At 33.8% G+C, this 72,089-nt stretch overlaps 2 protein-coding genes across 3 annotated transcripts; one reads left to right on the top strand and one right to left on the bottom strand.

Annotated features, from left to right (window-relative positions):
- Positions 1-13,648: 13,648 nt before the first annotated feature.
- LOC110113338 (histone-lysine N-methyltransferase EZ1) lies at positions 13,649-39,220 on the top strand. Of its 2 annotated transcripts, XM_020845887.2 has the most exons (16): positions 13,649-14,019; positions 14,934-15,035; positions 15,169-15,497; positions 15,921-16,082; positions 23,510-23,594; positions 23,795-23,944; positions 24,046-24,093; positions 24,165-24,233; positions 24,387-25,105; positions 29,422-29,557; positions 29,655-29,875; positions 31,286-31,417; positions 31,575-31,665; positions 38,334-38,381; positions 38,461-38,589; positions 38,678-39,220. In XM_020845887.2, exons 1-16 carry the CDS (start codon positions 13,957-13,959, stop codon positions 38,945-38,947), a joined length of 2,754 nt encoding a protein of 917 aa, XP_020701546.1. In that variant the 5' UTR covers positions 13,649-13,956; the 3' UTR covers positions 38,948-39,220. The 2 variants fall into 2 exon arrangements, with proteins under 2 accessions (XP_020701546.1, XP_028548158.1); XM_028692325.1 differs by lacking the exon at positions 13,649-14,019 and having other exon boundaries at positions 15,344-15,497.
- Positions 39,221-46,447: 7,227 nt separating this feature from the next.
- Positions 46,448-48,357, bottom strand: LOC110113324. Its single transcript, XM_020845861.2, has 2 exons — positions 47,305-48,357; positions 46,448-47,199 (listed from the first exon to the last, which is right to left on the bottom strand). The coding sequence occupies exons 1-2, from the start codon at positions 48,191-48,193 to the stop codon at positions 46,709-46,711; spliced, it is 1,380 nt and encodes a 459-aa protein (XP_020701520.1). The 5' UTR covers positions 48,194-48,357; the 3' UTR covers positions 46,448-46,708.
- Between the last annotated feature and the right edge of the window lie 23,732 nt (positions 48,358-72,089).

Genomic DNA, 72,089 nt, shown 5'->3' with positions numbered 1-72,089 from the left:
AAAAGTTCATTTATTTTATCCAACCATCATATAGATTTTGTCCCTCGACAGCCATAAAGATTGGCATCATTGACTATATGGAGTCACAATAATCATTTCATAAAGAAAACATTATCCTTCTTATTTAGCAAGATTATTTTTGTATTTGTATATAGATCCTTTAAAGCCGAGTCAACTTAGACTTTTTAAAATATTTATGTTGTGTGAGCTGTGAGTCATGTGCTTAAGCTTTTGGATAAGTGATTAATGCTACTTATCATCTCTTGGTCTTCTTTGAAATATTGGAGATATCCTTAGCATTATTTAATTATTGCTTGCATCAATATGTTTATTTATTAATGTCGGTTGAGCTTGATTTCTTATATGCAAGATGATAGTGACAAAAAGAAGCTTAAACGAAAAAGAATTTAGATGGGAGAAAAAAATAAAATAAAATCCTTTATAAGATGGTAGTGACATGGTATCAAAATTCACCTTGATCAGACATGAATATGGATGCAAATCTGAATTGGAAACTTTTGAGATTAAATTTGGAACCATACAAACTCTGATTTCAGTAAGTTTAGAGTCAAATTGAACATCTCAAGGAGATGAATCTGATAATACTAAATTCAATCTAATCTGAGCCTAAATGAGCACAAGCTGAAGGACCATAGCCTAGTTGAAAGCTTCAAAATATTAATTGGAAAATCAAATGATATCCACATATGACATGCTTATAGTTGAATCGAGCGGCTCGACAAGATGTATCCAACAATAACTTAAATGCCCTACAAATGCTCTATAATTTAGAGAATTAATATGGGCCATATGATATAACACTCCAAATTTATTCTAGATATTCTCCATATTTACTAAGCATGACACTTCTAAAAAACTATATATAACATTCATTCTTCACATAACGAGAGGGAGGAAAGAGGAGGAAGAAAAGAAAAGCTCTAAGGACCGAAGAATCATGGAGCTCCACCCCAGCACCATCGTCAACGAATTGGCACAACTAGGCCACTATTGAATTTCTCCCTGACCATCGACGTCAGACCTCCATATGGTAGCCATTGACAAGCCTTCCTCTACTGTCACCCATGAACTACAGTCTGTCTAACCACCGTCTTCTGACTACGATCCTTCCAACCTCTGTCACCCGACTACAGTCATTTTGACCATCATCACCCTCCAACTATGATCCTTCCAACCTCTGTTGCCCATCGAATACGATCCCTCTAATTATCATCACCTGACTACGATCCTTAATTCCAACATTCGTTTATTGTCAACTACAGTCTTTTTAACCATTATCATCTGACTATGACCCTGCTAACCAAACAATCAGGACAACATTCTCTAATTGAGAACAACTATCATGTCATTCTCTCGCCATTTAATGTCTCTCTACAATGTATATTTATTTCATTGCGCCAATACCCTCATTTGAGGAGGTGCATTATTTGTAATCAATCACCAACACTGGTGAATTAATTTTGACTGGGCTAGGCCCGGTGATTTTCCCCGTTTTCAGTGGTTTTCATGTAAAATCTCTACTATTATTTGTGAACGATGCACCATTCTCTCTTATTTATTAGTGTGTTGGATTTTCATACAAAGCTATGACACTAAACTTTATATCTCTCTACCGCTGCGAATGTTCGGGGCGCAACATGTAGAGCTAATAAAAATTTAATTTGTTGTACCACTTAACATGGAAGTCAGGGTTTTAGACATGATATTATACATGAAAGATGATCAATATTTTATTAGGTAATGAATCATGCTCAAAATACTAGAATAAAATAAGAAAGGTAAAAAAGGTATGTAAGGAATGAGATAAAAACCTTATGGTTGAGAAGAGAATAATAAATTGAATAATGGGTCTCCAAAAGGATGTTATTCGTGGTGGTGTTAGAGTGCAAAGAGTACGATTGCATTATCCCATAGAATAAAATGCCCGCAGACATTTACACTCTATGCAAACAGGCTAGCTAATGAGAGAGTTAGTAAGTATTAAATTTTTAAATATATAAATTTGAGTTTAAAAGATTAAAGATGAATTTACTATCCTATAACAAATTATATATTTAAAATTTAAATGAGTTAGAGAAGACACACAGAGGGATTTATAATATAAGCTTATGTTTATCTGGAGCAAGCTACCATCTAATATCTCAAACACAATTAATCATCTTATATATGCAAGATAAGAGAGTTCTATCCTAAAGAGTTAAAAATATTTAATTCAAAGAGCTTAATCATGATTGTATAATATGCAATAACAATAATAATATCAATAATAATCTTTAGTTCTTTCTCTTCAACGCGCATCAAACGACACCCGATTTGAGAACGAATGGGCTCATTTGATTCGTTGCGACGAGCCAGATACACTAAGTGCAGTCCGTTTTGCAGAATAAGGTCTCAATCGAAAGATTCTATTTATACACATGGAATGCAGATGCACATGGAGGGTTCAAATGCACGCAAAATACTCATCAAATTGACGTCAACCCAATCACATATATTTTCAAATATAACGACGGACCATATATGACCAAAATGAATAAATCTCAAAGCCGGAGATGAATTGAAGTATCATGCACAATTTGACCCTTTGTCAAACACAATGGTGTAGCGTACAGGAAGACAAACCGACTCATAAGATGTGCAACAAGATCATATAAGTGACCGAAGCCAAAAGGGAGGTTAACAAATAATAATGAAATAATTTAGGGATTGAGAGATTTTGTTTTAGGTTTTGCCATTGAATTTATGATTTTGCTTGCCTCTACATGCCCAATGATCTCTTATTTATTTGTCTAGAAAAGTGCTAATGTTATATAGTTGATAGCTTAGTACAATTACGTAACACATAAATAGGTTGACTTACTATATACGGTTGTGTAGCGATCATCTTTGCTTGATAGTAATGCTCGAGAAGTCAGAGCCTTTATTTCAGAACAAAATTTGAACATCTTAACAGAAATTGAAGGAACAACTTCAATACGGTATGCGACAACTTTAACAAACAGTGGCTGCAGCTACCCGTTTTTTTAGATAATCATGATAGAAAATGGTGTTTTTGGTTATGAAAAAGCAACAGTGGATGATATGTTTGTTGCTTATATCAAAGAGAAGTCATTGACTTAAGAGCCATTTGTAAATCCAGAAATATTTCTAAATATTTGATGCAGACTTCGTCTTCCATGTGTCCATCATAAGAATAAATACTGACATGATGTTGTCATATTAGTGCGAAATGCGGTCACCGGACACCATCCAGAGGTCAATCAGGATGCGTCAATTCATCAATATATTGTGTATCATTATTGTGTGTTGTTGTGTATCAGGTGAAATAGTGCGTCCTGATTTACTTCCAGACGGACTGATAACCGCATGTAATAATCTCTACATATTAGCAAGAATTTTACTTAGGGGTGTGTTCATAGGGCTTTGCTCAAGAAACCTTTTTGAGAGCTTCAATTGAGTTCTTTCTTCATAAGTCGTCTCAACAACTCTTCAGAAATACAGTTGAATTGGCAATTACCTTGGGCTGAAGGGTCTCCCTCACAAACTCCATCTATGAACCATCTCAGCTTCTTGTGGGCCATATGATACCGAGTAATTATTGTGTCCGGACATCGAATGCGTCCAGAGATTAATAACAAAGCACTACGTCACTTGGGTGCTCGGTACCGAGCACTCGATATTGCTCGATATTTGTCCAGATTTCCGATTTTTTATCCTATGATACCACCCGATTAGCGAATCTTTTTTTATTATTTAAAAGAGCGGATTTGGTGGCCTCCGGATCTAGTTAGATAGAGTAGAGTCAGCAAAGGTGGTTATTGCTTCCTTAACGCACGTGAGATGTTGCATGTGAATGAGAAGGAGATGGGAGTGGTTTGGTTTGGGCTGGTCCACTTTGTGCTACTTCAAAAATATATTTTCATTGCAATTTTTATTATGCAATAGATATTTTTAAATATAAATTTGTCATTCTTGTTCTCAAATAAAAGATTGAGCTTTCTACTTTTATCTAAGACTTTGTTTGGGATGACTTTCTTTCTGGTTCTTAAAACAGTTTTTTAGTACAAATTTTTTAATTTTTATACTAAGAATTTGCTTTAAGAAGTAATAAGAAAGTCGTCCCAAACAAAGCCTAAAATTCAATATAGAGAAAATATTTTGCAAAAAAAAAAAAAATGAAAAATGTGTGTATTTAAATTAATCCCAATGATATAGTATTTGATAAGGGTTTCATATGGAATGTTAAAAACCCTGGAAAATATCAAGCATGATAATCCATAACAACATGGTGTGAAGTATTGTGCCTGAGCTAATTATAAAACTAAATACTATGTGCATTAGATCATGTTTATAAGCTTGCTTAAAAATAGATGAAGTTATATTAATGAGCTCAAATCAAGTACTCGAACTATAATTAAAAATTTTGTCACATCAATTGAAGGATCAAACCATCTCTTAAGGTTGTATGCTTGGGGTTAAATCAAGCTTCTATAGGTGACAAATTGAACAAGCCTAAAAATGTCTGATTCTGATATCATTAAAGCACTTAAAGAATAAAAGAAGTGCGATTAATTTTGGAGTTTACTATATGCAATTTGATGGAGTGCTATGAATTTTAGTTATATTGCGAGTATGGCCCTAACTTGAGACTCAATAAAACTTTAAGGCATAAAAAGTCCTGATACTCCATCTGACCATAATCACTAGACCACTGCCTCATTGTTATCATAGGACAATCACAAGATTAATGCTCGACCACTGCCATCATGGGACTACCGTTTGACTGCCATTACTCAACTGCACTATCCGACTATGATCATTCAACCATTATCACTCAATTAAAGTGCTTCAATATCTATTGTGTGACTATGATCTTAAGACAACCGTCACCTAACTACAATCTTCTGTCCTCCACCATTTCTTGACTAAAATTCTCTAATCATCATTGTCCTACTATAGTTACTGGACTATCGTTACCAATATGAGGCCTTCTAACAACACTCACCTGCTTTGACATACCAATCACTGTGACCTGACTACAATCATCGGATCACCATCGTCCAACTATGGTCATCCAACCACCATCGCATGAGTACGATCAAGCTCGAACAACTGTCACTTGACTGTAATCTGCTTACCACTGTCACCTTTGAAGTGCTTAGACTATTGTCACCCAACTATGGTCCTTCGCACCACCCAATTATAATCCTCTGACTACTATTGTCAGATTACAATCCTTAGACCCCTTTTTTTCTAACTACAATCATTCAAATATTGTCACTTGATTATAATCCTCCAACGAATGCTACTCGACTTTTGCCCTCTTGGCTCCATTGCCTAAATATAGTTATATGGCCATAATTACATGACTATAGTCATCTGACCACCATTGCTAGACTTCAGTCATTCAACCATCATCACCTGATTACAATTCTCAGACCACAATCAATTCACTATTATTTATCACCTACAAAGATACTTCTGAACATTGTCATGTGTTGTCGCTAGCAATGTTAACACATGCCATCACCCCAAAGATAAATATATACAGTTGATGTTATCCTTGACTTTCAAAATTAGCACTAAAATATATGTTGGACTTATTAGTCTCTGATCTCTCATCTTTAAAAGAGGGCTACCGAAATAAATAATGAATGGTCACTTAAAGATTCCTACAACATGGATTTTCCAACTTCTTCCATGAAATATGTTACGTTTGGTGTACATTTACTATTTTATGTATAGCTTCTCAAACATAAGGAAATGCATCATTTATAATAAATGACAAACGCCAATATGATCATTTCAACTGGGCTAAGCCCTATTATTTTTCTCTTTTCCAAGCTTTCAATGTAAAAACTCTAATGTCTCTTGCAACTCTTCTTTTATCTCTATGATACGGGACTTCAATATCTTTCTCGCTCTCTCCCCCACTCTCACTCTCTCTATTCTTGCAGATTTTTTGGTACGCAATATTTATACTTCAATAGTTGTATCAAATATTGCTTAGTTCTTTAAAGGCTATATAAACTTTTTCTTTGAAGGCTATATAAACCTATAAAAATAACTATTTGCCAAATATATTGTTACGTTATAGTAATCCTATCGTTAGCATAACAAATATTTTTTAGAAAATTAATCAATTGATCAATAGATTTCATTCATTTATCAAAATAATATTTGTACTTAAACGTACCATTAAAAAATTAAAGAAGTTAAAATTGAACAATTAAATTTAGAAATTATTTGTGCAATGAACCAGAAGAAAGGAAGTGCTTGAGCTTATGGTCATGCGATCTTATGAATGTGAGGATCTCATTTGATGTGATGGCATCTCTCTCCCTCTCTCTAAAACCCTAACATTTACGCAATAGGTGTAGTCACCAACAAATTACAAGATTTATGGTTGTCGTCTGCTTCTTGAGTTTCTTTCCTTTGAGGGTTTTTTTTTATATGGTTTGTACGTACTATTGGCGGGTTCTGATTGTTTTGCTCTTCTTTGTTTAGCAAGTTTTGTGTCTTTGGTTTGCGATACTTCTTTCTAATGCATATGTTATTGTGCGTGGCTAAAGGTTGTGCTACTGTTGTATGTTGTTCTACTTGTTGGATTTGTTTTTGGTCTTTCATATTTTCCCTGGCCTTTTGTCTTTTTTTCTTTTGCCTTGTAATAGATAGGATCTCAGGCTCATAGATTTTACTTCAATTGTTGTATTTTTAGAGCTTCTGATCATCTAAAAACTTGTAATCTTTTACTTATAGAACACGTAGACCCTCATGTGAGTTTTAATTAAAAAAAAAAAAACCAACAAATAACAATATATAATAGGTAGCTCAAAACAATTTAGAAAAAGAAATATGATCCCAATCTACAAAAAATAGAATCAATCAAAATCAAAAGCACAAAATATGCAATGCGGCCGCCCTTTTAGTTATCCATTAATTATTGTATAAATCAAGAATATATTGCGTACAACTGAAGATGTCAATAGGTAAAATTTAATAGATTATGAAGTTTACGTAGTAGAAGAGATAAGTATGAAAATTTTAAAAATCAAATCAATTGTTCATGATGCATCATGAAATTCTTCATAGATCTTGATGCAAATATGTGAATGATAGGTCCTAAATCCATAAATTAACGATTACATAGCATAAAATGATAACTAGATAATTTGTAGTATGTCAAAAGCTCAAGATAGATCAGAGAGAATGCTTTAGGCAATATTAGATTCCTTCAACTCTTTGTAATTTGAGCTGAAAAGGGAGTAAGCCAGATTCAAAGGGGTTTCTACATCTTCCTTGAATGCCAAAATATTCAACATGAGTATTTATAGCATAGAGACACATAATAACCTATTAAGCCTGAGACCCGCAATTATACTAGATTCTAACTACAGATTAACTAACCCATTATATTTCAATTATGTTGCCATTAAAATACTTAAATATCTAAATTGTTAAGGAACTTAAGTGTTTAAGGAACAACTTATGATCAAGAAAATCAGCATTGATCTTTCAGTAGAGTGTTTGAAGAGACAAAAATAAGTAAATTTTTTAAAACAAATTTTATTCCAACTTAAAAAGGATTACAACAAGTTAAAAAACGGGACGAAAAAAATCTACAGAGATTCCAAAAGAAGGGGGAACAACCCATCAGGCTCAGTATTTGGCAGAGGCTTCCAACTACTCCGAAGCCAGGCACAGCCATCCATTTTGGAGTGAAAGAAGTAACGCACCAAGGAACCATCACAAACGAGCAAGAAACGCACCACCAAATGTTGCCACGAGTCATGACTTAAGAGAAATGAGCCATAGTCACATCATTGCCCACAAACTAAAAATCGCATCCACAATTATTAAACGAAGCTCAATTATCAGTGTACTTTTATGGGCTCATGCGCGTAGCTCGGTTGGTAAACGCGAATAATTTCCTCCAGCGAACCCGTATTCGAAGCTCCTAACGTTCCCAAAAAAAAATCAGTGTACATTTATCTCTTTATATTCTTGGGCCACATATAATTTCACTCAATAAAGTGTGTGATAAGCATCATTAAAGAATTAAAAAAATTGTTGCATATTTGAACTGTTTCTTCCATAGAAGCAGGGAAACATCTATGCTGGATATTAGCTCACAGTGAGCTCACTTCAACATTTAAATAAGCTCTTTGACTGTCACCATTTAGTCAGTCTGAAAGACTGAAAGTCTATGAGGATAATTTTTTTACTATTTTTAAAGCAGTTATTTAGAACAAAAAAATTTAGTTTAAGAAGTTTTTTATCAAGAAATTACTTTAAAAAGCAGTAAGAAACTGTCCCAAACAAACTCTATGTGAGATATAGCAACCTGCATGAACAAATTTTCTACTTTTCGAACATTAAAGACTTAGGTTTGTTTGAGACACTTTTATTACTACTTATTAGTAAAAAAGTTTCTTGAAAGAAACAAAGACAGTGACGAAAAGCTATTCCAAATAAAATCTTAGTCAATATTAGATCTTATGAACAAATGCTTGAAGTGTTAACACTTATGAAATCAGACATGACATGTATTGGAGGTTCTCTTCCTCCCAAGTGATTGAAAGCACAATATGGGCGTCTAGTTCTCTGATTTACCAGAGAAGTCATAATTAAGGGGCCAAATATTAGGTGATAACTTTAATAAAAAACTCACTTAAATATTAATTATGTAAGGAGGACTTTGTGTTGAGCATGATGATGCCAATATAAAATTTGGCGATAAAAAATGACAGTAATGGCATCATTTAAGATTTTTTTTTTAATCTTTGGTTGGTAGATATCAAAGAATGTGATTGGCACTGCTAAGGATTCTTGACAAAAGCAAGGCAGCATTAGTTTTTTTATGACCTCAAGTAACTTGAGGCTACATTGTTTGTAGGGGTGTTAATTCGGGTCAACGGGTCGGGTTCAGGTCGAATCCGGAACTGACCCGGCACTATTCGGGTAAACCTGAACCTAACCCGTTTTTAAAAACGGGTCAGGTTTCAGGACCCGAACCCGACCCAATTCGGGTCCAGGTCAACCCGACCCGACACGAATGACCCGAGGTTGATCCAAAATTGTTAGTTTTCGGGTCAAAAATCGGGTCAATCTTCAATTTTCGGGTCAAAACAGGTAAAAATTGATCAATCTCGGGTTTTCGGGTCAAATATGAGTTTTCGTGTCACTTTCAGGTCAATTTCGGGTTGCTGGGTCAACCCGAACCTGACCCGGTTTTTAAAACGGGTTGATTTATTGAACACGAACCCGACCCGTTTCGGGTTCGGGTTGACCCGAACCCGGATTTTTCCGGGTCAGATTCGGTTCGTGTCAAAAATTGACACCCCTAATTGTTTGGATGCCTAGCTAGGTTTTGATTCCAAATTGTTTTGTATTTAAAATCATTACATGCTAGAAAATTTACGGTAACAAATTAAAATAAGAGAGTTTTGAGTCCTAATTTTATATGAAGATCTAACATATAAATATATATATAAAGAAGAAATAAATGTATAGAGTACATTAGAGCTTTATCATGAAAATTTTGAAAAGGAGAAAAAATAGAAGGCCTAGCCCAAGTGAAATAATTCGGCAATGTGAGCGTTAATGTTGTTAAAACACGTTGATTCAAATGAGAATATAAATTATGTCAAAATATTATAATACAAATTGTATTAGAACAGACTTAAAAATGGTTGATTTTACTTTTAGCTTAATGCAATACAAAATACTCATAAAAATAGCACTAATCTCAAAGTAAATCCAATAATGCAAGTATATATTTGTTGTGTCCTAAAATATTCATGGCGATAAAGAGATATAGAGTTCAGCAACTCAAATTAAAAAAAAAAAAAAAAAAAAAAAAAAAAAAAAAATTTTTCCCAATAAAAAAAAAAAAAAAAACATCAAATGATTGTTCCCATCTCTAATTCTTAACATTTAATTCAAGCTCAATATCTTATTTAACTTATTGAGTTGAACATATTAGTTTGTTTTCATCTCTATGGGATAATATACAAATAGTGTCAATTCGGGTCGACAAGTCGGACCTGACATGACCCCAACCCCCAAACTTGACCCGGCAAAATTGACCCGGCACTAGTTGACATGACCCAAACCCCACCCATTTTTACAAATGGGTCAACAAATGTAACTCGGACCTGACCCGTTGGGTTGCCGGGTTAACACGACCCGACAAAAAAAAAAAAAAAAAGACAAAAAAAAAAAAACAAGATGTGCCACTAGCAAGCTGTGTGGAATGCGTGAGACGTCAACAAGACTAGACGACCATATAGACAATGCGGCTAAGCGACTTGATGTCTTGACCAGATGCAGCGGCGGCCAACGAGACTCGCATCTACGGCGGGAAAGTGGGCCGCAATACTTACGCACGCATTCGCTCACTCATCTGGGTACCGTAGTGCGGGTCTGGCTGTTTGGCGAGCAGCGGCCATGGGACGTCGCCGACCAACAACTCGACCAGACACTACGACGTCGGCAAGCACAATATTCTTGGGTCAAACCCGTGTTGGTTTTAGGTTTTCGGGTCAACCCGAACCTGATCCGGTTTTACAAACATGTTGAAAATCATAACCTGAACTCAACCTGTTTCTCAAAATAGTTTACCGTAATCCGAAATTTTTGGGCTGTGCCTTATCAGATTTTTGGGTCGTGTCAAATATTGACACCCATAGATATAAAGATCTATTAAGAATAAATTTTAAAGCAAATCAACTTAAAAAAAAAAAGGAACATGGTATTACTTATTAGTCCCTCCCTCATTAAATCCAACCGGCCATGCTTCTCCCTCATTTTTCTTGGTCAAAAATGGGAACACGGCATTTCAACATCACCTATCGCAATTTGCATGATATTATATCATTGGATCATATTGAGGGTGACATATGGCACATGATTAAATGACCATTTCTAATAAATATATTCATTAGATACAATGAATTTGATACAATTATATTGATATTTTTTATTGCATATAGAAATATTGTCATTAAGGTCGCGTTGATTTTTGCTAGGGCTGCTTTTATTTGGCGTAAAATAGTGAGGAGTCGTGTCGTGAAATGAGAGATGAAGAGAATTTCATCATTAACATAAAATACGTAGTTTTAGGAAAATATTAAAATAATTCCAAAAAAAAAAAATTAAAATGAATTTTAAATTATAAATGTTATAAGATAAAAAATAAAAAATCAATAGTCAGGCCTTGATTACACCGATGTTTAAGGGATTGTTTGGTTGACTGAAAAATGAATGCAGTGCAAAAGAAATGCAGTGTAAGTGGAGTATTTTGAAGTTATTTCGATGATCATGAAGGGAATGCATGATATTATTATTTTTGTTTGGTTTGAAGTGAAATAAATGCAATGTAAAGTATAAAAAATAGTGGTCGATGGCCGACGACGGTGGTGGATGGCGGCAGTGGTCGCCGGTGGCTGGCGATGGTCGGAGGCGGGCAACAGTGGAGGTGGGCCCGATAGTGGCAATGGCGGGGAGTTTCCGATGTATTTGAAAATTGTCCAAATCGGAGGAATTCCAAATACATTGAATTTGAACTAGTGGGTGAATTACTTTTTCTTCAAAATTTTACTCTGCATTTTTTTGCTTCAAACCAAAACAATATTTTCAAAACTCTTGCATTTGAAATACTTTCCGCCCCTTTTACATCAAACCAACCAACTCCTAAAAAGAGATTGAGAAAGTTGTAGTTGAATAATTATTTTATAATTCAATATTAAAGCAACTTATAAGGAATATATGTTATTTTTATTAACATTAAAAAATAAATATTAAAAATACTAAAAATGCTTTAATATTTCTTAATTAAAATACAATGTTTTTTTTTGTAACAATAAGATGCAAAATGAATCAAACGAGCCCTAATAATTCTCTTGATTGCGTGAAAAGAAAAATGACAATCATAAAATCAATATTTTAATTTAGAGTTTTTAACCAATAGTTAACTCTCATCGTTAATTTTAAATTATAATAAATGAAGTAATTCTAATATAAATGGTAAGAATCCGAAATTTCAGCCATGCAAACTCAATAAAAAAACTAAGTATTTACTTCATCATTTTATAAAGTTTTTTTTTTTTCATCATTTTATAAAGTTGTTATAGAGAAAGTAAATTCAATACTATGATTACGAAAAAAAATTTTCACAACTGAATTTTCTAAAAAGAATTAAGAAAGCACTCTCCAAATAAAATTATAATTGATGTCTAAAAAATAAAACAATCATAAACTATTTTAAATTGGGATCACCAAAAAGAAATACAAAAAACTAGGGGTGTCAATTTCGGGTCACGGGTTGGGTTCAGCTCGAACCTGAACTGACCCGGGTGCAAACGGGTCGACCCTAATCAGACCTGAGTAGATAAACGGGTCGGAAATCCGAACCCGGACCCAACCCGGCGGGTTGCCGGGTTGACCCGACCCGACCGGTTTTGGGTTCTGCCGGCGCCGGAACCGCGGCGGGCAGACGGCGGGGGAGGACGCGAGAGGGGAAGTAGTGCGGGCGGGTGCGGGACGCGCGCTGGGCAGCGCAGCAGCGGGCGCGGGTGCGCTGGTGCTTCATTGACAGCCCTAATATATATATATATATATATATATATATACACACACACACATATTAAGGTAACCTAATCACATGATATAAGATAAATGGTCATATCTGTCATTTCCTTTAATAGCAATCGATTATGATAACATCTTGGAAAAAAATTGGTAAATTGCAAGCATACCAAACATTATTAAAGAATTGGGTGCATATTTGCAATTACATTTTTGTTATGGTTCCTCTTAAAAATCCCTAACATTTAATTCATCAACATTTTTCCATTCTCAGTCGCATTGTCACGGGCACAAACAATTTGTAAACAAAACAAGGAACAAGGCTGTAAATATCAACTTTCCTTAGTCTCCATATTGCCTAAAAATCAATGCATTTCTTACACCTTCCAAATTTACTCATTTAATAGCTTTTAATTGTTTTGGCTGAGAATCATTCACAATTGCCCAAAATTTCAATTTCCAATCAATGCTCGATGAATTCATTTTATTGTAGAAAAAAAAGGTAGATTTTATATAATGAGCGAGTTAGGTTGAATTGGGTTTAAATTACATTAAGCTTCGTTTAAGACGGCTTTCTTACTGCTTCTTAAAACAGCTTTTAAATTTTTGTATTAAAAAAATTTTTTAAGTAGTAAGAAAACTGTCTCAAACAAAGTCTAATATTTTATTTGGGACGACTTTCTTTATGCTTTTTAAAACACATGTCTAGTAGAAAAAAAAATTATTTTTTTGTAAAAATGCTTTAAGAAGCAGTAAAAAAGTCATCACAAACGACTTTTTTAAATTAAAGTTTATAATTCATTATAATTATATACACATGATTTTGATTTAAGAGCTTCAAAGAGGGCTTATAAAATTTTCAGCTGACTTGTTAAATGAAATAAGAAACTTAGGTAAAAACTTGATAATGATAACATTTTTTAATTATTAAATTTATTTTCAAATATAATTAATATAAATTTAATTTAATTAATTATTATTTATACTGATCTTATAACGAATTCAATGATATATTTAAATTGTAAGCTTTTCCAGCCGCCGCTCACCTACCGTCTCGGCGGTTGGAATCGGATCAAGCGTCTGAGACTTCTTTGGCCGAATAATCGGCGATTCCCACCATGTTTGGGCGGCGCAGTAGACCCGCTGAATCAGAAGCGGCTGTACCGCGATTTTTCTTCGCCAGTATAGAAATACGATTTCAAAAATAAAGACGCGGTGGATGCCTTCCCCCGTAAATAACAGTCTCGCGTGTCGTCTTGTCGATTTCTGCCTTCCTTTTTACAATTTGGGGGCGCGCGCTGCCGCTGCAGCGAGTCCTAGGGTTTTCGAACCGGGCCAAGGCCCGCCATGGCTTCCAAGGTCTCTTCCGCAGTCTCCGCCGGCAAATCGGAGCCCCCAGCTGCTGTCCAGGTGCGGATTGCTTGACTCATTCTTTTCGCTGAGAGACGGGTTGGGCTCGGCTAATTTTGGTTCTTGTCGGAATGTGGGTTGGATTATGCGAGATCTTCGTTAGTTTTGACTGAATGTTAGCTGCATTGCTTTTTTGCGAAGTGTGGTTGGTTATTGGATCGTTGGGGTTGAACTTTCGTTTTCGTGTTGGTTGAATTTGAATTTTTAGCTCTAGATCTATTTCTGAAGGGAGATTAAGGAGTTCTTCAAATGGAAGTAAACGGAGGTTTGCTGCACCCGTGATTTTCTGCTGGTCAGGATTCGGATGCTAATGACTTATATTTCTCAGGATAGGAGAAAAGAGGAGAAGGATTTTTTGTTTTGTTTGCTAACTGGATTTGCAAAACTAATAGGATTTTTTTTAATAAATTGAAAAGGATGCTTTTGAATGTATGTCTTGTTTCTTTAACTACTTTTCAAAATTTTAATAGGTAGAAGTTTTTTTTCTTTTGAAAAACCTCTTCCTCTTTTCTTTTTTGGTTAAGTCCTTTACTTTTGATATTACATCATGTTGTGAAGCTACTATACGTTTTAGATGGATTCCTTAACTTCTTGATACTATGATGAAAAAGCTACATTAGGGTTTATACCACCACTTAAGGGTACTAGCCATTTCAAAATATCCAGTCGTGCGGGTTCTGAGCACAATTCTTTTACTCAATTTCAGAATGAAGTGCAACCTCACTTCCTGTTCAGGGAGACCTGTCAGTTGCAATTAATTAATGCAGTTTTGCTACGACTACACAAATAATAGAAACTCCAATATTGTACTCCTCACTTATGTCCTATGTAGCAGCTGGTGTATAGTTTTATAACGCATAAGCTGTATGCTTCTTACATTTATGACAACAAATTTTGTTTCTCTACAAAAGCAGATTGATGGAGTGAAGGAAGGGGTGCCTACTACTCGTGACATTCTTTCTGTTATTGATTCCTTGAAGAAACAAGTTGTTTCTGATCGTTGCATCCTCATCAAGGTTTTCTACTTGTAAAAACTGTCTTCTTTAGGCCAAACTTTGTATTACTATTCCTTATGTTTAGTTTTTTTTTTTTTTTCAAAATTTTGTTTTTTTACATGATGCGTAAACCTGTTGTGTTGAATATTTTTAGAAAAGAATTGAAGAGAACAAACAGAAACTAAGTGGCATTACACAGCATATCTACAATATGTCAAAGTTCAGGAGAAACAATACAGCTGAAAGTAGTGATGCTGGTGTGGATTTGCTTACAAGAAGGCAAAATGATGCACTTTGCATGCTAAATAACCTTGACATCTCCTGTACAGATAAAGATAGCAGTGGTTACCAAGAAGAAAGTTCCCATACACCATCAGCTATTCTTTTTGGTCAAAACTTTGGTGGAAAGAATTCAATCCGTCCTATCAAACTAGCTGAAATGCCAAAGCTACCTCCATACACTACATGGATTTTCTTGGACAGGTACTAAATATGCTCAACCTCAAGCTATTTTACGGCTTCACAATCAGCGAATGCAGTTGTTGTTTATAGATATTTATGCATTGTTTGGCTTATGTACCGCCCACCTATGATACACATAAGCAAGTTAAAAGGTATCGATCAGTTAATTATAAGCATCCATCAATCTCACAGAATTATATTGGGTGGATTTTATGAACTCATAATTATCAAGCGATTTACTTCTGTCAGCTTTATCATATAGATTTATTGGTTTAAAAGCAATAAAAATTTCAAATTTGTTTATAGAATTTTACATCTGGCATTAATTTTTAATTGCCTGTTAGGACTAGCTGCAGTAACTTTTTGATGTTGAGTCCACTGACTTATCCTCTATTATCTGGCTAAATTTACCATATTTCTGAGCTTTTGAAATTCTTTATGCAGAAATCAGAGAATGGCAGAGGATCAATCCGTTGTTGGCCGTAGAAGAATATATTATGATCAAAGCTGTGGTGAAGCTTTAATTTGCAGTGATAGTGAAGAAGATATAGTTGATGAGGAAGATGATAAGAAAGCGTTTGTAAATATTGAAGATTATATTCTTAGGTAGGTAAAGTATGAAATCTCTAAATCGAGGATTGAAATTTTCATCAAACTTCATTCTCAGCGATCCCTTATCTTGCAACGGAACTCTTACAAGGCCTTATTACTTAGCACTAGTTACTGCATATTTATGTTGCTAGTTATGCCTTTTCATTGCAATAATGCGTTGACTTTTCTAGGATTGCACTTAATGAATTAGGCAACTTTCTTACTATTTAAATCATTAATCTTTATTTATTTGACATAGTTTTCAGCTTTAGAGACTGTTCCGGGAATATTGTGTTGACAAACCTTGTTAGCAAAAGTTGAATGGAACCTAAGTAGAATTTCCATTTGAGGTTTTTACTTGATGAAATGTTTATTTATGAGAAGGATAAATATATTGTTAGGAAGGCCTTTTCTTCACCCCAGTGGTTTCAGTGACCAAATTGTTATTCCTCTCAGGATGTTTAGTAGCCATTTTTTAAGATAAAAGCCAAGGCATCTAAGTAAACTCTTTGAAATCAAGCAAGAGGTGATCTTTGCCATTTATTATTCATTTTTAATCTTAACAATTAAATGCAATTCATTGAACCTAACCATTCAATTGAAAATGTATCTAAACCAAAATTTCTAGTCTGAGGCAAGAGTTTTGATCATCTAGTTTAAAATGTTATAAATAATTAATTGTGTTATAATGTTGCTATCAAATGGAAAAGATCTTATAAAAAAATTCCATTAAAATTCAAAACTTGAGCTGGCAAAATTCAACTCATTGATCGCAACCATAAGTTTAACTATTTGTTTAACAAAATTAACGATATTTGCAACACTATTAAATTTATAATTTATATTTTAGAACTATATAAAATATGGTATATTTATATGACCTTTTTAATTTTTCTTATTTGGCATAAATGAAAAGGTTGGAGTTGCTCCATTAGAAGATAAGATTAGAGAGAGTCGCCTTAGATGGTTTGGTCACATAAAACGGCGGCCTTCCGATGACCCGGTTAGGAGAGTAAAGGTATTATATTTGACTTATGGTAAGAAAGGTAGGGGTAGACCTAAAAAGACTTGGTTAGAAAATATTAGGAATGACCTTTCTTTATTAGATTTAAACGAGAATTTAACTTTTAATAGGACACAATGGAGAAAAAGGATTCATGTAGCCGACCCCACGTAGTGGGATAAAGGCTTGTTGTTGTTGTTTGGCATAAATGAAACGAAAATATGTGGTATCTATAGCAGTTGGCACACACCTTGAAAGTGATTTTTTAGTATGAGTGTTTCAATTAAGAAAAATCGATGAAAAACTGCATTTCCAAATTCTATAGTACATAATATCTTAAGATCATATTGCAATCATTTATTATTTTTTATTTTAATAAGACATTTTATGTTAACTTGATCGAGCTTTGTAATTGTTGCATCTGCACCATAGATAGCAGCCATATGTTGCTCAAGAAAATGCATTTCCATAATTATCAAATATTTCTCTTATTTAGTTGGACATTGGCTCTATGAATTGTTCTATACTAATATTATTGTAGAAATATTCTTAGGGAGGTAGCTAGGAAGGAAAATTGAGGGATATGACTGTCGTGTATGTTGTGCCAATGTTTTCCCAATGCAATGAAAATATGTGCGTTGGTGGTGAGTGGGTGAGAGGTGAGTCATGCAGTAAAGGTTTCAGGATGAAATTACCGTGCCATTTAACATGAGTTGAAATAGGCTTGCATTGGCTTTGTAGATGTTCAGTTTTTCCCTCCTGAACCCAGACATCTGTCCAGGCTCCAGAGCTGTGGTTTAGAGCCCTGGAGATGATCAGATTTTCTCTAATGGACAAAGTTTCATGTTTTAATGACAAATCTTATTCATGTACTGCAAGAAAGCTTTGGGTGGTTGATGCCATTATGACACTACATCTTTAATGGGATAGAGCACTTCTTTGAAAAATAGTACGTTGTGATGCAAGGAATTATAGTTACCATCAAGATATTTATCTATTAACACATGAACTTGCATATGCATGATCTTAGCATGAGCTTTAAAATTGAAAATTTGACCAAATTCATATCATTTTGAATTGCTGATATTCATAGAACGGATAGCGTGTACTTAATAAAAGTTACCACCCACAACATGTTCTTCTAGGTGACTCACTGCAAGAATACATGTAAATTTGTAGAATTAACCTTTACTGTAAGTAAAAAGTACTGCATGTTATGTTGAGCACTTTGTGCATTGCTTGTCACTTGCAATCTTTTTGATTCTTCCCCTCATTGCTGCTGATGAGTGGTTCAAACTTTCAATGTTTGTAATTTATGGCCCCTTGTCATCAAATTCATATACCAAAGAGCTATTAATGCATTTGCAATGTAATGGAATCGATCTTAACCTTGTGGTATTTGTTCTTGTTGCGGAGAGGAGAGTATGATTGAGAGGATGGGGAAAGGAGAGAGTAGATTGAGAGCTAGGTGTGAAGCTCTTGGTTGTGAGGGAGAGAGGATAGCTAGGATCGGCTGGGCTAAGGAATAAGAGGAGAAGAGAGCCTAAGGTGGAGAGGAGAGGATGAAGATTTTAAGGAGCAATCATGCTTCTTTCATTTAATAATCAAGTCTTTCTTGGTTATGCACATTCTCAAATTTACATGGAAGTCAAATTAAATATAAAAAGAGAAGTCACCTATTACGCAGGGTGAAGTTAGGTTTGGATCCATGTTAAGTAGTAATGTGGATGGGCCCATTTGTAGTTATGAATTGTACTACTATTGGCTCAACCCTCTTGTAAAATATATTCTGAGGTTGTTAATGACATATACGATGGAATAGTGACAAGTGTCAAAAATTGTTATATAATGACTTGAGGGTTCTCATTCACAAATAGAGCCACATCAAAGATAAATTTTCACTTATTCCTTTTTGATATAATAAATTGTGGAAGTGCTTTTTTAGAAATTCTTTAAAAAGGTTATTTTTCTATTTGATGTTTGTGCATTCCATAGTTTTAATAATTTCTCCTTTTTTAAGTAAAATGTTAGAATAATGGAGAACATTTAAAAAAATGGTAAAATTAATAGACGAAAAATCGAGTTTATATTGTGCAATTTAAAAATATGAAATGTCTCTTTTTAAATTTTGGCTTTATGTACAAAATATTGAGGAGAGTTGTGCAAAAATTGGTTGACACATAAATAAGACTATAAAACTATGGTTTGTAGAGTCAAAGTTGAGTTGATAGATTGAACAATTTCTCTTAAGAGTATAATTTGATAAGAAAATATTTCATACTTAAGTATAAACTTCATAAAACACTAATATAATCAATTAACCTTGAAGTTTTGACGATTACCAAGTCAGGGCAACAAAAAAATTAGGCACAACCTTGTTAAGTGTAAATTGAAAATTTAGATGATCAAGTTGAAAAAATCAGGATTGATGTAGTGGATGAGAGTAATAAATAGATTGATTAGGTTGTAGAAAATATAGCTACGCAATTTTGTTTGTCAAATGGGTAACATAAACTGCATAAAAAAGTTCAGTCATAAAAATAATATGAAAGGTATGAAATGTAAAGAGACCACATGTTACTTGCCTAGAAACTGTTTAGAAAGAGTTGTACTGCTAGCCCTTGCGTTCGATGTAGCACATAGTAGAATTAGAAGATAAGGATTTATGATGCCAAAACCAGAAGTTGGAATGGTGCTATGTTTATGATAATGCCTTGTTATATTTAGGGGCTATTTAGTTGTTTGAAAAAGGAGTGTAATGTAAAAGGAATGCGGTGTAAAAGAAATAATTTATAGTTGTTTGGACGAGTGTAAAAGGAATGCGTGAATTTAAAATTTTTTGTTTGGTTTGAAATAAAAATGCAATGTAAAGTATAAAAATGTTGTGCCCGAGGCGGCGGATAGGTGGCGGTGTAGGCGGTGGCCGCCATAGGCGGTCAAGGTAGCACTTGAGCGGTGTAAAGTGTTCTCGGTCAAATTGGGCGAGAACACTTTACCTAAAAAATGAACTAAAATGGAATGCATTGCATTTACTTTACTTTACCTTGGATTTACTTTTAATCCAACCAAACACCAAAAAGTGAATAAGTAATGCATTTACTTTACTTTACATTTTTTTTTTCCAACCAAACAATCCCTTATAAAAAAAGATTGTTCTCACTCTCACCATTGAAAATATTATAGATTATGTGCATCTATCTTGATTTTTGTTAAGGCTTCATGTTTTAAAGCCATGGAACACATAATTTTTACATGCATATGCAAGTAGATCAATGCATGCTCATGTTGCACGCATAAATTTGTCATTCTATTTAGACTAACTGGATATAAATACACACAAGTCAAAGGTGCGTGCATATAAAGATGAAAATATGCATGCAAATTTTCTCCTTTATTTCAATATAATTTATTCATATGGACATCAAAGCTATGTTACCTTGCTAGAGAACCTAAAATATGTTTAGGACCGTTATATTAGTTGTAAAATAGTTATGAGTTTTTTTTTTAAACTATTGTGGGTGTTATAAACATTTTTCTTTTTGAAAATTTTTAATAACAATTATTTTTTTTATGCTTATAATACTATAAGCATATTTGATAATAATGAGTAACTTCTCAACATAGGAATTTTTGAAAAACAACAAGAACGTTATAGTCATATAAAATTATGTCTGTTTTGTTCAAACACAAGGTGATTTGACCAAGTATTTTCCTATTTTAGTTCGATTACATCAAGGATTAACTTTAAGCCCATATATTTTTTGCTTTAGTCATGGATGTCCTTACTAGACGTTTGCAAGAGAATGTTGATACAACGGGAGCAGAGGGGGTCTGCACCAAGCTGGACCTGCGAGATGTTGGATTAGTCGGTTTAGCCGATTATTGCCCAGGTGGGGCCGACAAACCTAGAGAGAGGCGACTGAGGAGGTGGGGCCCAGTAAAGAAATAAAATATTATGTTAGGAGAGAATCAATTAAGAGATCTTTTCTTAATTGAATTTCAAATATATGAGGGAAACTTATTGGGAAGGAGATTGATTTTGGAGGGAAGGAGGAATTCTATTTAAGTCTAAGGTTAGGGCTAGTTTTTTTTTTATATAGATTTTTATTTGAGTGCTGTAGTTCTTTCTTGTCTGAGGGATCCTAACGGTGTCTAGGATTTGGGAGAGAAGATCCTCCTCTTGAAAGAGGATCAATTGTATCTTTCTTCTTGTTATTTATTTTTCTAGCAATAAAATATGTTTTGTGCTTAAGTCATCTTGTTTGTGGATTGTTTTTTGATACCAAGGTGTATCATATGTACCCTATTGTATGCTTTTTGCTGATGATATTCTTCTTGTTGATAAGACTACATAAGAGTTGAAGGAAAACTTGAATTATGGAGGTCAATTTTAGAGTCTTAAGGTTTTTGTTTGAGTAGATCTAAAAACCTATGATGCACCGACACTTCTCCTCAAAGAGGCGTGCAGTGTACGATACCGTATCCGACACGACACTCGTCCGACACTCCTCCGACACATGTCAGACACGCCGAAAACGTGTCCGATTAAAAAATATTAAAAACAAATTGGACACACGTGTCTGACACACGTATCTTAAATATTTTATAATTTTTTTAAAATATAATTTCTTATATTTGACGAGATTTAAACTAAATTTCTTATTTTCTATCCACAACACGAAATCAACGTCTGCATTTAATACCCATTCATCGAATATTCTCATTTTCATTTCTCTTTGGCAATGAAGGTATTTTAATCTCCTCTTTTTTTGCACAATTACAAATCTTTCTCTTCTTGAACAAGAGTTGAAAGTAGTGATATTCAATGATGATGATATTGAAAACCAAAAACAAACCTCTAAAGCTAATCCTAATAGTTGAAGCTTGAATGCTTGATGTTGTAGTAAGTGATTATTTGTTTATATTTTTATGGTTGTACTAGATATTTTATATTATAAGTTAGACAAGTTATCATATCATTCATTTATTATTGTTTGCATTTTTAATATTATATTATATTAATATATATACACTATATAAAAAATGTATTGCCGTGTCCGCGCCGTACCTGTGTCCTATATTTTAAAAAAAAATCGTGTCCCGTGTCCGTGTCGTGTCGTGTCTGTGTCGCCGTGTCCATGTCTGTGCATCATAGTCTAAATCCCTTTTGAATTGAGTGCAATTTTAGTAGTAATATATCTAGTGGGGGGATTGTGACTTTGGGCAATCAAGTCATTAAAAAGAGTACATGTTTTTAAATATCTTAGGTATGTTCACAGTGACGGTGAAATAGATGGAAATATTATTAGTAGAATTTAGGTTGGATGGTTGAAGTGGAGGAATATATCAGGCCCATTGCAGTGTTGTGTGATAGAAAAGTACCCCTCAAACATTAGAGAAAATTTCTTAAGATGGTGGTGAGACCTGCAATGCTTTATGGCGCAGAATGTTGGCCATTAAAAGAGAATCATACAATTAAGTTAAAGTGTTTCAGAGATGAAGATACTTAGGTGGATGAGTGGTTTTACCCCTATAGGCAGAATATGAAACGAGTATATACATGAAAAGGTTGGGGTTTCCCTATTGGTGGATAAGATTAGAGAGACTCGCCTTAGATGATTTGATCACATAAAACGTCGGCCTTCTGATGACCCGGTTCGCAGAGTATATGTATTAGATTTGACATATGTTAAGAAAGGTGGAGTTAGACCTTAAAAGACTTGGTTAGAAAGTATTATAAATGATATTTTTTTATTATATTTAAATGAGAATTTGACTCTTAACATGACACAACAGAAAAAAAGGTTTTATGTAGTTGAGACCCCACGTAGTGGGATAAAGACTTGATGTTTTTGTTGTTGTGTTTTGAAAAATAAAGTTGTGAAAAAGTTGCCTTGAAATGGCCATTAAGTATGAAATTATAATGTTGGTCATCACAGCAGATATTAGAGGATCTTGGAACTAATGAACTGTTTCTGCTGAGTGGGGAGAGTTGAAATTTTGGGGTTTGTAAGCAAATTTTCTTGAAATCCCATTTAAAGTTCTTGATCTATGGATGTGTATTACTTAGGGGACATGCTATTGTTTAAGAAATTGTATATTTTTCAATATATTTGAAACAATATGCAGAGGAGGTTTCTCAAAGATTGATCACTTAGTGATTTAATGGTAAATACTATAAAAAGATATTCCTGCTTTATCAATCATTCTTCCCTAGGTAGTAAGCATTGCATAATTGATAGAAGAGTTTTTCCACCTCATGATGATTTAGAGCACTATCAAAGATCTACTTCATGCTTGCAAAAGTTTTTTTTTTTGTTAATTTGGCCTTGAAATATTCTCTCAAATGGCTTTATATATTTCAAATTTGATTGGTAATTTCAAATTATATTGTTTATTGTATTCAAGATCTAAACTAATAATTTGGATTTTAACCCAGGCTGACTATCCAAGAAGTAGGCCTCTCTGATCTTGTGCTTGATTCATTGTCTCAGTGCCTTGATAAGGGTCCTAGTGAAATCAAGGTATCGTTAGTGATATTTTCTTCAAACTGAACTTCTCTATGTTTTGCACAACTATTTCTGTCGTTAATTTTATTACTGCCCTGGATTACTTTTTAAATGTGATGAATATCCATTTACTGTAATCTTGGGCTTAGGTCTTTGCCATTCATTTTGTGCTGGCATTTACAGACGTATGAAACAACACCAAACATCTTATACAGGCAAGATACGAGAATATTTCTGTGTCAGAGAGAAGTAACAATTGTGGTAGAACTGTTCCAAAAGATGACAAGATTGAAGATTCATTTTTGGAAAAAGATCTGGATGCTGCTCTTGATTCCTTTGATAACCTTTTCTGCAGAAGGTGTCTAGTAAGTGCACCCTGATACTTTCTTTATCTATGTTTTCGCCGTTGCTTGTTATCCTACTCTGGTAATATCATTTTCTTATTGATTCCTGGTGTGTCCTGCAGGTTTTTGATTGTAGATTGCATGGATGTTCTCAGGATTTAGTATTTCCTGTAAGTTGATTGAAAGTAAATTTGTATCCTTGCATGTTAAATCTTTAGTGGTTATGGTTGTCCCTTGTCAGTCAGAAAAACAACTTCCATGGAGCTGCTCAGATGATGGATCTCCATGTGGCATCCATTGTTATAGGCTGGTAGGCGTTCTGTAGGCTTGATTATAATTGATGAAGTTTGTATACTGATGATTTTATCGAATTAGTCATTTATACTATTTGCTGAATCTTGTTGATCATTTATGCTATAGATTGTGTGAACATTTATGAAGTTTCTAAGCACTTTCTTGTCAGGCCTCCAAATCAGAGAGCAATGCAACTGTGAATTCTCAGATGCCTCGTGTACCTGAAGAACTTAGTAATTCAAATGGAAGTGCTGGAACACATCTTTCGCCAAGAAAGAAATCTTGTAGTTCCTCAATTGGAAGGAGAGTAAGGTCCAATCAAAGTGAAAGTGCTTCATTAACTGCAAGGGCTGTATCCGAAAGTAGCGAGTCAGAAGTGAGGCATTGCCAGGAGCATTTGACCGTTAATCACTCATCACCTCCAAAGACTAATCTTGGTGTAAAAAGTGGGAAGAAAAATAACAAAAGAGTTGCCGAGCGTGTGTTAGGTTCCTTAAGGAAGAAACAGAAGCAAGTGGTACCATCAGACTCGGATTCTGTAGTTAAGGGATCAATTGCTAAGCAAGACATGAAACTTCGGTCAAAAATATGCTATGGTAAAAAGGGATCCGCTTCATCATTGCCTTCCAAAGTTTCAAAGAAAGCTGTAAAAAAATCCAAAAAAAAGAAATTGGTACTGCATGATGGTTTTGATTCAACTTGTCCTGAAGTTCCCAATGAAACTCATACCGGGATGATCAAGGAGACACCAGCCACTGATGGTGATGAAGTTTCAAGAAAAGAGTTTGTTGGTGAGAATATATACAAAGGTGATAGCTGCTACAAGTCATGGAGGACCTTTGAGAAGGGTCTTGTCTCAAAAGGCATAGAAATTTTTGGTAGAAACAGGTCAGCCATTCTTGTGCGGTTGTTTAAATTCATTCTTATCTTCTTTTCAATTATACATAAATTCAACTTCTTTTATCAAAGGATTCATCTAATATGTTTACAAAATATTTTTTGCAATAATTTAAATAGTCCATTCGGTAAATGAGAGTATCATTCTTCCTTATGTTATTTAGTGTTATATGTTAGCTAATTAGCACTTCTTGATTTCTCTCTTTCCCTCTCCCTTGCTTTCTTTCTTTCCTTGCAATTTAAGATTGGGTGAATATGTTATACTTCTTGATTGAATCAAGAAGGATAGGATATCTTTTGAGTAGGTGGAGACTCCTAGAGGAAGAAGAGGAACAAGAGAAGAAGGGGGAGAGAAAATCAGAATTTCATTTCCATAACTTTAATTATAGCAAGAGGGGGTTTATTTATAGGCTTGTATAAATGAAAAGAAAGAGGGTCAACTGTCTAAAGTAATAATAAACTAGTTTACAAAATAAACCTAATGTTATAGGTTTATTTTTAATATAATCATGACTTGGTTCAATCCTTAGACCGTTTTCTAGATCGGGTGTACTATAAACTATGAATTGTTGTCCTGACCTTGTTCTTCTGATTTGTGGATCCAATTTTCTCTTGTTCTTCTGATTTGTGGATCCAATTTTCTCTTTAGTTTTGTATTGTATTTTAATAGGTAACAACCCAAAGTAATAGAAAATAATGCAGAAATTCAGAGAAAATCAGCAATACACAATTGTTTTCACAGAATTTAGAGAAAAATCACCAAGAAAATCACTTAGAATTGAGTGGGAAAATAAAAGAAACAACCCGACACAATGAATCTTCGATTCGAAAGGAAGATTTCACTCTCCAAATCTCTATCTAAAGCCTAGAGCCCAAAATCAAACACAAGATCTCAAATTCAGATAACCTTAACCCTAGTAAGACAAGACTAATTAAAGCAAAATGATAAATATTTAATTCATAAACAACCCTAATTTGAAATTTCCCTCAAACACAAAGCTCAATTATTGTGTGGGCCCCATCTACTTAGCAAACCCCCCTGACTCTCCTTGGTTCCGCTCCCCCCCCCCACTCCCACCCCTTGAGCTAGTCTAACATTAGCCCTCCATCCCAAAAACTCGCCTTGTCCTCAAGGTGAAATGAAGGAAACTGATGCTTCACCCTCTCATACAGTTCCCAAGTGGCATCGAAGTCGGGAAGGCCTCTCCATTTTATCAGCCACTTCTTTATTCCCCTCATTACATGATTTCACACCTTTTAGCTCCAGTGGTTCTAAGACCACTTCCAACTTCTCCATCAATTTCGCTAGTAACTCTGCACTAATTAGATGCTCCCATAGAGCTTTCCTCAACTGTGACATATGGAATACTGGGTGTATAGTGGCAGTCAGGGGTCAACCTGTACTCCAAAACTCCAATCCTTTCCACTATCTCGTAGGGCCCGAAATACCGTGGGGCTAATTTCGCATTCGGCCTATGTGGCACTGTCTTCTGTCTGTAGGGTTGCAGTTTTAAGAACACTTGAGCTATTTCCAGTTAATTGTTTGAAGACATTGATGAGGACATCAGAAGATCAACGGCTATGATCTAGAGTTTATTTTATTTTTGATGTCTTATGTACTAGGTTATTTTATATTACTGTTTTTTCAATTTTACCCTTAGGAGTGGTCATGTGGTGTTGTAGCCCGAAGGGCATTTTAGTCTTTGCTATTTTTCTTTTTATGATACCTATTTATAGGCTAGCTCTCTTGTACTGTAGGATGATGATCGATTAATGAAAATTCAGATTTCTCTTTGTCTCCCTCAATGTTGAGTATTTGAGAGAAGGAAGACCCAAGGTGTGGGCAATCGCAATACCTGTCAACCTTTGGAAGAGTCCAAAGTTCGCGGTTCTATGATCGGTTCAAAGGGTCGTCATGCAACTGTGCAATTGTTGAGGTGAGGGCAACTCCTATGTTGCTTGAAATCATACTATCATCACTATAGGGGCTTTCATAGAATTATTGACACCATAGAGATTTAATGAAGGAGTATTTTGCCATGTTTCGTTACATTTATTGAGATCATGCCAAAACTTGGCTCATGTATTTTGAACCTTACACAAAACTCTAAATCACATATAATTGCTACAAGCACCAGTTGAATCCCTAGCTCTACGACCATGCACAAATCAAGGAAGCCTTAATTAGATTTTCACCACTCCATGTTGCATATAAGAGCTTCTGAACAAGAAGATATTTCAAACCATGTTGCTAGAGGGCAATCTTCTAATACAATACATCATTGCTTCTTTGAAGGGAAGGCATTAAATAATTAAATAATTAATGATGCTTGTTTTGGAATGAAAAAAAGGGTTATGCTTATTAAAATTTCAGAATTTAATATCTACCAAATTTTAAACATTTAAATGAAAATTTAATCACAAAAAAACTTAAAACTAAAGTTCATCCACACTTCGTAACAATTTGGCTAGGATGTTGAATTGGAGATTAATTTGCGCTCACAAAGAGCAGATATCTTGTGAAATGTATTGGAAACCGTTTGATAATCCAAATTGTGGTTTGAACCTTCCAACAGCGCTTCTAACCCTTGATTTGGACCCATTTGGGATCGGATTGGGTTGGATTTGGTGTCGTTGGGTTCGTAGTTCTGAGACGTTCTGTTTGACTGTAAGTTTGCTGAAATCGGAGTTCGGATGGTCCCAATTTTAATTCTGAAAGTTTCCAATTTGGTTTTGCATTGAGATTCGTGCCTGATCAAGATAATTTTTTGATGACATATCAATACTTAACACCCTTAGTTGTCAATGGCGCAAAATAGCGTGCGCCATTGCGCACGGCGCGGCGCACCAAAGGCGCCATGTTCATGGCGATGCGCATGTGTTTAAAGTAGCGCGCGCTATTTGCGCCACATGTGAGCCATGGTGCATGTCGCAAAATAGTGCGCCAAATTATTTTTAAATTTCATTATACTTATGAATATTTTTTACAAGAATTTACAACTTAACATGTATGATTCTTATTGATTACTACTTGAAGTGTTTCACTAGCAACCATGGTTTAGAGGCGTCCACATCTTAAAATAATAATAATAATAATAAAAAACGCTCGGTACTGCTAGGTACATGCTCGATACTGTTAGGTACATGCTCGGTACCGCTATGTACATGCTCGGTACCGCTCGGTACCTCTATGTATCTTTTCATACAAACAACTTACGAACTTTTAAAATAAGCAGAACTTCAAAATTACTCTTACAAATAAAATTTTCTTCATGAGCGCTGCCCCCGGAAACCCCTGCAAGGGCGCTGCCTTTCGACCCTGCGACTTGACTGGGTAGGTCAAACCCCGCCTCGGGGCAGCGCCCCCTTCGACCCCCGGCAGCCTAGCATTTTGTTGTATTCACCATCTTTAGAAATATTTGTTAGTGTTAGTCTGCTTCTTCATGAGTGCATGCTTTGTATAAGTTTTCTTCATGAGTGCATGCTTTGATTGGGAGACATTGGACTCTATAGGAGAGGAGGAAGGGATGGAGACTTTAAATGTGAATTATTGTCTCTTGAATAGCTTGTCTTTCATTTTTAATGATATTTCATATTCATGTTTATTATTTTAAAATTCTTATATAGTTTGCGCCATGTTCAAAATGATGTGCGCTATGCGCCATGGCTCAAAAGGGACCTTTGTGCCATGGTGCGCCACTCACCGTTAACAGGTATTTTAACACCCCTAGTGAGAATAGGATCTTTTTAAAATCTAAAAGAACACTCGGGTGCTCCTTTTGATTAGTATATATTGCTGTGGAGTGTCTTTGGTAGATTCTATATCTTAAAAACTGCCCTATGTTGACCGTCACTCATAACATAATTATATTGAAACATCTGGCATCCTCTTGATTGTCTCGGTATGTATCATGTATATTGAAAGACTTGCGATTGTTGACCCGTCAAAATTTGTATTTTCCTAAATTGTGTTATGCATTGCCATTCTTATAAATCTCGACCTGCCTAGCAATTGTGTTACTCCTGACGTATCTTTTGCAACTGCTAGGCTGCGGAAGATTAGCCCATGTGAACATAATAGTTTGTACTTGGCTAAAGTTTGTTCATGTCTTATTATTTAGAAGGCTCATCATCTTCACCTGGGCTTAAGTGTTTATGTTTAACTAATAGTATAGGTTAAACTCTCTAAATCTATCCTCATTCTCTTCAACTGAATTGCGTAATCCATTTTGCACTTTGTGCAAAAGCTTCATAGATTGGTTATTTGATGCTTTTGCGTCTAACTGTGTGGTTTCTTGTCTGGACAGCTGTTTAATTGCTAGAAATCTTTTAAGTGGACTGAAAACTTGCATGGAGATTTACCACTACTTGAACTTCATTGAAAATAAAGCAATGTATTGTGCTTCTGATGGTTCTCATTCTCTAGTTGAAGGACATGCCAAGGTTGACTTCAATAATTTAGAAAAAAAAGTATTCCTACTGAATACGTCTATGCATACAATCAAATACTGAATGTCTACTTTTTTGTTGGTGGTTTCAGGGCATGGATGTACGAGCAAGGTCAAGGTTCGTCAGGAGACGAGGTAGAGTTCGTCGCTTGAAATATACCTGGAAGTCTGCTGGTTACCATTCCATCAGGAAAAGGATTTCAGAGAGGAAAGATCAGCCTTGTCGGCAGTATAACCCTTGTGGTTGTCAATCTGCTTGTGGAAAACAGTGCCCTTGCATTCTGAATGGAACTTGCTGTGAAAAGTACTGTGGGTAAGTTTGTCTCTGTTCTTTCATTTTTTTGAAGATAAAAACAGTTGCAGCAGCCATTTCATCTTCAATTCCCCCAAAACAATCCCCAAACTCCATCCTATGACATACGAGTTTCGATTAGCCTCCTTTTGCCTTGGCGATAAAAAATTTTGGGTAGGAATGAGTACTATTAGCAATTTCTATCCACTGCAGTACTCTGCATTATAAGGTGGTGGGCTGGTTTGCCATTGGCGACCACCCATCCTCTCCATCTCGCTAGGAGTTTAGTTGCAACTAATAAAGGATGTTGTATCTACAAAAAGGTCTTCCAAAATGAGAGGCACATGTGATCAGACAGAAGGGACCCCGGACCTAATATCTGTTTAGCTGCAAGGACAGTGTAAATTGCATAATGATTATGAGCATGGTCTTCTAAACTAAATTTGACAATGACCCTGTGATAATCTATAAGCTATAATCTATTTTATTAAATCAAATTGACTTTATATTAGCAGTTAATTAACTAAGGCTGTAAAAATTATTAAACTATGGTTTCTGCATATTAAAAAGGCCCCGAAATCATTTTTTTCCTTTTGTAAGCGGGCTCACCATATCCCTCTGTGCAAAAACTGTTGCTTTATACCTCTACTAGTGACTGCATAAAAAACGTACTCTTTTTTTTAACAATATAGAGAAAAAATTTAGATTAAGGCTTCGTTTGGGACGGCTTTCTTACTGCTTCTTAAAGCAGCTTTTTAGTACAAAAATTAAATTTTTTCTAAAAAAAAAGCTGCTTTAAAAAGTAGAAAGAAAGCCGTCCCAAATGAAGCCTAAATTCAATCATGCTGATCTTCAAAGGAGAGTACTGTTTCCACTGACTTCATTGAACTTTTCACTGTAGTTTTATTACTCGGGAAGTAGTCCCTCAAAAAGCAGCTGTTTTTAGTTTATTCTCATAAGATACTTATTCAGTTTAGGGTGCTCTATGCTCAAGTTGCATATTGCAGTGTGAATCCAAGTGCATGCCGTCAACAGCTTTATACCCATTTTTCTGTGGTACTGATCCCACTGTCAAACATGTTGGAATAATTTAATTAAAAATGCTTTCTTTTAGGGTCTGGGATGAACAGATGTGTCGTGCCTGTTTTTTTATTTTTTTTCCTTTTTTCTCTTTTAAATTCTCTGCTGCTGTCTGATTATTAGTAGCATACCAAATCATATGCTTTTGTAGTTTTTTACTTTTCTCATTTTACACTCTTCTTTAGCATGCATTCATTTCTAATAATACTATTAAATTTTACGCCTCTCACGTTATAATAATGATGATAATAATGTATTTCTGCTATGATGGTAATATTGTATTATCTGATCTTGTGGGTTTTGTGAAAGACTTGGCGACTTCTGATGTTCACTTGTGATGTTGGCAAATAGGTGTCCAAAGATTTGCAAGAACCGTTTTAGAGGATGCCATTGTGCTAAGAGTCAATGTCGCAGTCGTCAATGTCCTTGCTTTGCTGCTGATAGAGAATGTGATCCAGATGTTTGTAGAAATTGCTGGGTTGGGTATGGATTTGGCTTATCTTTCTATCACGTAAAAACTTCCATATCTTATATGGGTTATTCAGGATTTAACAACCAATTTTGGTGTACCTTTTGATTATTGCATCTGATTTTCACGTTCAAATATCCTATAATATTGTTCATTTAATTTCCAATGCAGATGTGGTGATGGCAGTTTTGGCGGGCCTGTACAACTAGGAGACAATTATGAATGCAGAAATATGAAGCTTCTCCTAAAGCAACAACAAAGGGTATAGTGAACCACTATTTTTTTTTGATTAATTTGTTATTCCTTGCTCTTTTTATTTGAGTGATAAATTGATAAAATGCCATGTGATAAGAGGTATCAATCATGCCCTATTTTAATTACATGAATGTAAAAAACATGATTTTTTTTTTGCAATCTTGTTTAAATTCACATGCATCAAATGCACGGATGTAAATTCATTGAAAAATATTTTTATTTTAATATCTTACAATTCAACAAAAGAAACATTTATTTTATGTTTCAATCATTACTCAAACTAAAGGTTGTTGCATGTTAGGGAAGGTTTTGATTCAATGCACTAGACATAAATTGTTGAGGATGGATTCCATGTTTGAAGTTGGAAGAGATTTGAGATATGATAGTATATGGTCGTTCTTCTTTGAGAAGAAGAATTTAGAGATTAAAATTCCATTTTTGGTAGAAATATCACAACCCGACCTGGATACTCGAATTAACGAGGTGAGAACAAAAATCAGACGATATTAACATTCCATTATTTTCAATGAACACATTAACATAAAATCTCTCAAAGCATTTGAAGAGCCACTATAACAAAGATATTCCATAAAATCTATTTATTTTACTTTTCAAAGCTAATAATTACAACAATCATAATTTACTTATTTTTATTGTTGCGCTGTCTTCTATAGACGTACCCTTCTCTTTTAGCCATTTTAAATTTTTGTAGACTTACATTGATAACTTCAATAACATTTAGCATGTATAAAGTACAATACATATAATATTTGATATATGTCTATTTATTTAACATTTGATATACATTTATTTTCTTTGGTTCATTTCATTCTTTTAGACATATCATATTATATTCATTTTATAAGTTTGTATTCCTTTTATCATTTAATTAGTATAGGAGCATCATCTAAATCTACCAAAGATACAATCATTTTTATTTCCTTTTTCGTTTCCATAACATTTTTCCTTTTTGTGTGCACGAGTATATTACTTCTCCAGCTAGTACCATACGGGGGTCAACTCTTATAAATTTGCATGCTTATCATTTTCCTTTTTTCATTTATTTTTCATTCATTCATATATTATTTCTTTAATATATACTTTCTAAATACATATAAGTATCATATATGTGTATAATGGATGCATACTATCATATATATACATTTAAGTTTACATTGCTTTATTCATAATAGTGAAAACAATGTAAAATTCAATTGTATATATAATAGTATGCATCAATTATCATGATAAAGTATGTAAATGTGACATAAATATGTAAATGAATGTAAAAGAAATACAAAGTAAAGTTAGAAAGCAATTATACATATATGATACTTATATCCATTAAGAAAGTATGTATTAAAGAAAATAATATATGAATGAATGAAAAATAAATCGAAAAGAGAAAATGATAAGCATATAAATTTAGAGGAGTTTAGCCCTGTATGATACTGACTGGGAAAACAATGCACCCGTATACGTAAAAAAGAAAATGTTATGAAAAAGGTAAACAAAATGGAAATGGTTGTATCTTTGGTATAATTGGACGATGCTCCTCTACTAATTAAATGAGAAAAGGAATATACACTTATAACATGAATATAATATGATATGTATAAAGAATTGAATGGAATCAAATGAACCAAAGAAAGAAAATATATATCAAATGTTAATTGAATAGACATATATCAAATGTTATATATATTGTATTTTAAACATGTTGATTATTATAGAAGTTACCCACTGAGTTTATTTTGTAAACTCATTGCATTAAATAAATATTTTCAGGTAAGTTTCCAAAGATTTAGAAATGATTGAAAGAGAATAATACATCTATAGAAGACGAAGCAATAATGAAAACATGTAAATTATGACTGTTGCAATTATTAGCTTTAAAAAGTAAAATGAATCGATTTTATGAAATATCTTTGTTATAGTAGCTCTTGAGTTGCTTTGAGAGGTTTTATGTTAATGTGTTCATTGAAAAGAATGGAATGTTAATACCGTTCGATTTATGTTCTTGTCTAGTTAATTCGAGTATTTGGGGCCGGGTCGTGACAGTATATGGTCGTTCTCCTTTGAGAAGAAGAGTTTAGAGATTAAGAAGTTAAATATAAATCTTATTGTTGATGTTTAGAGTTGGTGTTAACAGGCCTTGGCGTTGCTATCAATGACATACATTAGTTATAGGCAATGGTGTGCTTTGATGTTATTTGCATTTGAACATAGCGGGTAATGGAGCTAGTTGGCATTGGTGTGGTTTGGTGACAATAGGCAGATTATAGTCGGCATATCGTAACTAGACAATGCTAGTCTGAAGATCGTTGTGTGACCAATGGTGGTGGTATTGTAGTGGGTGACAATGCTCTGGGTTTGTAGTTGGGCGCAGGTAGTCGGACAATGGTGATTCGAAGATGGTGCTAAATGGTAGCAGTTCGATAATGGTGGTCAAATCGTGGTAGTTTGGTGACGAATAAATGGAGGCAGTTTTACGACTGTTGTCAGACAATAATAATAAGATTGAGGCTTTTTGACAATTACAATTCAAAAATAGAGCTCTCTCTAATTTCAAGTCGAAGGTCCATACTCCTAGCTTTTTTTCATGTAAAGAATGAAGTCTAGTTATAATTTTTTGAGAATAATATTTTGAGAAGCCTAGCCTAATTCCAAAACGCTTTATTAAATGACCTATATTGATTCATTTGATTATAAATTTTTTTTGGATATTTGAGTGCTTTGATGATGTCGTAATTAAGTGATTTTGGGCTCGTTGGATTCTTCTTGTTGAGATGCTCTATATTTCTACAAGCATGCAAGATTTGGTGATTTTTTTATCCTTCAATTGATATCTCAATATTTCGAACAACATTTCAAGTGCTTGATTTAAGGGTCTTTAGAGTAGGATTCAATTATAATGTTGTTCAGTTATGTTGATCGGGATGTTAAATTCGATTATAAGTTTGTTAAAATAAGGGTTGAGACGTTTCTAAATTTAATTCCACAAGTTTTAAATGGTGTATGGAAGATATTGTTATTTTATGAATATATATTTTTATGCTTATAAATATTTGTTTTTAGATTTTATTTATTTTATTCATATGTATTTTTTCAAGTGTACTAATAAAAATTTATGTCATTATATTCACATGTTCATCATGAATTTTTATATGTCTACACAAAATTAATAGAAATAGTCGGGCTCCACGATTAGTCTTTTTTTAAGCCTTAATTGAATGAATATTTGTTGATACTTTTTTTTCTTTTTAATCAAAATATTGTTCTAAGTTTGGATGCTATTAAGGTCCCCTTTTTGAGTAAAAGCTTTGTGAGATAGGGAAATGGTTTGGCTATTTTAACAATATCTTCAAATATCATTGAGAATAATTTCAAGAACTAGCTTCTTCCTTAATAAGGTGCCAGCCAATGTAAAAAAAGTCGAACCCATTTTATTAATGTGTTAATAGAAAATTGAAAGACCTTTAATTTTATTGGCATCAAGTAAAAAAAAAATTGTTGCTGAGATCACTAGGAAACACAATAATAACTTAACTAAGAAATTGATTTGATCTCTAAAGAAGTTATACAATGGCTATAATTTATTTTTAATTTGCACTTATGAAGATAAATCTAATTATTGGAACTTTTTATCATATGCTTTTTCTAAATCAATAAATATCATATGTAGATCTTTCTTATTATGTCTATACTTCTCTAACAAACCTTTCAATAAATGTATAGCTTCCATAACAAACTTACCCATCATGAATCTAAATTGATTTTTAGAAACATTAGTTTCATATCATAACCTATGCTCAAAAACTCTCCCACATAATTTTAATGTTTGACACATTAATTTAATTCTTTTATAATTTGCGAACTTTTGTGCATCACTTTTCTTTCTTAAAAATGGGAATAATCGCATTTGACGTCTTTTTAGTCTTCAAAATAATTTTGAAAATTTTGTAAGCTAAGACATTTTCTCTTCTCCTAGGCATTCCCATACTTCTATTAGAATGTCATCAGGTTCAACAGCTTTTCTATCCTTAATTTTTCTTGAAAGCTCTCTTTAACTTTGATTTTACTAATACAACAATAAAAATAAAAATATCTTTTTTGTTTAGGGTGTTAATGGTCACTAAAATTAATTGTATTCCTACAATCTTCATTGAAAAACTTATCGAAATATCTTATCAACCTTTATTGAATATCCTCTTCTAATAAAATCATTTTTTGATCTTCATCTTTAATGCACTTTACTTGAACTAAATTCTTCTTTTATCTCTTTGTTTTTTGTCTTGGAAGTGTGCATATTGCATTCATTAAACCAAGACTAGTTACAAAACATAGAAAAAAGAACAAAATAAAGGGCCCTAAGTGTGAGCATGTGAGCTCATAACCTCCTCAAGGATATCAAAAAAATCTTGAGTAATTGTATCTCTATTCCTATTCCCAAAAATCCAAACAAAGTCACATAGTATAGCCCTTTGGGCACATAAATGAGTAGCTGAATTGTAGCACCTAGGCACATGCTGGAAGTGGACATTGTGAAAGAGGTGGATCTAATTAAAAGCATCACCAACTTGCGACCGACATCCCCATGCCTGTTGAGCCTTGCAGTCTTCAAGGAGCTTGATTATATTGTAATTGTCCTCTTCAATAATCAAACCGGCCATCTCAAACATCTACTCCTCCAAGAGCCTACTAATGTACTACATAGCTTGTAGTTCTACTTGCAAGCTATCCCAATCCCACGAGGAAAAAGTCGGCAACCCAAAAAGCGAAGGAGCGTCCCACTGATCTGGGTGAGAAGGAAACCAGATGTGAGGGAGGGCCTTAAGAATCCCTACGGCTATAATGGAAGGATTGGGAAAAGCTGGCTATGCTTCTTAGCATTCCTACCACGCTAAATTTGATAAACCGCATAACAATAGATTTGTACCCACCCATGCGAGCTTGTAGTAACATGACTAATCACATCCAACAACTCACAAAGTCCAGAGAAGTGTGGGGAGAAGAAGCCCCATCTGGTAAGAGAGTCCAAAATTCTGTGCAACTGATTGTAGGTAGCTGTGATATGGTTGATGTCTTCAATGCCGGAACAACTCAAGGGCGACGAGCATCATATTGAAGACCATGAGTGAGGAGCCACTGATTGGTAGGGATAATCTCCTTACATATGCGCCACCAAAAGACCTTTTCTCTTTGGTGAAGACGAAGTTTTGAAATCGGTAAGAACAAACCATCCGGGAACTGAAACAAGCATTTGTAGGCGATGCATGCCACCGTGGAATTGAGCGGCATCTTGAGCAATTCAATAGAATCGCTCGAGCTCCCATGGTCTAGCTGAATGCACGTTATCTTCTCGATTAAGATTTGGCCAAAGCACCTCTCCAACGTTTGTGTATTCAAATGCCCATCTTCATTGAGAAGGTCGGCCACCATCAAGTTCTCAATCCGCTCAATATCGAGGAAGCTTGGTCATCGAGCCAAGGCTTCTATCTCTTTGTTTTGCCTCTCCAAGTTCTTTAGATCCCATGTTACTTTATTACTACTTGTGTGCCCTTTTATATCTTTTTCAAATTTCTTAACTTTTAAATCTAAATAAATTTTTATAACAAAGCTTTTTATTTTTGATTATTTTTACCTATTTTGATTTATTATCAGCTATTTTTATTATTGAGAGTTTTTCATTTTGATACTTCAAATACTTTTTTTGTAACATTTTTTATATTACTAACTATTATTTCCTATATAACATTAGCATCTTCCGGCACAGTCAAAATTTTGATTGGAAAGATGTTTCTACTCTACACTGGTTTTCCATAGTCAATAAGTCGTTGGCATAAAATTAAATTAATTTTGGGTCAAAGTAAGAACCTTCAAAAAATTATGAGGAATTCAAAGATTTGACTGTTGGCTTGTGCGATTTTTTTATTCCTTTCCAAGCCTATTTTATAGTGGTTAATATCTTCTGTATTATTTATAATTCGATCTGCCCAATCTACTTTTCAAAACATTGCATCCATTTAGAAAATATACTCAAGTCCGTCATCAGATTGATTCCTCTAAACTTCTATTAATTTACCGAAATGACATCTTATCACTAGTGTAGAAGGCACTTGTGACAGGTGTCGTTTCTTCTTTAGTATTTGGATTTGCATATCTATAATTTCAATGTTAACATCATTTCGAAATATGTTGAGCTGTTCAACCATTCATGACTTAGTATGTTCCTTTAAGTCCGTAACTTTGTGTTTACAATAAAAATAATAATTATTTTTTATTAAGTTGAAGCTGCGCGATTAAATGTGAAGTGTTTAAACTGATTCCAGTTTTTGTGGAACTGGGCGATGAATCTTTTATTTAAACTATGCCCACTTTTTGTCTCTGCTACTCTACTATTGTTGGGCATTCATGTGTATTCCCGTGTACCTTCTGTCCATGAGTAATTCAAGTGGTTGCCTACCAGGAAATTGACAGCCTTCTTTGTTCCATTTATTAATGTCCTTTACATATTGTTTCACATAGACAATATCATAGTTTTGTTTCATTTCTTGTTTTCACTGATACTAAGGGAAAATGATTAGCTTATATTCTTTTATCTTAGTACATTCTTGAGTTACTTAGGTGAATCCTTTTCAACCAGTTTTAAAGTGCCGATCTTCTTACATACAGGTACTACTAGGTGGATCTGATATTTCTGGTTGGGGTGCTTTCCTAAAGGTAATTCACTTTTCTTTCCCACCTGAGCTTTTGGATCTTAAGCTCACTGATGACCAACAATATTGTAATCCTTCAACAGAATAGCGTTGGTAAGCATGAATATCTTGGAGAATACACCGGTGAACTGATCTCTCATAGAGAGGCAGATAAGCGGGGGAAGATTTACGATCGTGAAAACTCATCCTTTCTTTTCAATCTGAATGATCAGGCATGTAATTCTAATTCCATAGCAAGAATGTTCTGTTCACCTATCAATGCTATATATATAGACTTCTGATATAATTATATCAATGCAGTTTGTTCTCGATGCTTACCGCAAGGGTGATAAGTTGAAGTTTGCCAATCATTCCCCTGAGCCAAATTGCTATGCTAAGGTAATCATGGTAGCTGGTGATCACAGAGTAGGCATATTTGCCAAGGAACGCATTGGTGCTGGGGAAGAGCTGTTCTATGACTACCGTTATGAGCCAGACAGAGCTCCCGCTTGGGCAAGGAAGCCTGAAGCTTCTGGATCGAAGAAGGAGGAAGCTGGCCCTTCAACTGGCCGTGCTAAGAAACTTGCTTAACATAGAAGAAGGGAACGATTTTATTCTAACCCAGGTTTTTACTCATTTTGGTTCATTTTAATTCATATTGGCTAACATTTCAGATGCATTAATTTTTGTAGAGGTTAGAGGTGAGATATAAACTAATCACCGAGAACCTTCTTGCTCTTTTTGATTAAAATTAATGTATTACCTTTTTATACGCCATTTTTAACATTCTCTTTCACGCTGTAAACATTCTTTGGTCAGCTGACAAAAGCATTCAGAAATATATCCTTCAAATTGTTTTACTTCTGTTTTAGATATTTGCTCTTTTTATATAGCCCATATCTTTTTGCTTTAGTCTTGGATGTTCTCACTAGACATTTGCAAGAGGATGTACCTTGGTGTTTGCTTTTTGCATATGATTACCAAGTTAAGTATTGCAGAGATGAGGATTCCCAGGTGGATGAGTGGCTTTACCCTTATAGATAGGATACGAAATAAGCATATGCATGAAAAGGTTGGAGTAGCTCCAGTGGAAGATAAGATTAGAGAGAGTCTCCTTAGATGGTTTGACCACATAAAACGGATGCCTTCCGATGACCCGGTTAGGAAAGTAGAGTTATTAGATCTGACTTTTGTTAAGAAAGAAAGAGGTAGGCCTAAAAAGTCTTGGTTAGAAAATATTAGAAATGATCTTTCTTTATTAGATTTAAACGAGAATTTGACTTTTAACATGAAACAATGAAGAAAAAGGATTCATGTAGTCGACCCCCCGTAGTGTGGGACAAAGGCTTGATGTTGTTGTTGTTGTTGCTGCTCTTTTTTTAGGTGCCTCCTGAATTTTAATGGTTCAAAGCAGATTTCCCATTTTCCCCACCTGAAAACTGAAAACATGACAGAAATTTTCCAAGTATTTCAAACTTTTAAATCCTTGAGAATTTCGTCAGTTCTAGCTGGGTCAGTACGATCCATTAAATCGAAATTTTCTAATTTTTCACTATCAGTAGCTTTTATCCAACTAATTGAACTAAGTTTTGGGAGTTTTATTCTTTATTTGTTTCTAAATTGTATTGCATGAAGAGTTGAATAGCTTTTTCATTTTGCCCCTCTCTTCTTTAATAATTTCATGTTAATTTAATTTACTTGTGACTATATTTTTTATTCTATGTTGTGCATTATCCAACTTTTAATATCTACTTCCCGTCTGTTCTGCAGCTTTTCTAACGTTTCTTTTGTCCAGTAACTTCAAGATTTTTGTAAAAGAACGTTGCTCTTAGGATCTATTCTCAAATCTTGTTATTTTTTTTGCCCTACTTGCTTTTTGAAGATTTATTTGAACTTGTCATATATTTAGGAACATAATCTACTATTTCATGTGTCACTTGGCAAGAATAGATTGAATATGAGGATTTATAAGGCTGTCGTATGCTGAATTTTTCTGATATATATGGTTGGTATGTGATTATGAAGTTTTTATTTTAATGGCCATAATCTGATGTTTTTATTAACAAAGCTATTTGGATGTTGATATGTTATTGAAAATTTAATATTCTTGATAAAATGTTGAAATCTAATTATGAAATCTTATTTATGTGATAATTGTGATATTATTTTATTTTATTTTACTTTTTGGTAGAGCTTTTAAATATTAGACATTATAATTTGTAGCAAATAAATGTTAGAATTGTCAGTTGGAATTGAAAATTTGGGCTCTCAAATCTCCCGATTTCATTGTATTGTGTTAGCTTTCAATCTTCAGAAAGGTGCAGAGTTGGTAGCTTCATAGTTAACGAATTTATATGCCCTTTAATCTTTATGATCTTGTATTTGTTAATATTCCATTGTGGATAGAGAGCCAACTTTATTCCTTTTTGCAGCAATTGAGGACAATTTTGAGTAAATGCCATTTTCGAATTGAGCAAATTTGCAAAATTGATTATATAAATCCTCTTACAAATTGCATGTGATGATTTTATTAAAAAATTTGAAAACATGGGATGTGATGTTCCAACTTTTTGCAGTTATATTCTATCTTCATATCCTTATCATTTTCATGTCTCATATTGATATCCATACTCTTTATAGGTGTTATCTAAATCATGTCTAAGCTTCTTGGAAAGCATTAAGTATCATTTGGTGTGAACATAAGTAGGTATGTTGTGAAACTTTTTTACCGTAGCCGTCTTCAATTTAGATTTTATTTGGAATAGCTTTTTTTTTTGTTTTTTTTTAAAAGCATCTTTTTAGTATTTTCTTTTAAACTGCGAAAAGATAGTAGTGAAATGATGTTCCGAACAAAACTTTAATGTACTTAGGATTCACAATATAGTATTAATGAGTTTATATTTTAGTGATATAGATTGATATATTTTAGTGTATATTGCATTTGAGTCATTTTTGTATATTTGAATTTTTTCTTCGTAGTTGAGCCTATATGTTAATAGGTTTTGGCCAAGTTATTGTATCAAAATAATTTATTGTATCATGAGTCATAATTTCCTCTCCCTTTACTCTTCCTTAGGGGTTTCAAAAGTTGGCATGACCCGAAACCCGATTCGAACCTGACTCAGAAAAATCTGGGTTTGAGACAACTCGTGTCGGGTTCGGGTTGACACAAAAAACCGCGGGTCAACTCGTGAGTTACGTCACGACCTTGACCTAGCATTGTGAAGTCTTCCAAGCATTCACCAAGGCGCCTAGGCCCCGCCTCAAAGCCTCCTCCTGCCAATACGCACGACCCCGCCCATTCTCCCTGGTGCCTCCTACACCCTAGCCTCACATGCGTGGCGCGGCCTCAACGGTTCACTTCCCCACCTCCCGGCTCCCGCCTCCTTCGAAGTCCAACCTACGGTAGTCCGCTCCTTCGCCACACATGCGGATGCGCCTCACCGGTCACTGTCATTTCGCCCTGACCCGTGACCCACGTGGCTCGACTCAATGACTACGCCGAGGATGGAAACCTAGATTAGTTTGGGTTCACGGGTCGGGTTGGGTTTGAGTTATATATTCCGACCCATTTGGCTAAACGGGTTAGATTTGGGTCATCCTGTTTATGCCCAGGGTAAGTCAAGTTGGACCCGAACCCGATCTGTCGATACCCCTACTCCAACAATTCATGTTTCTTTTCCCTTTTTCATTCTTTAAGATTTCTTCGTACAGTATAAGCAACACTCTTCCTTTCAAATGAAAATATGCCTTCTAAACGTCAATAAAGCTTTGTTAATAAAAGACAACACCCTCATATGATTATGGAAAACTTCACAAAATACCAATTGCCACTTCATGACTATGATGTCTTTGATAGCAATGTGGTTTTACAATGGCTTATGTTGCAAAGTACTCCATCAATCATCATTGATTTTCATTAAGTCACTGCTTAGATGTCGCTTTATTTCTAGCTTCGGTTTTGTTTGTGATAGCTTTAGACCATTATTTTTTTCTTGCTTTAAAGAGATATTTTAAATTAAAAAATAGCTTTATAAATAGTAATAAAAATCAAGCATATCACTAATAAATAATATATATTCTAAATAATATTCTTCTTAAATGCTACATATCATTAAAATTTACAAAAAAAGAAAACACTCATATAAAATGAGGTATTTGAAATGAAATTAATAAAGAATATAAAATGAGGCATTTGAAATGAAATTAATAAAGATTGGATGAATTAATCAAATATTATATCTACTCAAAATAAATTTTACAAATAAAAATCTCATTTTAATTGAATTTATATAAAAATATTATGAATAAATTTATTTCCTCTTCCCATCTGTTCAACTCAACTGCTTAGAATTGACCTGGAACAGCTGTTTCCATAATGTGATAAAAGTCCAAGTCTGTATTAATATTTTCTGACTTTGAAGATACGTTGATAGTTCTGCTAACTGTTATAAATTCTTCTTACTTGTATTGAATGGGCAGGCCAATCTTGAACGTTATTCAATTTCTGAAAAATCGTTCAATGAAATCCGTTTGCTTTTATTACTAAGCATATATTATTTTAAGCCGTTTGTTGACTTGCAGATTTTATTTTTTTATTTTGTATCACTGAGTTTCTGTTCGGGATTGTTTTCTCGCTATTTTATTTTTCGTGCTACTTTTTCTGACCGTTTTTCAAAAATTTCTGCGATGAAAAACTGCTTATTGCTAGTGTATTTTCACAATCAATTTTATAAAATATTGTAGTTATTTAAAAATGTCTTAAGTGATTAGAATGAATTTTGTAATTGAATTAATTTTAAATAGGTTTCATACAGAAGATGATGATCAATTTGATTATACATTTCCCAAAATAAAATTTAGAATTTATATTTTATTCTAAGCAAATTGGAATTTGGCTTTCCCATCCAAATTTTCGTCAGTTCATTGGAATTTATTTATAGAATTAATTAAATATGATAAATTCATGATAAAATGAGAATTGAAAAGTTAAATACATAAAATAATACATTTTTTTACAATGTGCTTTCTGTTTGAGTAATGCCATACTCTTTAAATAGAATCTAATTCTTTTTTTTTTTTTTTTTTTTTTTTGGATTTAGTTTTTTTTGTGAATTAGGCTTCATTTGAGAGAGTGTTAGACCGCTGTTTTTTTTCTGCTTTCAAAATTTTTTCGTACTAAATAACAACATTACAAAGCACTAAAAAAGCCATCCACTTTTTTACTCATTCTTAAAGAAGCTTTCTAAAACAAAAATTAATTTTTTTTTTGTACTGCTAAGCTATTTTAAGAAGTAGTAAGAAAGTCATCTCAAAGAAAGTCTTAGGTTTTGTTTGGGAGAGTTTTTTCGTCGCTTTCTAAAATAATTTTTAGTACAAAAGTTTTTAATTCAAGAAAATTTTAGGTTAAAAAGCTATTTTAAAAAGCATTAAATAAGCTATCCCAAACGAAACCTTAGGGATGTGAAATTAACTTGAAGCTTAAGCATTTCATTCATGTTAATGATTTTTAGTTTATTTGAATAAGGGAATTAAACATAAGAACTCATTTTTTTTTTTTAATAAAAATTATGATTCTATTTGAAGTTTAGCATATCTATTGATATAACAATCCTTTAGAAAAGTCTTCACACTATTAAATAAATGACAAATGGCATGCCTAACCATTTCTTCAATTGATAGGCATTTCAATTTGGCACAATTAAGGAATGATAACCTTTATTATGATGTTTTTTATATCATTATATATTTTTTTTGTATTGTACAATAGTTGTAAGGATCTTTGGTCAAATAATAATAATAATAATAATTATTGCGTGCTAAAATATACGTGGCGATAGAGTTTGTAAATTCGCGTTCGAGTGTTGTACGAGTATTCATCACACAAACATAAAAGAGAAATGAACACCAAAGTTTTTACGTGGAAAACCCGAAAGAGGGAAAAAAACCATGGGGCCTCACCCAGTTGTAAAGTTCCACTAGTATTTGTTTGAAGTACAAAAGTTGATCCGTCTAACAAATCAAGACGATCAGTTTACAATCAACTTCTAACAAAGTTACAAAGTTCTGCAAATTCCCGGCGTTTCCCGAAAATTCGGTAGAGTTTCGGCTTCTTCATGCGGCGGGAAGAGCTCCGGCGGTGGTCGAGGATGAGCTTCATCATTCTCCTCCTTCTTCTCTTCTTCTTCTCTCTCTTCACTTGAGTCCCCTTTGTGAAGAATGAAGGCTCTATTTATAGTTTTTTTGGAGTGGCATGGCTCGTAAATAGGTGTGAGATCTTGGGCGAATAGGGAGTGATTTGAATGGACGGCCGATATTGAACCCTTCGATCATACACCGTTCGTTAGACATTTGGAGGCTTTAATGACGTCGGAATTCGGCGATCTTCGGCTCGTTGGATTCTTCTCGTCGAGACGCTCGATTCAAGTATAAGCTCCTTAAAATCGGAGACCGTTTGGTAACTCAAATCGCGGTTTGAACCTTCCAACAACGCTTCAGGTCCTTGATTCAGACTCATTTGGGCTCGGATTGGGTTGAACTTGGTGTCTTTGGGTTTGTATTTTCGAGACGCTCAGCTTGACTGTAAGCTCGCTGAAATCGGAGTTCGGGAGCTTCCAAATTTAATTTTTAAAGTTTCCAACCACCCTTTGCCTCGAAATTCGTGCCCGATCAAGCTAATTTTGTGATGCCGAATCAATAATAATAATTAAAAATTTGTACATTCTAATTTCATGACAGTTGAGTAGAGGGGTCAAATGATTATTTGATTTTTTTGTCATCTAAACCCTAAAATGGAAAAGTTTATTTAAATGAAATTTGTCTCTTTTAATAGATTTTAGTCTTTTCGTTTTAGTCTGGGTGAAGTTTGTCTTCTCTAATCGGTATTAAAGCTAAAATATAAGAATAATTTCTTCCTCATAGTTGAAAATCAAAAGACTATTTTCCTTTAGAGATTACAAAATTAAGGTGTTCGTAGATATGAAGTTAGTACCCAAAAATATGGTTAGATTTAGAAACTTCTGGAGATGATGAATGTGATTGTTGGTAGTGTTCATCGATAGTGACGACGGTTGGGGATGGTCTTTGATGATCGATCATAGCTGGTGTTGGTTGTTGTGGTGATTGTTGGAAAATGCTAAATAGTTTTTTAATTTTAATAATGTCAGAATTAAGTGATCTTAGACTCGTTGGATTTTTCTTGTCAAACCATTCGATTCCACTATAAAAATATCAAATTTGGAGTTCATTTGATCATCCAATTAACTTTTGAAGTTTTTAATTATGTAGCAAATGTTGTCATGTTGATATGATCTCATTAGAGTTTAGACTACTTTTGATATCATTAGGTTTATTTTATCAAGACGTTCAGTTCAATTATAAATTTGTTGAAATCAAAGTTTAAATTATCTTGAATTTAATTTCGAAAATTTTTAATTTAAATTTTACCTCTAAAATCATGATCCAAAATTTTCATTTACATATAAATATAACACTCACATTTTCAATTTTTAGTTTTTTACAAGACATTTTTAAGCTACCGATGACAAAAAACCTGAAGTAATAAATTTTATTTCTTATTTAGGAGTTTATTGGGGCTGTAGCATCCAAATTTTTTAATAAATATTAAAAAAAATGAAAAAGAATAAGTCAAGAATAATAGAATTAGGTCTTTATCCCGCTGTGTGAGGCCGGTTATTTGAATCTTTTTTTTTTATTGTGTCATGTTAATAGTTAAATTCTAATTTAAATTTAAATATATTTTAAAAATAATGAAAGATATAATATGACAACAAATTTATAAAAAAATTTAATCGTATTTTTAAAATAATATTATTATATGAAAATTCATATAACAACTCAAAGTTCCATTTTCTAACTCAATCTGTAAATAAAACTTCAAAAATTATCAGAATATTCCTTAAAAATCTATTAAAATGAACTTTATAATTATTTAATTAATATTAATTTTAATATAATATAATATATCATATATAATATTAATTTTCATACAAATTAAATAATTTAAAATTAATTCTGATTTATTTAACATCCAAACAATTTTTTTTTTGTTTCTATGAATCTTCCTCTGTTCGTGCTGATTTCTCCAACCTGTTCTGCATTTTACAAATGGTTTCACGGAACTCAATATGTGAATCACATTGATTCTGTTGGACAAAATTACAATAAATTTCTTTTGTATTTATTATATCTGAATTCCTGTATTACCTTCTTCGTCTTCTTCTTCCCTTGTGCTGTAATTCCGACAAATGGCTTCTCTGTGCATGAAGTGTGAACTATTAACCGGCTCCACGATGCCGGCTTCTTCTTCTCTGCGGAGTCTCCAATGCTGCGTCATGTCTGCAATACAATCTCAAAGAGATCGGATTCCCCATCGAGAACATCGTCGGAGTTCTCACCGCTCTTCTTACTGCTCATGCTGCTATTCTGGTTCTTCCTTCTTCCGCCATGACCGGTCCACTCTGTTTCTATCCGTGCCACAGAGAAAAGCTCCCGGCTGTCGACCACAGACCCTATCCTATGATCTCCGCCTTCATCGCCGGAATGCTGCCGGAGAAAACACGGGTTCGGCGTCCGCGTGGCGTTCGCCGGCCCGTACTTGAACGGCGCTTGTCCCAAATTTACAAGCAACACGGTCTCCACGTTGGCCGCCATAAAAGGAAACAGAGGACTGGTATAGGCCTCTGAGTTGCATCGTACGACATGCGATACCTGAGAGTCCACGGTGAAGAACACCTTATTCTTGCTCGGCTCGAATCCGCAGCCAATCACTCTGTTCACAGCTGCCCATTCTGCCATCTCCGACTCGAAAACCAGTTTTCTCTCTGTAATTAGCGTCATCAGATAAACAAAATTGATAAATTTGTCGCCTTTCCTCGTCGACAATCATGAAAAGATTGAAATTTGGAGGTGTTTGGGGAATAATTTACCATCAAGATAAAGAGAGCCGTCTGAGTGGAACCCAATTGATCCACGATAAGTTCCTGGCATAGAATGGATTGGCAGGGTGGCACTGCTGGTTAGCCCCAAGGCGATGGTGTTGCGGTCTGATTTTCTTTCATCTGCTACAAAATTTGGGTTTAGGGGAGCAGAGCTAACGCCGAAGGAATTATCTCTGATTAGTTTGGCTCGATCGCTGTCTCGATTGTTTGCGCTGTTGCAAGAGCTTAAAAATGGATGCTTGAGGGAGACGATGGTGATTTCAAAATAGGCTTCTTGAGGAAATGAACCGCCGCCCAAGGGCGGGCCTGGAAGTGGGAGGCTTGTTCTAACCCAAGAAAAGGAAGCCTCGTCGGCGGTTTTTTTGGGACTTGGATTAAGCCTGACGGATTGCATGAGCTCCGACGAACCAGCGGGGATCTCCCAGCCGCTTTCCGGCGAGTTCGGCTGGGTTCCGCCGTCGCATGTGGCACAGAGAGTCCAAAGTGGGGCTGAAGATGGCATGCGAGGGATCGAGTTAGAAAAGGCAAAGCTTTGCCAGCCGTTCTCTGCGGCCTCGGCGATGAGGCGGGGATGGTTGTCCCAGCGGAAGGTGGTCTCCGTCGGCGGCGGAGGGGCTGTAGACTGGTTGTGGAGATGGTGGAAGCGTAGGCTGTTGCGGGCGGAGCTGCCGGATTTGTACGGGATGGGGAGCTTGTTAATGTTGGATTGGAGCGCGTCAAATTTGGATTTGGCAGCTGGCTCAGAGAAGTGGGTGATGGCTTGGGGGCTGATGAGCAGCTGTTGTCGGCGGCGGCGGCGGCATATGAAAAGGAGGAGGGTGAGGACGACCGTAGCGGCGGGGACCGTGCCGGAGATTATTTTGATCCATAGTTTCATCTCTGTGACTGTGAGAGGGATTTCAATCTTCGTAAATGCTCCGATCCTGCTTTGGCTTTTTGTTTGTACTTAGAGGAAGGAGGAATGCCGGAGGAGCCCACGGATCAAAGCAAGAGGAAACAGTAAAGAGCGCATTTGAGGAGAGAGAGCTGAAATTCTACGTGTCTAAGTGTGGTTCATCACACTTTCTGTATGACATTTCTTTTCAATTTAACTTTTTGTTTTTGTTTTTTTTTATAATATTAAAAGTAATTTTAAGAAAATATGAGTGAGAACGACTCACAATTTTTCTCTCCGGATTAATTTTGCTTTTATTAAATTAGCTTTGAATTGATTAAACTGTCTAAGGAAATAAATCTATTCACATAATTTTTTTCAATTATTTCAAATTTAATCTAAACAATCTTAATTCGGCTCCAAAAAAAAAAATTTGTATGCACCAATCTTAAAGATAATATTTAATTTTAGGGTCATTTAAAAGGATCAAATATTCTTCAATTTTTACATATTTAGAATTAAATGAAGCAGCTTGATTAGTCAAATCCAATAAACCTAAGATTATTTTATTCTTACATCATTAAGGTATTACATGTAAGATACTCCGTTTTGCTCTAGGATTTAGGGCGATCCTGGCGGCCGCCTCTGCTCGGTGTGCTCCGTTCGTTCTTCGTGCGCTAGGGAAGTTTCTTCTTCATTTTGCTTTTGCGTTTTTGTTTTGATGGCTTCTACTCGTCTTCGTGATACTGGTTTTTTACCCGGCTCTTCGCCTCTCTCATTTAAAGAGGCGCTCTCTGGTTCTTCCTCTGTTTCTGTGGTTTTTCCCGAGCTTAAAGTTTCATCGTTTAGAGGCATGCCTTCCTTGTGGATTTCGGAGATGGAAATCAAATCCCTAGCTGCCCCGTTTGAGTTTTCCCTTGTAGGAAAATTCCCTGCGCGTCGGCCCTCGTTGGATGCTATTAGGAATTTTTTCTTTAATCTCAAACTGAATGGGGAGGTTTCTGTCACTGTTCTTAATCAACGGAATGTCTTGATTAAGCTTTTCAATGATTTGGATTATTGTAGGGTTTTTGCTCATAGATCTTATTTCGTTAACATCTGTTTCATGAAATTGATTAAGTGGTCTCCTACATTAGATGTGGAAACTGAATCCCCTGTTGTCCCCATCTAGATTTCTTTTCCAAACCTTAGGCCTCATCTGTATGCTTCGCGAATTCTTCATGGATTGGGAAGGATTTTTGGAAAACCATTAAAAACTGATAACACTACATCTACTGGTTCGCATCCTTCTGTTGCGAGAGTGTTGGTTGAAATTGATGTATCCAAAAAATTTCCTGATAAAATTTGGGTTGGACCAGAAAATTCAGGTTATGTTCAATATTTGGTTTTTTAAGATTTTCAGGATTATTGTGTGCACTGTTCTTCTTTGGGGCATTCTAAAGCCGGTTGCACAATTCTTCACCCTAATCTTGTCCCTTCTTCTTCATTAGGGGGGGAGGTAGTTCGGGTGCTTAAGTTTTTCCTGTTGTTGATGGCTTAAATGTGGTCGAAAACGTTGTTGCTCCTTCAAATACTGTGGTTTTACCTGTTTGTGATGGTTTATCCCCAATTTTCTCTCCTGAGGTTGGAATTGTTTCGGGTCCCTTAACTGATCCTGTTAGTGTTAATTTAAGTGATATTTTGGAAAGATGCCCTGTTGTGGCTGTGAATGAAGAGTTGGTTGTTTCGCCTATTTTGGGTGTTGTGGATACGGTTGTGATTGATGATTCGGCTGACATGTCACTTATTTTGGGTGTGGTCGAGACGGGAGGCTGGAGGTGTTATTCCTGTGGCCGAGGCTTCGTGTAATCCTACTGTGATTGTGGACTGTAACGTTGAGTGTATGCAGGTGGAGACTTTAAATGGTAACTTGGTGAGTTCTAATACCCTTGTTGATGTCCCGGTTACTTTAGTCGAAACGCATACTATGGCCAATCGTTTGGGTGATATTTCTGGTTTGGATATTAGGAACCATGTTGACTGGTTGCATGGTTCGTCGGACTGTGAATCTGAATCCGAATTTTCAGATTGTGGTTTGGCTTCTCCGGACTTTTGTGGGGGTTCTGACCATGGTAATGATTTTACTCTGGTTCGTGCTAGACCTGCTTTATCTGTTGCCTCTCGGGGGAGATTTCGTGGGAGAGGCCGGCGTAGAAGATAATGTATCAGTGTTCTGTTTTTTTCCCTGTTCTCTTTTAGGGATTGCTGTGCTTTAATGAAGTTTGTTTTGCTGGTGCGCTGAGTTAAGGGCAATGATGTGGCTGGGGCTCGCGTCCTTGTCGTTTTGCTGGTGGCAACCTTTGGTGTGCTTTTTTTTTCGGGTCGGTTGGTTGTTGGACGCTGTCTCCACCTTACTGGATGGTCCGTGCGAGGCTTCGGGAACGCTGGAAGCCTCGACCTTTTACTGAGCCCGCTTTTTGGTTGTATTTTTCCTTTGTCTCTTTTATTTCCTTTTATATTAATGTTGTAACCGTTGTTTTTTTAATATTAATATATCTATTTTTTGTCAAAAAAAAAAAAAGGTATTACAATGCTAAAAAAATAAATTAATTAATTAAGATATTCCAATGCTAGACAAGCATTTATGATTAAAGTGCTCAATATGAATCATTTGATGAAATGTCTTGAAATTTGGTCAAATTTATTAAAATATCTCTCTCAATGATACAATAAATAGGTCCTTTTTTTATAAGAGAGGATGTTTGAGAGCTTCGAGAGTGGAAGTACTCTATTATATTTTCAGGCAATCATCATCGAGAACCATCACCAATACATATGCGCCGGTCCAACCATATTTCTATGATCCGATAATTGTCGCTTAAATGTTATTATCTAGCCATATTATTAGACTTTAAATGTTTGCATATAAACATTCAATTTCTTTAATATTTACAACGAACCAGATAATTATTCTTAATTATATATAATCTCAACTTGTTCAATTATGAGTAACTGATATTTCTCTCTTCTATTTTTCAACGACTTTCCAACTAAGTTAAGCCTCATGATATTTCTCATTCTTAAATTTCCTATGTAAAAAAATTCTAATATGGCTTATGTGAATTGCTATCTTTATATAGCAATAATGGATTTTAATATAAAATAAAGATATTAATAAAATAGCTTAAAATTTTTCTTACATGTAACCTTTATAAACTCATGTTGATAGAAAAAAAAAAAAAAACATTAAACTCTCGACTCAATTTCGTGGATAATCCTATTCACTCATAGTCTTCATTTAGACAGCTTATTATTATCAAATTTTTTTTACCAGAAAATCGTTTTTAGAAAGAAATTGAAAAGATTTCCCAAACTAAGCCTTAATCCTCAATATTTACTTTTTTTTTTAAATATATAGATTTGTTTTAAAAGAACTATTATATAAATTTATTCTCTAATAAAATAATATATATATATATATTAATATATATATATATATATATATATATATATACATATTCTAAAAAATATATTCAGTAATAAGAAAAATGAAAAATAATTTTCTTAGAATTATATATTATATGACTTTTGTGAAAAGAAATTTTTTTAAATTTTATCTTTCTTGATCAATAAGTTATATGCTAATTAGATTTAAAGTTTATTTTATAATTGTATGATAGTCATAGTAATGTTTATTCAGATCATTTAATCAAACTTTTTATCAAATAAACACCTTTTTATGGCATTTAAATATCAATCTTCCCATAATTCCTACCAAATATTCATTTAAATCACACATTACATTTATTTAAAAATAAATCTAATATATTTGAAATATATTTTGATAAAAAATTTAATTTAATTAAAATATTTTGTGCATCTTTGGTACAATTGTAGAATTTTCTAAAGGTGTGTGAGTCTATTGTTAGGAAAATAATTTTTTTGAAAGTTATTGTGGATATTATAAATATAATATTCTTTAAAAAAATAAAGAATTGCTTTCTCAAAGCTATCACACATTTTATAATTTTAGTCATAAATAGTAACTTCTCACTATAAAATTTTTTAGAAATCAATAACCAAATGAAATTTTAGTTGTAGTATAAAAACTGAGGTTTTGTTTGGGACGACTTTCTTGCTGCTTCTTAAATAAACTTTTTTTGTAAAATTAAATTTTTTTGTATTAAAAAAATATTTTAAGAAACAGTAAGAAAATTTTTTGTATTAAAAAACTGTTTTAATAAGCATTAAGAAAGTCGTCCCAAATGAAACCTAAAACTTTATTTTGGATGACTTTTTGATTGCTTCTTAAAGTAGCTTTTTAGTAAAAAAATTTTAATATTGTATTAGAAAGCTCTTTTAAGAAGCAATAAGAAGCTGTTCCAAATGAAGCCTAAGTAGTGAGGAATTTATCCCAATTAAGTTTAGTTTGGAACAGCTTTTTGCTACTTTATAAACTACTTTTTAGTACATATATTTTTAATTCAAGAAATTTTTTTACAAGCAAATTGTTTTAAAAAGCATCAAAGAAGCTGCCCCAAACGAAGCCAAAATCTTTTTTTTTTTCCCTCAACTCCTTGCATGCACTCCAAGGTGACCAACCACAACTTCTACAATGACAGATGTTGATGCCATTAGGCTAACTTATATATATAATAACAAAACTTAATAAAATATAATAATGGCAAATGGAGCTTTGATATGTAAGATGCATGACGCACGGCCTAAGTGAGCCGTATCAGGTCACAAGGTGGTGGAGCAGGTCATTCAACACGAGTAAAGGAACGGTATGACTTGTTCAAGGCTTTAAATGTTTAAGCTAATGGGCATTGATTCTTTGATCTTTTGGAATTTCCTCTGACAAAATACAAAGGAGATAGATATATTTGAAGCCACGCGAGCTCCTTTCTAAGCAGTAAGCATGGTGGAAAGGAAAAATATTGGATCCGATCTTTTAATTAAATGGTGAACTCGATGTTGAGAAGCAAATTAAGAACAAAACAAACAAGAAAAAGAAAAGGTACCAAAGTGGAAAGAACATCTGGATTTAACCCCAAAAAAACTCCAAATCAGGAGAAAATCATGTATCCGCATCACATTAAGAAATCCAATATGTAAAATAAGAGAAATTGTATAGATCTTTACTCTAACATTCTTTTCTTTACTTCACACTCACTTTTACTGTCTCTAGACGCAAATACAAGAGTTTTTCAAAAGTGTATGTTTCTGGTTAAACTGTTTGTCATGTGTCGGATTCAAATTTCGTTTTTTGACCCATTTCTAAAATCGGGTCTGATTTTGGTTGATCCGGAAACTCGAAATCAACTGAAAAATGACCTGTGTCACACCCTTGGCTTGCAGCGATCCCGCGCTCGTGCCCGCTTGCAGTGCTCTCGCAATCCCAAGCTTGACCCGCACTAGGACCATGCCTTCAGATTCGCAGTCGATTAAGAAGATTTTTGATGACGTGTCATATTTAGTTGGTAAAATGTTGGAGAATTAGCATATTTATCATATAATTCTTGCTTATTTACCTATCTAAAATCACCCAAATATAAGATTTCAGATCATTTGATAATCCATCATGATTTCCTCTTCATCATTGATGATTTTGTTAAGACCATTAACAGAATATAATATTATATAAATAGTGAAATATAAATATTAAATATGTAAATTTGATAATAATTCTGAATGCTATATATATGCGTAAATTTTTTTTATAAATACATTATTTTATGAAATGTCGGGCCGCTCGCCCCACATATTTCTGTAAATGTGTGGATTGAAGGAGACAGTAAAGACAGTCGCTCGGACATAATATTTAATTTAGGATCAATTTGTCCCAATGCTTTCTATAAAATAATTATTTATTTGCATCTAATTTACAGTTTTATTTGCAAAAACATAATTTAATGCGTTGAAACATGACGAGCTTTATTTAAAAAATAATGGCTATTTCATCGTGCTTGCCGCAAACAAGTTATTAGGAACAGGAGATCGACATCCTTACTATTAGAGAGTTGGAGCCCTCAAAAGAAATCTTTGGTCGTTATGCTGTTGGAGCAAATCTGTGATAATCAGATCACCTTTCATTAAATATTAAGTTATTTCATTATGTTTCACATGTTAATCAGACAAGACTGCTAAACAATTTTTTTTTGAAACTTACGCTTCTTTATCTGTTACAAATATTTAATGGCTTAAGTTGGAACTTTTATTAGGTCAGGACACCTGATGTAGCTCTACATCCGGACGACAATAAAATGTCGTCACGTGCTCTTACTCTTTAAGGCGCGGCCCGACGACCCGACCCGGACCGGAACCCGGTATTACTATGTTCGTGTATTGCTAGGTATTGGTCGGTATTAATAGGTATTGCTCGGTATTGATAGGTATTGCTCGGTATTGTTTGGCAATAACGAGAAATACCGCTCTTTCAAGACCAGGGTATTGCTCGATATTGCTAGGTATTGGTCTTGACATAATGATAGTTTTCGTTACCGAGCAATACCTATCAATACCCTGGTCTGAACAAATCAGCTAATACATAGCAATATCGGGTTCCGGTCCGGGCCAGGTCGTCGGGCCGTGCGGTAAAAAGTAAGAGCACGTAGCGACATTTTATTGATGTCCGGATGTAGAACTACGTCAGGTGTCCTGACATAATAAAAGTTCCTTAAGTTGGCATGTATTCTATTTTAGTTTTGAACTTTGAGCTTCTAGTGAGCATTATTTTTATATTTAGTTACGAAGTTATTATGGGAGAAATAACTTAGCTATTATGGGTATAAATAAGTAGCTTTCTACCGCATGAACTTCTAAAAAACAGTTAGAGAGCAACAAGAAAATTGATTATGGCTACTATCTGAAAAGTAAAGTATTAGTGAAGCTACCTACATTTTCTTTTCCAAATGGTAATTTTTAGGAACATGAGATTTAGGTTTTGTTAGTGATAATTTTATTACCGCTTTACTTTTTAGACTACAATCAAAATTTTATTTACCCACTGCTTTTAATATTTTTTTGTGTGGTAGAAATCTGCATTATATATTAGCTTTAAAAAATTATTTTCTCCATAGCAACTTTCTAATTAATCACTTTTATTAAAGTTGTTGTCGTCGCAAATAAACATTAATGGTTTCAACTATGAGTGACAATATTTCACACGACACAAAAATCCGACACGAACCCAATCCAAAAATTTTGGGTTAGACCCGACTCGATTTTAAAATAGGTCGGGTTCAGGTTCTCAAATTTGACCCATTTGGAAAAATGGGTCGGGTTCGGATTGACCCAGAAACCTGAAATCAAACCGAGTTCGTCTTGTTTCGAAAAACACGCTAGTCACGTTCGTGATCCGTCCCGTCTGTGTTGTCAAGGACTTGTCTCGCCTACTGCCATCCATTTGAGCTTCACCGCGCCTCATGTTGCCTTCGACGCGAGACTGTCGTTCTGCATGCTGTCTTTGACGCAAGCCTGTCGTTCCGCATGCTGTCTTCGACGCAAGCCCTCCTGCTGCCGTCAACATGAGCCCACTATTCCGCCTGCTGCCGTTGATGCGAGCCTGGGTTAACAAAATCGTGTCGGATTGGGTCAACCTGGAAACCCGCCAGGTGGGCCCGGATTCGTGTTTTTGACCCGTTTGCAAAACCGGATTGAATTCAGATCAACCCGTTTGAACCCAGGTCAGTTCAGGATTAAAACAATTAAATTAATGTTTTATAATGTTTTTTTTAAGATAATTATCAATTAAATTAATGGTCAACAAACTAAAACTCTCGTATATGCCAATTAACTTATTCCTCCTAGGATTTTTCCATATTCTCTCTCGAATCAACAGACCAAACAACATAAGTAACTGTCCACACAAATAATGGAAAGCGTTCCATTGTGCCCAAATACTATAGATATTGTTTCTTAAATCATAGTTAATTCTGATTGTGCATTACTAAATAGTAATTTGCACTACCGGAAATTAAACATTTATGAAGCATGCATTAGTGGCGGTTCGGAAAGCACCACTGTAGACAACGTTCAACACCGGTTTAAACTACTTGCTATTAACACTGGTTTAAACCGCATCAATTATGTAAACTTATGACAGTTATAACTATAGCTATATACATTATTTCGCAACATCTACCACAACAGTCATGAAAACGTCGAGAAATTTCTTGTAGCGTATTGTAATCAAGATGGTCATACAACGATCTTCAAATCGCTGCAACAAATATAGCTAAATTTAAAACCGTCGAAAAAGCTTATTGTTAGTGCTGCGGTGGTCTTTTTTTCTATCTTTTTTAGTGTTGCTTGTTAGGAAGAATTAATTAATAACATAAATAATAATGCACTAAATGACCTATTTTCCTCAATGACAAAGCTATTTGATGTGGAACGCTTACCGGCTGAGAACAATATAAAATTTCTAATGCAGCAAGCTATCAATTATCTGTCAGGGAAGATCAGAAGGATGGCAATGCTTTACTGTTCAAATATTATAATACTGTTTTGAGCGATTCGAACGGTGGTAGAGTAATTAATGAATAAATTGCTTTCAATTAGAATTTGAAGATTATAGTACAAAGATTAATCTATATTAATTAATCCCTTTAGTCTGTACTTAACGGAAGAAATATTCATTGGTTACTTTGGAATTTAGGTAAATGTTTTGATACAGTTATTCTTTAAAGATAAATAATAAACTAAATATGATTTTTTATATATGACCTAACAGCTCACAGATTTTTATGATTATGCCTTATTGATCAAGAATGATTCTGACAATTTTTCAGATTTAAACAAATATATAAACAAAATCAAACAGCCGTTTGAGAAGAATTCAGACAGTCTATCATTCGGTGTGGCTGCGGAGCAATTATTAACTTCGGTCATCGAAAACTCGATATTGAGAACTCGGTATTGCTCGGTATACATTCGGATACGTTCGGATTTCTTCCTTGTATGGATATTTTGAATATTTCTCATAGTAAAAATTCTTTTGATTGCTTATCTTTTGTCGAAGAAATAAAATTTTTATTAAAGCGAGGCATAAGGCTTTTATTAGATTTTACTCTAATAGCTTTCCTTCAGACTGACTAACTATGGAAATGTTAATATTGGTTGCCATTTCTTAAAGATAAGTTTGAGGAAGTTATGAATGAGGAAACTTAATAAAGAGTAACAAATATAACAATATAGGAAGTAAGTCCATATATAAACAACTGTTAATAGAATTTAGGTTTCATTTGGAATGATTTTCTTAATGCTACTTAAAGTAGGTTTTAAGTACAAAAATTTTAATTTTTATTTGTAAAAAATATTAAGAAAATAATCTAAAATGAAATATGAATCTAAGTGTTCCAATTAATACGCCATACATAAAATGCAAGGAAAGATCAAACAACGTATAGATGAAGATAAATGGAGAGAAAAGTGACAGACGTAACAATGTACTGAGCTAGAAAAATGGAAACAAATATATTCTGAACAAAGAATTGAGCAAAAAATTTGAAATGAGATGAGATGAGGATCTTGGACTGAGCTTCTATTAGTATTTGAAAGGAAGAGATTTTTCTTGGATTTATTTTAGTATTTTGTCACTTTCCCTACTAGCTTGTTCAGTACTTGTTACAAATATTTTCTTATGCTTCCTTGAGACATTTTTTACTTTTTTTATTACTTTTTAGAATAGTTTTTTTAGTATTAATTTTTTTTAATTAAAAATTTTAAAAGTAAAAAAGTCAAATTAGAAAGCATTATGAAAGCCGTCCCAAATAAAATCTTAGTGATTTATGGAATCAGCTTTCACCTACTGAGGCTAAGTGATTTTGCAGTCGAATATTATATTGCCTACATCAAATTTAGACTTTTTACGCTAAATATTTCTAATAAATACGTAGCTGGAGGGATTTATTCACCATTAAAAATGTGTGGTTTTCGTAATATTTATTAGCAGCAAATTAAGTACCGATGGCATAAACCGGATATCGTAGCGATCTTAAACCGCATTTGCTAAAGAAAACGCTGTAAAAAATGATGTCTAATATAGCGGTTTAAAATTGCTACTAAGAATATTGTAGGTACTTGAACCACTGCCGTAGGCTAAAAAAAAGTGTTGCGAAAGCCTATTTTAATAATATTAATTGAGTAACAGAAGCGTATATATAAGCTAATAGAAATGTTGCAATAGAGGTTTGGAAACGAAACAAAATACTATAAAGGTGCCTTTGCTTGTATATATGCTAGATGCTAGTAGAAATGAAGGAATTTTTGCCTGCTTATTATCTCAATAGAAGTTTCCAGAAGCTACGCTAGGCTTTCTTAGGAGTGCTGACATGCAACAGTCGATGTGATATTCATGCTAATATAAGCTATTAGAAACTAAGGTAGATGCTCTTAAAAAGAAATGAAAGGCGGTAAGGTTATGTTTGGGACAACATTTTTATTGTTTCTTAAAGCAGCTTTTTATTACAAAAAATTAGCTGCTTTTAAGAAACAGTAAAAAAATCGTCCCAAACGAAGCCTAAAACTTTGTATAATAGAAGTTAGTAGAAATATAAGGATGCCCAACATAGTAGAAATAGAAGAATGCTGTAGAGAGGACCTGAATAATTCCAGTAGAAGTCTCATGATGTTAATGTGCGAGGCATATATCATAAATTATGTTCTTATATTTCTAATTCAAATATGGAGAAAGTTATAATTCTCATACTTAGCAACACATTTTTTTTTATGGATCTTTGATAATTTTTTGTTATTCCTCTCAATTTATAGAGGAACAAATTACAAATACGATAAGAAAAACTTGAGTGCTTGTAAGTTTTTGCCCATTGAAAATTGTGAAGAGAGAGAAAACCATGGGAGGGTTATTAATTAGGAGGAAAAGCAGAATTTTTTTTATCAAATGTCCACTCATGATAAGATAATGAAGAATATTTCTACTGTTTCCGCTTCAAATTGGATGGTCTGTGCCTGGCTACGGTGTGGTTGGTAGCCTCGGCCAATTATTAAGCCCGTTGGATTGTAACTCCCTTTATTTTCTTTTGTTGCTTTTTTGTTCCTTCGCTCCTCAGCTCCTTGTACTCTTTTATTATTTTTAATATAGCTTATGTTTTTTGTTTTAAAAAAAAAAGCTAATGAAAAATATGCCTTTCTTATCATATTTGTTGAAATAGGGTTACTTGGGCAATTCAAACTAACTCAAATTTAAAATTATAGTTAATGATTGATTGGAATGATTGACATAGTAGTCATAGATGTAGAATAGGTATCATATTATTAGACATGATAATATGTGTAATAATGTGATGGACTTGCATTATAAGCATATTTATCTCTAAAAATATGAATGATAGATATTTTGTTAGGTGATATTTGTCTCTTTTATATTCATATTCCAGCCATTCATCATAGGATATCATCATTTAAAAAAAATAAAAACTCCCCTCCGAGCCGTGAGCAGTTTCAAAAAAAAATTTGAATGAAATTTGCAAGCATATCTTCGTAGAGTTTATTAATTTTTTATAATACATATAAACAGTAAATTAATTAATTGAATCTGAATATGATAATCAGCTGAAGTTAAAAAAATTTTGACTTCGCCACTGTTTGTAGGGATTAAGGATCGTTTTCTATTTGGAGGCGGCGTCTTGAGAATGATAAAATTTGAAAAATTGGGAGAAAGATAATCCCATAAAGAGAAGGGAGATAGAAATTATGAGGAATAAGAGATATGGCTTTAATTTTCATTTAAACTATAATATTATAATTACATGACCTTACTTCCTTATACCTGATATATTCAAATTTATTCACAATGTAGAACTAGATGAATCTTAATAAGAGATAAATTTGATCATCAAAATCAATTAAATGTTAATAATTCTATTGATTTATTTTTTCATAACAATCAAATATATAAAAAAGAAATAAATGCTATAAATAATTTAAAAATGTTAGAATAATCCAAATGTAGTGTTGACAAATATCTTAGATTGCTTCATACATTCAATACATATTAATACAACATCAAATCTTTGTCCCACTATGTAGGGTCGGCTACATGCTAATAATGTGCTAAAAGATGTTTAAAAAATTGTTTAAGCCACATCGAATTGGTATTTAAATTTGTTAGAATTCTTTAAGAAAATATAGATCAAGACACATCAAACAATCAATGTATTGATGACGAAGGGGTGGCGTATGTAGAGGAAATGGATGCTGCAGTGGTGGCTTCAGCTTTGGTAGTTGAGGTAGAATTGTCGTCATTGTCGTCGATAGATTTGGCTAAATAAGCTCGTGAACGGAAGAAACTGCCGTCGTCGTCGACAAATTTATGAGATTTGTCTGAATAAGCAAAACTTCCGTCGACGAATTTACAGGATTCAGCTAATTAAACGTGCAAACGGAAGAAAGCTCTCGTCAGCATCGTCAGCCGATTTACTATATTTGGCTAAATAAGCAAGCTTCCATCGTCATGGTTACTTCCGATCGACCAGAGGTCCAGAGTCCAGAATAACAACTCGCGTCGAGTCGATTGCTTATGGGTCAGGTTTTGGTTGGGAAAAGTGGCCCGATTTTCAAACCATGCTGGGCTCATGTCAGGACAAAATCAACCGGGTTAAAAGTCGGGTTGGACCCAAATCCCACCCGTGAACCCGATTTGACACCCCTAATTCTTTATGTAGTCTATCCTTTTACATATAAAGTACAAACAACCATCATTATTCTGTTTCTCTTTATGGCTAATAGAGATTGGTTTCTTTGTGAGATGATGAATCCCATAGGCATCATATCATCATAGAATTACTTTGTAAATTGAAACACGCATAGAAAGTCTAGAATGGGAAATCTGCTAATGATTCATAGAAGGAATTGGACAAGAAAGCTACGCTGGACCCCTGAGGCCAGCTCTTGGTTTGAACTTCCTTTTCTCAATTCTTTATGTACTGTTGGGAAGAAAATAGTTGGGGGAAGTTAAGAAGTGAAAGGGACTTGGTGCCAAATTTCATTGACATGTTGTGTTAAGATAGCAAATATAGTGATAGCTATAAAGATATGATTGAATGATCTCAACTTTCTAACTCATTGGATGGCTATGATTGAATCCACTGAATTCATAAATGGCATTGGAACATAATGTTGAGGTTTAATCGTGGCCATCCGATGTGGATTGGGTGGTTGAAAATCATTATAATTATTAATAGATGACAATGAATATTTGGGTTGAAACCATTCAATATAATGAAACGAAAATAAATTATTAAATTGTGTTTGTATCAAACAATATCATCTCGAATATCATTATTGTTACATTAAGATTAGTGCAATATAAATTCTTCAAATACTAATGTTAAAATAAATCCGGGAATTTTTAGACTTTTCTCTCATAATGTATATCGAAATATTCTTACATTCTTTTTTCTTTTTTTCTTGATGAAAGCAACATAAACCGATTTTATTAAGGTTCCGTTTGTGACAACCCTCATGCTACTTTCTAAAGCAATTTTTTAATTTTAAAAATTTTTAAATTAGAAATTTTGGTATCAAATATATGCTTTAGAATGTAATAAGAAAGTTGTTCCAAAAGAAGACTAAGGCTTCGCTTGAGACGACTTTTTTACTGCTTCTTAAAGCAATTTTTTAGTACAAAAATTAATTTTTTTACTAGAAAGCTGTTTTCAGAAGCAACAAAAAAGCTGTCTCAAACAAAGTCTAAGGCTTCTAAAAACAACTTTCTAGTATCAAGAAATTTTTGTACTAAAATTTTATTTTAAGAAGTAATAAAAAAACTGTCTCAAACAAAACCTAAATGAATTCAACGCTTCAACTCGAACATAATTTGATGAACTCATATATGAACAGAACTTACAAGACATGTGTTGGGTTAGGTTAACCTAAAGCCAAACGAAATGGTGACATGATTTTGCATATAGCCCTTACAAAGCAATAAATATTGATGGATAGGTTGGGACTTTTAGTGAATGAGGTACATTATTTTAAATGATTGAAGTCTAAATTTTTTCTGGTCGTTAGAGTGCTTAATCATTAATGTGGCCACCTTAACATTATTATTTTAAATTAAATTATTTTTTGTTAGGTTAAAATTTGACACCTCTATTATTGAAAATTTATTGAGCAGTCTGTTTATAATTCCTAAGGCTCTTTTTGGGATGGATTTTTATTGCTTTTAAAATAGTTTTTAGCTTAAAAATTAAAATTTTTATACTAAAAAATTATTTTAAGAAGCAATAAAAAAGTCAACCCAAACGTAGCCTAAATCATTATATATTTTTTATTCGGCCAAGAATTATGTGCAGTACTAATTTTAAAGTAAATTAAGTTATTTTTTAATTTCTTCTAACCCATATATATTAGAATATTTTGACTTTTTTTTTTCGTTAACTATTAATAGCTCTATGATATTCTTATAATCTACGAGTGCAGTGCCAAATTCTATAACACATCTCTCTCTCTCTCTCTCTTAAAGCACCTTTTTTATATTTAAAAGAATGATTTGATTTATTTTAAGAAATAAAAAAAATAAATTTAAAGCTCCAAAGTTCTATGATCCTAGTCCAAATTAGTTTAAATTAAGCATATGAAGTAAAGTTCAAAAGTTTGAAGCATTCATTGATAGATCAAATGATCTCCAAATTTTAAGTACTTATTATAAAATTGAGAGACTCAATGAGAATACAAATCAAAGATCAAAGATCACTCAACTTTGTTGTAATTAAGGTTCTTAAATGTTAAATAAATAATTTATAATAAAAATTTTATTTGAGCCGGGTGATGGAGTGTTATGTAATTTTGATTAAATTTAACAAAATGTCCACTCTCAACATGTTATTACTAGACCTTCATTCTCCATATAAAAAAAAAACTTAAACTGAAGATAAGAGAGAGTTTCGAGATCTGAAGAGCTCAAAGTCTTTACCCAATGTTTGAAGCAGATTATCACCTCTGACCACTACTTCAAACTGTTGTCATTCGACTATCATTACCTGACTTTTATCATCTGATCACCACTACTCGGTTGTCACAATTCATTCCACATCACCTCGACCAATATTGTCCAACCATCATCATTTGATTGTTGTTGTCCAATCACTAGCAGTCAACCATGGGCATCCAACTGTCATTTTTCGATAATCGTTGTTGTTGATGTATGTCTGTTGTACCCCCCCCCCCATAAGATTTTTTTTTTTTTTTTTTTTTTTTTTTCATTGTATTAAAATGACCTTACCAATATATAGTAGAACAGTACTCTCTCTATCATCATAAATTTTATTGCAGAAAAAAATATTCATCTCAAATTAATCCAAAAATTCTTTGATTCATTACAAATATCCAATTTTTGATTCTATTCTAACACATTTTTTTCCCTTAACAAAACTCATATTTTTCAAATGTTTAACTAGTTAAAATGTATTAGGTTAAGAAAATAGTTCAGTTGGCTCAGGTGTAGAATTGAAGCTTATTAATTCCTCAATTGAACCATTCAGGCAACACAGCTGCAATAAGCCAGGCTTAATTTGATTTCATTTGGGACAATTTTTTTACTGCTTCTTAAAACAGTTTTTAAACATAAAAATTAAAATTTTTGTTAAAGAAATTATTTTAAAAAAACAGTTAGAAAGCCGTCCAAAACAAATTAAAGCCCTCTCCAATGCTACATAATCAGCGTCCGAGCAGTAGGAAGGAAGGCGACAGACAGGCACTGCATATGGAAAACGAAGAAGTTAACGCTTTCTTTGCTTTGTTTAAAACATTACGCCACTTATCGGCTACTCTTTTGGCCACACAGAAGAGAGAGATCTTCCAGCGCCCCCTGCGTCGCTTTCGTCACCTAAGGAATCATACACTGATACACCAACTCTTATTATTAGAAGGGAGGCTGAGATGTGATAGGCTTAATATTTAATATTATTATAAAATAATAATAATAAATTAATAATAGAGATTAGTGTGTTATTTCTAAAATTGAAAAAGAGTGTTAAAGGGCATAAATTATTTTTAAAAGTATTATATGATAATAAAATATTATAAAAATTAAAATTTTAATCACTGTTGATTTTGTATTGTTATAAATGTTGACAAAAAATAGTTGTTAATGATTAAATTGAGCATGACAAAAATATGAATATTAAAATGGACGAATAAGAAAACTACAAATGGTAATTTTATGATTATTTATATTAAGAAAATATTTAAATGACATCTAACAAAAATACTGTTGTTTTTCATTTTAATTGGATAATGTCTTGTGATTTTCCTTCTTTTCAAGGGCTTCTATGCACCTCTCTCATTTTTCTATTTGTGTGATAGATCTTCGTACTAAACCAAGATGCCAAAATATATACCTCTCTACCGCTATGAATTTTTCAGGATGTAACATTCTTAAAATTTATTTAACGCAATAATTAGAAAATGATATGAATTAATAAAAACTAAAAATTTATAAAATTAACACCAAATAGTTAGGAAAACATTGACAATGATGATGATATGTTCATATTATATAGATTAATCAATAACTTGGAACAGAGGCATTTTTTGAGAAATTTGACTCTTTAAAAATATATTTATTTTTATTATTTATTGCCTCTAAAATCTTTAACAAACAATGCTTAAAGGTACTCCTTTAATATGCTTAAAAATAACGTCTCAAGTAAAGGTCGAAATTTTTGTCAATAGTTTGTCCTACTCTGCCTCCTCCCCTAAGCCAATTGCTATCGTTGGCTACTTGCTACCACCTCTATAACCACTCTATTCACTCAATTAGGCCAATACATGTTGTTGGCATCTTTATACTGCATTCATTTGCTTAAAATAAATAAAATATAGTTACGTTCGTGTTTATTTTATGTTTAATCTAAACTATTACAATCATTTCAATTACAATGTATTAACTTGAATATATTGATACGGCATCAGAAAAATTACCCTGATTCGGCACGAAATCTCGATGCAAAAAGCGTGGTTGAGAACTTCGGAAAAATCGGAAAATATTCGGTAGCCAAAACTCCGATTTCTAGAGGCCTTAGTTCAAAGGCTTGTACCGCGTCTCGGAAGATACGAACTTTCTCACGTACACCTAAGTTCAAGGCCGTTTATGTTGACTGGACAGGCTCCAATCACGAAGGTCCCAAAAAATTGACAGATAAGCGCGGGGTCAGAATTGCACCTCTATAGGCGGGCTGGTTTGTGATGGAATTGTCCTCGTAGTGAGTCTCCCGAACTCAGTTCGAGTAAAACCGCTCAGTTAAAGCAATCTGGGTCGAGTAATACCCGCGTTAGAGAGTAAACGGTCTCTCCCAGAAATTTAAATCTGCGGTTGAAGAGCACGTTCTAACATATCACGCTTCTGAGGGTATCTGATGTCAATGGCCGGACTCCATTCAGAGCGTCAGGACAGAGGGAGTTCCAAATACGAGTAGGCGCGCGATGGTACGCATTGGTCACTCTTGACGAGCGAGTATATTCCGACCAGCAATGTAAAACGGCCTTCCACATATAATGTCGCAACTAACGGTTCACATGGGCTCTTCACAATGATTCGATGAATCATTGAACCGTGCTCCACTCCGGTCAAAACCTCTGCCCAATTTATTGGATAGTCCGCCCATAGGCATCTTCTTTGAGCGCCCTATTCCGAGCGAGACTATAATTGCCCGACTTGCCCCAAGCACCAGAAAATTAAATAAATAGAGCTCTCCATTAACTACAGGCAAAGGGGGTCAGGAAGTGTGAGAGAGAGCACTAGAAGTAAATCAGAGGAAAGAGAGATATAAAGATGCAAAGGGGAGAACAATGGAGAATTCCGCGTCCTCATCTTCGAACACCTGCCGGGTCTTACTTCACCGTGCCGCCCACGATTAGACTATCAGATCAGGGATCTCATGACGCGATATTAAAATATCAGTGGAGAAAACCGCAGAGAATGTCACACTTATAGCCCAACTTCTTTTCATCGTGATCAAATTTGAATATAATCTTAACACACACAGAGATTTGTCATCATAAGACCTATAGAGACTTCCGAAACCAGTGACAGAGACCAGGTTGCTCCTTTGTCACCTGGACCAGTACACGTCCGAGAACATGTGCTAACGATTCACGTGATAAGCGCTTTCACCTGCTGGCGCCAGGTGTGTAGTTCTACCACTGAAACGCGCCCCAGATATGCTATAGCAAGTGGTATATTGGCCTGGGAGCGTAGTGGTAGCGGCGCAGAGCATCTATTAGGCGCAGAAAAGAACGTGATTTGCGTTATAAATAATATTTTTGGACCTTAATCTCAATCGTACAGGGTTTGTTCCTTTTAAAGGCCATTTTAAAAGCGTTACTGGAATGCCTATTCATGGTCGTTTAGACTATACATTGCTTTATACAGGATCGTAACTCTAGGAGCAATAATTACTCATCAGACCACGCCGACTATGGTAAACCTCATCGGTATCTTTTATTGTCGACCAGAGCTCGCAAGAATCTTTTCAAAGATAATTCGTACCTGTCTAAGTTGATTTCGCCGAACTGTGAACTGACTCTTATATAGGTCCTCATAGCATAGACTTAATTCGCCCGCCGCAATCCACTACCAAGTTTCTGTTCTATAGACGGGCGGTCGTTGTCCTGACCCCGCTAACCTCAACTGTAGCTGGGGTCTCTAAATTTCTACTTACAGTATATTCTCCGCCTTATCTTAACGAGGTTTCCTACTGTACCTATCATTCGCCCTACGACCAAATCCCGATTTCTATCTATGGTCTCTACTCTAGAGGAGAGCGCGTTAGCACTCACTCTCGACTACAGTCTTCCGTAGCCGTACTGATCTAGCGAATCCTTCGACCAACCGCACCATTGTCGAACAAATATTACCTTATTTGTACGGACATCAATAGTGTAGAATGGGTTACTCACCATATAGATAGTTTGACATCAGCTAAAGTACACTTCCACTTCAAGGAAGGGCTCGATCATTGTGAGAGGTCGACTGCAATTACTATGCCTGGATGGTTCACCATGAATCAAGATTTGCGTCTAGCCCCACCGTGGTTCTTATACTCCACAACCACCTTTATCAAGGAGGTTATCACACATATAGAATCGTTAGGATGGCGCATAAATTGGCCCTATACTCCACGTAAAGTCCTCTTGTCATTATAGCGTAAAAGAATCTACAAAGACGATTATTTTCAATTTAAATGAACAACCGGTATTTTTGTTAGAATGTCATTGCTAAATATGGTATGTTCAAGTTAATAAATCTATAATACCGAACTAAGAGAAACGATAAAAACACCATTTTGTATATGTTATGTTCCTCACTTGATTTGTCGCGATATACATCATAAGGACCTCACTAAATATCACATAAATTATATTTCATTTTTATGTATGTTATTTTCAATTTTGTTCCTTCAATTTTTTATTCGTTAACTATAACTACAACTCCTCATATAATTTTTATAAATTTAATATTTTATATGCAACATAAACATAAAAAATTATTGAAAACTCGACTTGTTGGTAAAATAAAAAGAATTCAATTTATTGTTTTTATAATTGTAAAAAAATTATAATATTGAATTATTTTAATGTAAATTAATATTATAAGATAGACATAATTAATGTTATATAATTATTTTGAAGTATAGATATCCGCTAATATACAATTCTCAATCTATTTTAATAAAACATATTTAAAATTATAATTTAATAAATTGTTTCACTGTTAAAATTTAACTATATTTCCTATATTTCATAATTACATAATTTCTAATGAAATAATTTTTTATCACTACCAAAATCTCGAAGATCTTCTTAATTCTCTCATTAACTTTGCCAACTAAATAAACAATTCTTAATTAATATTTATATTTTAATTTCTTTATATTCTAAAAAAGTATTTGAAAAATTAAAATCTTTAAGTGAGATGCAGAGAGCAAATAAAGCAATATTACAATCTATATCGCCTCACAAACAATATATATCCAAAATCAAGGAAAGACACTAACCTGAACACCATTTGCCGAGGTTCTTCGCGGGCACGTTGCCAAAAAATCTCGTAGCTCGGTTTAAATCATCCTAGCTATTCCTCCCTGTCAAGTAGTCGGCTGATGCACGTATTAATGATTATTAAGCTCACGGCACAGCGCGGCGCTCAGCAGACACGTGGATATTGCGCATCTCTTCTTTTCTGGTTGATACGAGTATGAAGAGAGTAAACGTAAACAGTCGAGCGACGATATCTAGGTTCGAGGACAGTGTGAGAGACCTTAGATTATCTAAGTGGAGCGCACTCACACTACACGAGTAGAGTTCTAATTCCGCCACTAGTCCTTCTTTTCATATGGTCAAGTTGTTTTTTGTTACATGTTTTCCTACCTTATTTTCGTAGTCTCGCCCAATAATTTTTAGATGCATTACAAGTACGCTGGAATTTTAAATGAGATTAGACATTGGTATGAACATGTTTCTATGGGTTATTAGAGACTCTGCAACTCTTTAAGCTAATTTACAACTTTAATAAATATTATCGATTAAATTACATAAAAAAAAATATAGATTTAATACACTAATTTTCAAAAAAATTTTTAAACTCATACTTTTAAGCTTCTTACTTACTTTGCTTATGAGGAAATCCTTGTAAATATTTTAGAGAAAAAAAACAGGAATCTCACTTAAAACTAGAAAAAAAACAATAAGAATGTCAAAACTATTTACTAATTGATAGATGCGCTTAATAAAGAGAGATAACCGCAAAATAACAGATATGAAGCGGAGAAATATCTATTAAAATATAAATGGAGAGAAAACATATTCAGTACTTCAAGATATAATCCGTGTTCTCAGTGTCTTTACGATAGAAAGATCTTTGATTTTTGAGAGATAATGCATATATATTGTAGAAAATATTGTATGCGAAATCAACATTAAAACAATAATATAGATGCGTGTGTAAGAATTAAATAAGCAATTCAATTACTTATACACACAGGAAGGCCACTGACCTATTTCATGATTCTAGATTAGATAAGTTAACTATAATTAGAAAAAAATATGAGTTATTAGATTAAGGGATATAAAAAACGTCCGACTTTAGAATAAAAATCCCAAAAATTGGAATATTTTGTTAAATGAATGTCAAAGAAATATTTGGGATTAAATTTGAGATTAATTTTTCCTGAACCACAATAAAAAGATTTTATAAAGGTAATAAGAAGTTATGGAGAGTGCTGCCTAACTTTATATTTTGAAGATAAGGGCAAAAAAAAAAAAAAATCTTATTGGGCGGGGTGGCAGGTACGAAAGAACATTACTCACAACAACGATTATCGAAAAATGACGAGTTGGATGCCCATGGTTGACTGCTAGTGATTGGGACAAACAACTCAATCGTGATTGGTTGCGTACAATATTGGTCGACGGGTGATGTGGAATTGAATATGTGACAAGTGAGTCAGTAGTGGTGATCAGTATGATAAAAGTCATGGTAATGCACAGTTCGAATGACAACAGTTTTGAAGTATTGTGTCAGAGTGATAATGCGCTTCAGACACATTGGGTAACAAGACCTTGAGCTATCAGATCTCCAACTCTCTTTATCTTAAGTTTGAAGTTTGTTTTTTATATGGAGAATGAAAGGTTCTAGTAATAACATGTTGAGATGTGACATTTTGTTAAATTTTAAATCAAATTACATAATCACTCTCACCCGGCTTCAATAAAATTTTTATTATAAATTATTATTAACATTTAGAACCCTTAATTACAACAAGTTGAGTGACTTTGAATCTATTGATTTCTATTCTCATTGAGTTCTCAATTTATAAATAGTACTTAAAATGTTGGAGCTCTTTGATCTATCAATGAGATGCTTCAAACTTTTGAAACTTTACTTCATATCTTTATTTAAAAACTAGAATTGACTAGGATATAGAACTTGGAGCTTTAAAATTTATTTTTTTTATTTCTTAAAAATAAATCAAATCATTCTTTTAAATATAAAAAGGTGCTTTAAGAGAGAGAGAGAGAGAGAGGAATAGGACATTCATCATTCTTTTGAAATATAGCGCTTTAAGGAAACTAACAGACAACAATGAGACACTGAATGAGACCTCTTAGTTGGAGCTGCTTTAACATAAGCCAGAGGGTATGTGTTATAGAATATGCCAGCGCATCATCGTGGAGTTTATAGAATATCATAGAGCGTAGTAATAGTTAACGACAAAAAAAAAACGTCAAATATTCTAATAATTATGGGTTAGAAGAAATATAAAAATAATTATTTACTTTAAAATTAGTACGCACATAATTTTTATATCCTCAGCTGCTCTTAAACCTATTGGCCGAATAAATTACATATATTAATTGATTTAGGCTACGTTGGATTGACTTTTTTATTGCTTCTTAAAATAATTTTTGTATACCATTTTATTTTATGCTAAAAAACTAATTTTAAAAGCAATAAAAAATCTAATCCAAAAAGAGCCTTAGGATTATACACACAGACTGCTCAATAAAATTTTCAATAATAAGGTGTCAAATTTTAACCTAACAAAAATAATTGTAATTTAAAATAATAGTTAAGGTGGCCACAATTAATGATTAAGCACTCTAAAACGGACCAGAAAAATTAGACTTCAATCATTTAAAATAAGTGTACTCATTCACTAAAAAGTCCCAACCTATCCATCATATTTATTGCTTTGTAGGGCTAATATGCAAAATCAAAGTCACCATTTCGTTTTGCTTAGGTTAACCCTAACCCAACATGTCTTGTAGTTCTGTTCATATATGAGTTTCATCAAATTATGTTGAGTTGAGCGTTGAATTCATTTAGGCTTTGTTTGGGACGTTTTTTTATTACTTCTTAAAATAAAATTTTAGTCAAAATTTCTTGAATACTAGAAAGTTATTTTAGATGCTTAGACTTTGTTTGAGACAGCTTTTTGTTGCTTCTTGAAAAACAGCTTTCTCGCTAAAAAAATTTTAATTTTTGCTACTAGAAAATTGCTTTAAGAAGCAGTAAAACACTATCCCGTCTCAATAGCGAAGCCTTAGTCCTTCTCCTTTGGACAACTTTCTATTATTAATTCTAACACGCAAGATATTTGATACACTAAAATTTCTAACATCTTAAGATATGAATTTTTAAATATAAAATTGCTTCTAGAAAGATAGCATGAGGGTCAGTGATCACAAACGGTATACCTTTAATAATAATCGGTTTAATGTTTGCTATCTTCTTAAAATCAAAGAATTCCATATAATAAAGAAGAAAAGAATGTAAGAATATTTCGATATACATTATGAGAGAAACTTAAGAAATTCCGCGGATTTTATTTTTAACAATTAGTATTTGAAGAATTTATAGGTGCACTAATCTTATGTAACAATAATGATATTCGAGATGATATTGTTTTGATACAAAACACAATTTAATATTTTATTTTTCGTTTCAATTATATTGATGGGTTTCATCAACCCCAAATATTCATTGTCATTATAATATTATAACGATTATTCAACCAGCCCCAATCCACATCGGGATGGCCGCGATTAACCCAACCGATTATGTTCCAATGCCATTTATGAATTCAGTGGATTCAATCATAGCCATCCAATGGTTAGAAAGTTTGAGATCATTCAATATATCTTTATAGCTATCACTATATTTGCTATCTTAAACACAAACCATTGTCCAATGAAATTTGCAGCCAAGTCCCTTCACTTTCTTAACTTGCCCACTATTTTTCTTCCAACAGTGCCATAAGAATTGAGAAAGGAAGTTCAAACCAATGAGCTGGCCTCGGGGTCCAGCAGTAGCTTTCTTGTCAATTCTTCTATGAATTAATCAGTAGCAGATTCGCATTCTAGACTTTCTATGGCGTGTTTCTCAATTTACAAG

This window comes from Dendrobium catenatum, unplaced genomic scaffold, assembly GCF_001605985.2.
Source record: "Dendrobium catenatum unplaced genomic scaffold, ASM160598v2 fragScaff_scaffold_156, whole genome shotgun sequence".
In the NCBI taxonomy this organism is placed as follows: domain Eukaryota; kingdom Viridiplantae; phylum Streptophyta; class Magnoliopsida; order Asparagales; family Orchidaceae; genus Dendrobium; species Dendrobium catenatum.
This window is presented reverse-complemented; position numbering and strand designations above follow the sequence as displayed.

What these genes read in the sequence shown, in the direction of transcription:
- LOC110113338 (XM_020845887.2), top strand. Translation starts at nt 13,957, where the DNA reads ATGGCTTCCAAGGTCTCTTCCGCAGTCTCCGCCGGCAAATCGGAGCCC. An exon ending in ACATGGATTTTCTTGGACAG is followed by an intron (nt 15,498 to 15,920) that starts GTACTAAATATG and finishes TTCTTTATGCAG; the next exon opens with AAATCAGAGAATGGCAGAGG. An exon ending in TAGTTGAAGGACATGCCAAG is followed by an intron (nt 29,558 to 29,654) that starts GTTGACTTCAAT and finishes TGGTGGTTTCAG; the next exon opens with GGCATGGATGTACGAGCAAG.
- LOC110113324 (XM_020845861.2), bottom strand. Translation starts at nt 48,193, where the DNA reads ATGAAACTATGGATCAAAATAATCTCCGGCACGGTCCCCGCCGCTACG. An exon ending in CGGCTCTCTTTATCTTGATG is followed by an intron (nt 47,200 to 47,304) that starts GTAAATTATTCC and finishes CGCTAATTACAG; the next exon opens with AGAGAAAACTGGTTTTCGAG.